This window comes from Hemibagrus wyckioides, linkage group LG03 (assembly GCF_019097595.1).
Source record: "Hemibagrus wyckioides isolate EC202008001 linkage group LG03, SWU_Hwy_1.0, whole genome shotgun sequence".
NCBI classification, from domain to species: Eukaryota; Metazoa; Chordata; class Actinopteri; order Siluriformes; family Bagridae; genus Hemibagrus; species Hemibagrus wyckioides.
The window spans coordinates 533,461-605,549 of NC_080712.1; the positions used below are offsets into that span (position 1 = coordinate 533,461).

General features: G+C 40.9%; 1 protein-coding gene across 3 annotated transcripts; it reads left to right on the top strand.

Moving 5' to 3' along the window:
- Nucleotides 1–19,816: 19,816 nt before the first annotated feature.
- Nucleotides 19,817–37,316, top strand: LOC131347183 (uncharacterized). Of its 3 annotated transcripts, none has more exons than XM_058381125.1 (6): nucleotides 19,817–20,070; nucleotides 29,260–29,409; nucleotides 33,424–33,497; nucleotides 33,616–34,110; nucleotides 34,202–35,728; nucleotides 35,894–37,316. In XM_058381125.1, exons 2-5 carry the CDS (start codon nucleotides 29,398–29,400, stop codon nucleotides 34,305–34,307), a joined length of 687 nt encoding a protein of 228 aa, XP_058237108.1. In that variant the 5' UTR covers nucleotides 19,817–20,070; nucleotides 29,260–29,397; the 3' UTR covers nucleotides 34,308–35,728; nucleotides 35,894–37,316. The 3 variants fall into 3 exon arrangements, with proteins under 3 accessions (XP_058237108.1, XP_058237116.1, XP_058237125.1); XM_058381133.1 differs by having other exon boundaries at nucleotides 35,968–37,316; XM_058381142.1 differs by having other exon boundaries at nucleotides 19,821–20,070; nucleotides 33,616–34,115.
- The last annotated feature ends 34,773 nt before the right edge of the window (nucleotides 37,317–72,089 follow it).

The following is a 72,089-nucleotide window of genomic DNA, read 5'->3' on the forward strand; positions in this document are numbered from 1 at the left end:
ATTGTATTGCATGTAACCATTAACTTTATCCTCTGAGCTCCTATTATGAAGAGAAAGTGATATTGTCATGATACAAATGACTTCACAATCAGAATTTCACAGAGAAATGTGGGAACTGCAATCTTCTGTGTGCACGTACGTGAAGTTGGAGATACTTGGCGCTAATGGACCTTCAGCAGTTTTATTTAGAAGTGCGTTTATCTGTGGAGAAACATAAGATATTTAACTTTTAATATTAACCCTGCTGACAAATGGACTTGCCCAAAAGTAAATTTTCTACAACGAGCAACTGTCTGTTTAGTCACAATATAATCTGTTGGTCAAATCTGAAAAAGCTTTCAACATCCTTCTGTGAAGACATGAAATAATAATTATTATGATCAATAATTATGTCCCAGACCACAGCTGAGTCTATGATGAGTTTCTTTAAGGTTTGAAATAGGTTAGAGATGAAAGCAAATTCTAATCAGAGGAACTCTATTGACTAAACCCATGTAGAAGTTCACTCACAGTGTTATTGATGATGTCCTCCAATTTGGTGTAGGTGTCGTTCCTGAGGTCAGGGTTAGTCGGCATGCTGATGTTACTGATGTTAAATGTAATGTTGACTGCATAGGAGGTGTTTGAAATTTCTGTGGAATAAATAAAATGTGCATCAGTATGATTGATGGAGTTACAGAGTTGATTTGAAATGGACAGTGAATAGTTCAGGTTTAAACGTGTGGTCTAGAAGAACGAAGAACGTACCCTCATAGGTGATGTTCAGCAGTGTTTCAAGATCAGTGATGTTTTTGAGTGTATCGTTCAGCAGAGCTTTGATAGCACTGAGGACCTCACTTCCATTGAGAACAGGAGAGGATGAGTTGAACACCAGGATGACTTGAACCTCAGCTGATCCGTTGCTAGAATGAGAAACAATTCATTTTGATTATTTTAAAAATGTTTTCCAGAGATGGTAATGGAAATTTAAATGTTTTTTAAATATCCATTAAAGAAATGACGCCTACATTGTGGAAGAATTCTGTGCAGGAGCGCTGGTTGGAGGAACTTTTGGAGATGGACAGAACAACAACAGAACAATTTTTAGTGCAAGTGCAATTTCATAGGAAAATCAATGATTTCATTATCATTAGCAATAAAATTACACTAAGTTTAGCTGAGCAAAGATATCAACTATGGTGTGACCTACCATTCCCTGGCTGTTCGGGGACGCTCGGTATATTGTATTGCATGTAACCATTAACTTTATCCTCTGAGCTCCTATTATGAAGAGAAAGTGATATTGTCATGATACAAATGACTTCACAATCAGAATTTCACAGAGAAATGTGGGAACTGCAATCTTCTGTGTGCACTTACGTGAAGTTGGAGATACTTGGCGCTAATGGACCTTGAGCAGTTTTATTTAGAAGTGCGTTCATCTGTGGAGAAACATAAGATATTTTACTTTTAATATTAACCCTGCTGACAAATGGAATTGCCCAAAAGTAAATTTTCTACAACGAGCAACTGTCTGTTTAGTCACAATATAATCTGTTGGTCAAATCTGAAAAAGCTTTCAACATCCTTCTGTGAAGACATGAAATAATAATTATTATGATCAATAATTATGTCCCAGACCACAGCTGAGTCTATGATGAGTTTCCTTAAGGTATGAAATAGGTTAGAGATGAAAGCAAATTCTAATAGGGAACTCTATTCACTAAACACATGTAGAAGTTCACTCACAGTGTTATTGATGATGTCCTCCAATTTGGTGTAGGTGTCGTTCCTGAGGTCAGGGTTAGTCGGCATGCTGATGTTACTGATGTTAAATGTAATGTTGACTGCATAGGAGGTGTTTGAAATTTCTGTGGAATAAATAAAATGTGCATCAGTATGATTGATGGAGTTACAGAGTTGATTTGAAATGGACAGTGAATAGTTCAGGTTTAAACGTGTGGTCTAGAAGAACGAAGAACGTACCCTCATAGGTGATGTTCAGCAGTGTTTCAAGATCAGTGATGTTTTTGAGTGTATCGTTCAGCAGAGCTTTGATAGCACTGAGGACCTCACTTCCATTGAGAACAGGAGAGGATGAGTTGAACACCAGGATGACTTGAACCTCAGCTGATCCGTTGCTAGAATGAGAAACAATTCATTTTGATTGTTTTTAAAATGTTTTCCAGAGATGGTAATGGAAATTTAAATGTTTTTTAAATATCCATTAAAGAAATGACGCCTACATTGTGGAAGAATTCTGTGCAGGAGCGCTGGTTGGAGGAACTTTTGGAGATGGACAGAACAACAACAGAACAATTTTTAGTGCAAGTGCAATTTCATAGGAAAATAAATGATTTCAGTTTCATTAGTAACAAAATTACACTAAGTTTAGCTGAGCAAAGATATGAAATATGGTGTGACCTACCATTCCCTGGCTGTTCGGGGACGCTCGGTATATTGTATTGCATGTAACCATTAACTTTATCCTCTGAGCTCCTATTATGAAGAGAAAGTGATATTGTCATGATACAAATGACTTCACAATCAGAATTTCACAGAGAAATGTGGGAACTGCAATCTTCTGTGTGCACTTACGTGAAGTTGGAGATACTTGGCGCTAATGGACCTTGAGCAGTTTTATTTAGAAGTGCGTTTATCTGTGGAAAAAAATGATATTTTACTTTCAATATTAACCCTGCTGAGAAATGCAATTGGCCAAAACTGTTTCCTACAAAGAGTAACTGTCTGTTTAGTCACAATATAATCTGTTGGTCAAATCTGAAAAAGCTTTCAACATCCTTCTGTGAAGACATGAAATAATAATTATTATGATCAATAATTATGTCCCAGACCACAGCTGAGTCTATGATGAGTTTCTTTAAGGTTTGAAATAGGTTAGAGATGAAAGCAAATTCTAATCAGGGAACTTATTTAATTCATTCATTCATTGCCTATACCCGCTTATTCCTAGGACTCCTAGGGTCACGGGGGTCTGCTGGAGCCTATCCCAGCGCACATAGGGCGAAAGGCAGGGGTACACCCTGGACAGGTCACCAGTCCATCGCAGTCAGAGGAACTCTATCTACTAAAATTCAAGGAGAAGTTCACTCACAGTGTTATTGATGATGTCCTCCAATTTGGTGTAGGTGTCGTTCCTGAGGTCAGGGTTAGTCGGCATGCTGATGTTACTGATGTTAAATGTAATGTTGACTGCATAGGAGGTGTTTGAAATTTCTGTGGAATAAATAAAATGTGCATCAGTATGATTGATGGAGTTACAGAGTTGATTTGAAATGGACAGTGAATAGTTCAGGTTTAAACGTGTGGTCTAGAAGAACGAAGAACGTACCCTCATAGGTGATGTTCAGCAGTGTTTCGAGATCAGTGATGTTTTTGAGTGTATCGTTCAGCAGAGCTTTGATAGCACTGAGGACCTCACTTCCATTGAGAACAGGAGAGGATGAGTTGAACACCAGGATGACTTGAACCTCAGCTGATCCGTTGCTAGAATGAGAAACAATTCATTTTGATTGTTTTTAAAATGTTTTCCAGAGATGGTAATGGAAATTTAAATGTTTTTTAAATATCCATTAAAGAAATGACGCCTACATTGTGGAAGAATTCTGTGCAGGAGCGCTGGTTGGAGGAACTTTTGGAGATGGACAGAACAACAACAGAACAATTTTTAGTGCAAGTGCAATTTCATAGGAAAATAAATGATTTCAGTGTCATTAGCAATAAAATTACACTAAGTTTAGCTGAGCAAAGATATCAACTATGGTGTGACCTACCATTCCCTGGCTGTTCGGGGACGCTCGGTATATTGTATTGCATGTAACCATTAACTTTATCCTCTGAGCTCCTATTATGAAGAGAAAGTGATATTGTCATGATACAAATGACTTCACAATCAGAATTTCACAGAGAAATGTGGGAACTGCAATCTTCTGTGTGCACTTACGTGAAGTTGGAGATACTTGGCGCTAATGGACCTTGAGCAGTTTTATTTAGAAGTGCGTTTATCTGTGGAGAAACATAAGATATTTAACTTTTAATATTAACCCTGCTGACAAATGGACTTGCCCAAAAGTAAATTTTCTACAACGAGCAACTGTCTGTTTAGTCACAATATAATCTGTTGGTCAAATCTGAAAAAGCTTTCAACATCCTTCTGTGAAGACATGAAATAATAATTATTATGATCAATAATTATGTCCCAGACCACAGCTGAGTCTATGATGAGTTTCTTTAAGGTATGAAATAGGTTAGAGATGAAAGCAAATTCTAATCAGGGAACTCTATTCACTAAACACATGTAGAAGTTCACTCACAGTGTTATTGATGATGTCCTCCAATTTGGTGTAGGTGTCGTTCCTGAGGTCAGGGTTAGTCGGCATGCTGATGTTACTGATGTTAAATGTAATGTTGACTGCATAGGAGGTGTTTGAAATTTCTGTGGAATAAATAAAATGTGCATCAGTATGATTGATGGAGTTACAGAGTTGATTTGAAATGGACAGTGAATAGTTCAGGTTTAAACGTGTGGTCTAGAAGAACGAAGAACGTACCCTCATAGGTGATGTTCAGCAGTGTTTCAAGATCAGTGATGTTTTTGAGTGTATCGTTCAGCAGAGCTTTGATAGCACTGAGGACCTCACTTCCATTGAGAACAGGAGAGGATGAGTTGAACACCAGGATGACTTGAACCTCAGCTGATCCGTTGCTAGAATGAGAAACAATTCATTTTGATTGTTTTTAAAATGTTTTCCAGAGATGGTAATGGAAATTTAAATGTTTTTTAAATATCCATTAAAGAAATGACGCCTACATTGTGGAAGAATTCTGTGCAGGAGCGCTGGTTGGAGGAACTTTTGGAGATGGACAGAACAACAACAGAACAATTTTTAGTGCAAGTGCAATTTCATAGGAAAATAAATGATTTCAGTGTCATTAGTAACAAATTACACTAAGTTTAGCTGAGCAAAGATATCAAATATGGTGTGACCTACCATTCCCTGGCTGTTCGGGGACGCTCGGTATATTGTATTGCATGTAACCATTAACTTTATCCTCTGAGCTCCTATTATGAAGAGAAAGTGATATTGTCATGATACAAATGACTTCACAATCAGAATTTCACAGAGAAATGTGGGAACTGCAATCTTCTGTGTGCACTTACGTGAAGTTGGAGATACTTGGCGCTAATGGACCTTGAGCAGTTTTATTTAGAAGTGCGTTTATCTGTGGAAAAAAATGATATTTTACTTTCAATATTAACCCTGCTGAGAAATGCAATTGGCCAAAACTGTTTCCTACAAAGAGCAACTGTCTGTTTAGTCACAATATAATCTGTTGGTCAAATCTGAAAAAGCTTTCAACATCCTTCTGTGAAGACATGAAATAATAATTATTATGATCAATGATTATGTCCCAGACCACAGCTGAGTCTATGATGAGTTTCTTTAAGGTTTGAAATAGGTTAGAGATGAAAGCAAATTCTAATCAGAGGAACTCTATTCACTAAACACATGTAGAAGTTCACTCACAGTGTTATTGATGATGTCCTCCACTTTGGTGTAGGTGTCGTTCCTGAGGTCAGGGTTAGTCGGGATCCTGATGTTACCGATGTTGAATGTAATGTTGACTGCATAGGAGGTGTTTGAAATTTCTGTTGATAAATAGAATTTTCTTTAATTATAATTTTTCTGTTATAGCAAGTCTTGAAATCTTCTATTTTTGAGACAGTATTATCGATCATTCTGGCTGTATTGTACACTTTGAAAGGAAAACATACTCTCATAGGTGTAGTTCTGAGCAGTTACAAAATCTTTGTTGTTTGTCAGTATAACACGCGTCTGATTTTGGATAGAATTGAGGATGTCACTCTCACTGGGAACAGGGCTGGAGTTGTCGAACACCAGCCTGACGTCCACCATGGCTGAATGATTGCTAGAGAATCATAAATGTTCATAATTTTTAAATGTATTTTACGTATTAATGGAAATGTAAACCTGACTGGGGAACTTTCATGGAACTTTATCCTTTGAGCTCCTATTATAAAAAGAACGTTACTGTATATTGACTAGATACCAATGATTTTACAAAAGGAATTTCAGTGAGATATTTGGGAGCTAAAATCCTCTGCATGTACTTACGTAGGAGGATTATGAAGTATGAGGAGCTGTACAAGAAACCCACTTGGCGAACTGATATCACCCTCCTTATAGATGTATGTTTGAAATGCGTTTATTGCTGTGTCATTATTCCTGAAATGAAAAAAGAAACAAATTCATTTAAATGAATACAGTCCAACTTTATTTCCTTTTAAACATCATTCAGAATTTCAATATACCTAAAAATCGAAAGATTCTCAGACATCACTTACATGTAGATTGCTTGTGAGAAGTTAACTGATGTAGCATTTGGGGCATTCAAGATTGTATTCATCTGAAAATGAATTAAAATATTTATTCAATAACTGTCAGTTACATTAGCAGTATTCACATTTCATTGTAATATAAAATCATTTCGTGACCCACAACAATATCATTCACTCACCAGGCTGTTGATTTTGGACTGTATTAAGTCATATGTTACGTTCCTCTGGTCCACCAGTACAGGCATGCTCACATTGCTGATTTTGAATGCAAAGTCTATATTGTATGAGTTGTTTCCCATTTCTAAAAGGAGAGATTAATTGAAGTTTTTCTGCTTAATGTCTTTAGTTAGTTTTCTTAGAAATGTGTTTAAGTATTCATATAAAAATGTTTTTACTACATTAGTCATTCTTTAGATGACTAATCAGGAAAGAGAGTTACTCTGATAGGTGATGTTCTTTATGCTGATAGGGTCACTCAGGATTTGTGTATCAAGGGCTCTTGCTGTTCTGATCTTGATATCCTGGAGAGCATTAGCAGCACTGACAACCTCAGCTTCAGTAGGTATATTGGTCAAATTCTCAAATATAACTTTAATAAAAATGTATACATTTCCAATTCTGAAAGAGGAGAAAACATAAGAAGCTGCTCAATGGAACAAAGAACTACTAATGTTTCAGTAACATCAGTACAATTATATATAGACTGGAGAATTTACACATACATTGTAGTAGGAGATGTTGCAGAGGGTGTAACTGGATTGCTTTTTGGACAAGTTGAATCTAAAAGAAAATGTTTCCCACGACAGTCAGTGAATAAATATAGACCATGGACCAATTCACAGGCACTGCAGAGAACCAGCAGTAAAAAAAGTTGTGATGTAACCTACCATTCTGTTTCCAAAGCTCTTCAATGAAGCTTTCTGGTGTAATTTTACTTCCATCTTGGAAACTGTATTCCATGTAATAATTAATTGGTTTATGTGAGCAGCTGTTAAGAAGAGTAGAAAGCAAATTGGTTGTCATACTAATACGAATACAATAAGACTTATAGTGTAAAATACATACTCTTTGAACTTACCCAGTGAAGTTTAATTTCACCTCTTTAAATGGTTCTGCACTAGGCTTGTTTAGAAGTGTATTAAGCTGCAGGAAAATCAATGTTTTTTTAATTCAAAACAATTATGGTGTACATATAATTAAGTAACTTAAGTTATTCCAAAGTCAGGAAAATTGTATTCAAATTGGATTAATTAATTTTGATTGCTGAATTGTTGAAAAGAATATATTGAACATGTTGTTGCTTATGTGTACTCACTGCTCCATTGATAGAGGTCTTGATGTTTTCTTCTATTGTTGGCACGCAGGCATTGTTCCCATTCATTCTGACACTAGTCATATAAAAGTGGATTTCTATAGCATAGGAAGTGTCTGAAATTTCTGTGGAAGAAAGTAAATTCTTTGTTTGGCTTGCTCAGTCATTATTCAATGACAATATATTATTTCAATAGAAAGAAAACCTTACTCTGATAGTTGTAGTTCATCAATGTAACATTGTCAGGAAATTTTATGCCATGATTGTTGATCAGAGTTTGGATAGAACTATTAACCAAACTCTCACAGGGAAAAAAAGAAGAGTTACTGATCTCCAGTCTGGTCAGAATCTCAGCTGATGTAAATGTGGGGGCAATACCCTGATGTGCAGAAACTGTTTTAGCAGCAACAGTTGTAGTAGTAGTAGGTTGTTGACCATTGATTACGAGTAGCTGAACAAGGAGCCCACTTGGTGCCTTTATATCGTTCCCATTAAACACATACACTTGAAAGGCCAAAATTGTGCTAGAGTTGGCACTAAAATGAAGAAAATATAAATTTAACAAAATAATTATGTGCGACTTTTTTTATTTGTTTATAACAAAGGAAGAATAGTTATCACATACCTGAACATTACTTTTGGGTAGGTAAATTGTCCAGGATCCTGGGCATTTAAGATTGAGCTCAGCTGTATATAAAGGTCAAATGTTACTTGAATTGTCACATTTGTTTTAAACAAATTTTAATTGGTTGGTTAAAAAAAAGCAATTTTCTGACCAGAAGAGTATATTTTACTCACCAGGCTGTTCATTGTGTTTTGTATTGAGTTGTAGGTTTCATACAGCTGATTAAGGTTTTCAGGAATGTCCACATTGCTGATACTGAATTCGAAGTCTATACTGTACGAATCACTTCCTGTTTCTAAAAAGGAAGCAATATATAAGGTGGGTTACATAAATAGATTTTGGCAAAAATTTCCGTGGTAAAATATATTAATTATGGGCCCTAATGGAACATGGAAAACTCATTGTTTCATATTAAGAGCTTAATCCATGTCAGGGTGGTGTTCTATCATAGGAATATTGGGTGTGGAGCAGGAATACACACTCCCATTATCACTTGGACAATCCAACTTAGCCATTAGATATACTTGCATATTTTGTGGAGATGTGAGGAACCCAGACATATAATAAGAATATCCGAAACACAACACAAATAGTAACAGATCCATGAGGTAGCATTGTACCTCTACCCCTGTGCCACTGGAATAAGGAAAAATAGAATTTCATTACAGATTACGAAAGAAACTTACTCTCATAGGTGATGTTCAGTAAGCTGACAGCATTGGTCTGCATTTGAGTTTCAAGATCTCTCGCTTTTCTGACTTTCCTTGCAGCATTAACAACTTTAAGAACCTCATCCTCACTTGGTACATTGGTCAAGTTCCTAAACTCAATTTTTGTGTGAATCTCAATTGTTTTGGGTCTGAAACAAGAGACAACATGAGAAGTGATTAGCAAAATACAAAGTCCTAATAAAACTATATATTACTAAACTGTTTTGCAAAATCACTTCACAATATGTTCACAAATATTCATTAAATACAATATATGACCTAAAATATGTGGACCCCTGACCATCACGTCCACATGTAGTTCCTCATGAGTGGAGCATATTATAACAGCAAAGGGGGAATAAATATGGAATGGGATGTTCAACAAGGACATATGGGTGTGATGATCAGGTGTGCACAAATATTTGGCCAGGTTGTCTATATATGTCCAAGCTTGAGCATACTTGTTTGTACTTGTTGGAGGAACTGTTGTGTTTGCTTCCTGTTTGTGGGTGGTCACCTGTCTTGTAGTTGTCTCAGAAGCTGTTGTAGGTGACATTGCAAGAAAGCAGCTTTAGTAATAGAACAATTACTGAAAAAATAATTTTTAATTTCAACCACCCATTCTCCATTCATAAGCTATGAATCTGCGGTGTAACATACCACTGAGTTCATTTAGGAAGCTGACTGGACGTTTGCCACACCCACATTCAAACCTGTACTCTATATCAATTTCCAAATTCCTATAAGGAGAGCAGTAAAAAGTAAATATGACAATCATACAATTTACTATAGAGTTTGATTCGTTTAATCAATGCCTATTTGAACTCACCTGAAGGAGGCGCTCTGGGATTCAAATTTATCTGCTTCTGGTTCATTTAATAACCTGTTTAGCTGGAGATGAAAATATATACATATTTTAAATTCTACTAGTAGCTATTATAGCACATAGCACAGATGCTAAAATCTGTTCAACATTTGTGGGACACCTGCCTGATTAAAATGGTCTACATATTGTAAAAATCTCACTTTTGATATTCAGACACACATTTTGTGGCAAATCATCTTTTACAGAAAGTGAAAATACATGATTTTACTTTTGATTAAACAAAAACATTCTTCTTGCATTGTGAATTTTAAATCTATTTGTCATATTGATTTCACAAATCACTGGTGAGTCTACATTTCAATTTTTTTGTATCACATATTTATTAAATACAGTGGATCATTTTCTTACACAGGTGGTCATGTTTACTTACTGTGTTGTCGATGGAGGTTAGGATTTGGATTTGGAGTCCATGCTCCTTTGGCATGATGACATTGACAGAGAATATGAAGACCACTTCATAGGAGTTGTCTGAAATTTCTGTGGATATTACGAATATTATATATATATTATTATATATATTATTATATATATTATATATTATATATTATGAATATTATTGAATATAATTTTCCTTCTGTTTTGTCTTTAGTATGGTTGACAGAGATATAGGTTTCATTTAGAAGTAACAGAGAAATAGATATTTGTAGATGCATGGTGTTATTAGAACATACTGTTATAGTAGAAGCCTAGCACTTTAACAGTATCCGGGATGCTGGCAGATCGAGATCGTAGCAGAGTTACGATAGCATTGAGGACCAAACTCTCACTGGGAACAGGAAATTGAGCTGAGCAGTTGAACACCAGCTTTACGGTGGCTGTAGGTAAATGAGGTCTGGAGAGACAAATTATTAGATTGAGTGTTATCCGATGATGATTAATAATCAACTATTTTAATGATCTCTATTACATAAGTACATAACAGCTGTTGAGCATACTTTGAGAGAGCAGTCGTCATTGATGAATGAATAATAGGCCTTGGAGTCATTGTTGTTCTGATTGTTGCTTGTGATGGCCATTTGGTCAAGAATGTACCTTTTACAGTACTGCCTGATGATACAGTTGTTTTCCTTTGAGAACTAGATCTATCTCTTGCAGCATTTGGAAAGTATAAAGCTGCAGGATGTTGTGAATTTTCATTATGGGTTTCTTTCTGTACATTTTTGTTTTGTGTCAAATCATCATTCATCTTCAGTTTTTCCATTTCAGAAGTCTCTGGATTTCTGCCATTTTCTGGCATTGTCCTGTGAAGGAATTTGTTAAAGGAAGTATTGAGATAGTTTATTAATATACTTTAACCACTGAAATATGCTAGATCACTCCCATTCTTCCCAGTCCTTATTCCAGAAATAATGGTTCCAGAATTATGGTTCACATAACATTCAACTAGACACACTCAATAGAGATAATAAGTACTTACGCTTGGGCACCAGTCCAGGTAAACACCCACCATATACACACTGTCACAAATAAAGAATGTTTTAATTTAAAATATCTTTTTGAATGTACTTAAAACAGATTAATTGTGTTTCAATTAAGCTCATGCATATAAATCTATTAAGTCATACAATATGTGACATCATAATCATACTGCAAACTTGTATACTGTAGTTTCCAAACTGTATTTTATACCGTTTAATTATTTGTTTTCATGTACTGCTGCAGAAAAAAGGATACCCTAATAAATGCTGTAATTTACTGTCATAGATAAAGTAATACATGTTTGTCTGGTGGTTTTTTTGGCAATGAGGCAAAGCTTAATTTCCACACTCAATATCACACAAAAACAATGAATACAGCAGAAATAATTAGGAAATGAATCACCAAGCTTAAACAATAATTCAACTCAAATTATAAAAAGGGATGTACAAGGTTTGTGACTAATGTTAAATAAACAATTTCTAGTGCAGTTGCAAAAAATATTAATAATATTGATTTTAAAGTTAACAAAATATCAGGTTCTACTTACATATGGTGAGAAGTGTAGTTTTTCTGGTGCCATGATTATTAGAGAAGGCAAACCTATTGATATACAACAATATTAAACCTCAATTTTAGTTTACTGAATATTCTATGGTTTTCTGATATTTCCATTGATTTGTAGTATAATAGACTTGCTATAGATGATCAATTTCGTAATCTCCTTTGTAATACTAGAGCATGTTTAATGTAAAATAATGATACGAGAAAACGTCAATAGCCTAAAAACCTCAGCATAGTCTTTCTTTGTAATTTTTCTTTTCCTTTGTAATGGCTTGTGAATCTGAATTTGTTTTATCAATGTCAAACATAAAGATGACCAATAGCTGCCACTCTACAATAAATAATCTGTGGTTTTGGTGTGCTCCATATGGACAAAGAAATTAATAAATAATTAATTAACACATCAGAATTAACTGTCAAAGAAATCTAAAAGGCAGCAGTTGTGTTACCTTAGTTTATTCTCCAAAGTCATAACCATCCAGTCTCAAGCAATAAAATGTCCACTGTATAACACTCAGCAATTTGTCTTAGAAGATAGCACACTCTGTCTTGGAAGGTGATTTATCAAAACTGTAAATTGACGTTATGAGGAGTGGTTTTGGTTTTGGTAACGTCAACGCCAAGAGATTGGCCGCTCCCTTACTTGCGTTACTGAAACAAATGAGCTGTCTTTGCTCACCTGAACAATAACAGGTGTAAATCCAGATAGTAAAGATCAAGACAATGTGAAGCATGCAAAAATAAATGTAATAAAATTGATGCTCTACTGAGCAAGTTATACAATGATTAAAGTTTTGCATACTGCCTTGAGATGACCTCTTATTTGTGAAACATTTTAAATTATAGCCAAGTTCTAAATAAACCCTAATGTCTAATTATATTAACAGAAACACCATTCCTTCTTAATTCAAGTTTGAAAATCTGTCATGTTGATAACATGAAATTAGAAATTAGAAATTAATTTTGTTACCAGTTATTACCAGTTATTTATTTTGAGAAATAGAATAATATCAGAATTAGCACCACAATTTATCTTCCTTTCTCCATCTGGCAAGCTTGTTGCCACTCCTCAAGAATCTCTTCAGGGTGGAGCAGTGGAATCCTGCATATTGACAGTTCACTGAAAGGCTGATAAACAAAAAAAATAATCTAGCTGATACATGTCATAAATCAAAGATAAAGCTATAAATATTTCCCATATTAGATTGTAATCAAACTGAATATAGTGATGGTGTTAGGGTAATGGGACAAAAATTATTAATTGAACTAAAGCTTTTGTTGTCTTTAATATAAAAATAGAAAATTCCACTGTGATGGACTGTAATTATTTAAATCACTAATATTACTTTTTTTTATTACTTTTTATTGTTCTGAACAGTATCATTTTACTGATGTGAAGTTAGTTTTGTAACTAGGTATGTTTCCATTGAGGCAAGCAGGTGCTGTAAGGTGTGTATATTGAAAAGATCAAATTTAATGGATCTAATTACAGTGTGCATAAATGAGGCTGTTGACGCTTTGGGAGGAGAATCTTTTGTTACACCCAAATGTGAGTTGTTTTGCTGTGTCTTTTCGTACAATAAAATGAATAACGTCATTCCTGAATAGCATTTACACAAATTATTTATGTGATAATGGTATATACATGTAAAGGTTCATTTAACTAAAGTCACCAATATCACCAAAGTTTATTATTAAAGTTTATTTCACAGTTAGTTTTATATCCTTATTTAATAAAGTATTTTTTTTCTGTTTGCAATGTCAGTATTTTATAAATCGGAGGAAGTTCCCACTTATTTCTCTCACATATAAAGCTCCTACCCTAATTGACTGTTAATTAGCATTTGATCTCAAAGTACAGCTTATAAATGTAGTAGGTTTTATTCGAAACCTTAGTCTTGGTGCCTTATGAAAAATCATAATAAGTCAGTGCTCTAGGCATTGCTCTGGGATGTATCTCATTTTAAATTATGTTTATGAATAATAAAAAAAAGCTGCTCTAAATAAGAGTGTCTGCCAAATGCTGTAAATGAACTCATACAGCAAAGGCAGAATTGAAATGATTTTTGGTTAGAAAGTGTTTTTACTTTTAGAGTAATATAATCAAATAGTACTAGAGCTGGCAGGGGAAGCAGAAAAATAAGAAATGAACAAAACTGTCTCAAGGAAACAGCAAAAGAAATAAAACCTGTATCAGATTTAAAAAAAAAAAAAAGAATTCAAGACAAACGGTTCTAAATCCTGTCATGTCAGTGTCGAAGGACAATATGCAGTAACACTCCCAGAATTATAATTATGCCCCACCCTCTGTAGTAATTACTCACTGGTAGTCTTAGCAAGTAATTTGATAATTAACATAATAATATGGAAAAAATGAAAAACATGTGGCACCACCCAAAAGATCTTGCGTCAATATTTTTTTGAACATGTCCTGCCAGTACTTGATAAAATAGGAATAAGGTAGGTCACCATTCACATCTTAAAGACAAAAAGGATCTGTTGACCTCTAATCAAGTTGCTCACTGGAAACATAATTGCACTCAGGAAGTGCCAGTGTATGTATTGTTCAGTTATATGACTTTATTATTTCACCTATCAAACCTTTTCTTTAGATCAGTCTTTGTTTACGTTTCCTATAATTAGCTGTGCATGCAAATCACAGAGGTTACTGCACATGACAGAATAATATTCTTAGTGTTAATGCTGAAAAATAAAGAACCATGCACTCCACAGTACATGTATTACATTTGATTTATATACACTAGCATGAGCTGGAGGAAGAACAGTGATAACCAATAATACTTCCCTATCAGGTCACACATGACCAATCAAAGAACGCTCACGTGGGCAAATAATTTGGAGAACTGATTCAAAGGGAAAAAAACAATGTCACAAAAATTGAACTCTGGTATGGAACTATGAATTGTGGGAAAGGGTTTTCTCTTTTAGTGTATGCATAATTTATAAATGCAAAAAATCCAACATTAGGTTTTGAGTGTGTCTTTCTTTCTCTCATATGAATTCATAGACTTGAATTCAGTCATATAGAATTCAACTTTCAGAACTATCTCAACACTCAACTTTTTGAAATATCTTGCCACTGCAAAAGCAGTTTTAATGCTTGGAGTTAAAAAAAAAAGTTTCTTTAAGAACATTGTTTTTAGACTTTTTAAGGAATATTTTATTGTTGTTTTAATTAGTAATTTGATTCATTTTACTTCTTCAGAGAGGAGAAGGGAAGGATGAGGACGAATGACACTTGGTTGATCTAGTAGCATGTAATTTAATGACCAAAAGGGCAGTCTCTGTGGAATGTGCTGCTTCACAGCCAGACTGGATGCAGGGTCATTTCCATGGAAGGTTCTTCTCTGAAATCTCTGAAATCTGTGATCTTTCCAGCTTTCCTATGGACTAGTTCTTCTCCTCATACTAATAATACTGTATTAAACAACAATTCTCTAAAACAGTTATGTGGATACATTATACATCAGAATTTTTACTGCTAAGTTCTCTTTGAGATAAAGTAATGCCTCCCAAGTTAATGAAGCTAAAGATAACAGTCAGCAACACTGTGATTATATAACTGTGAATACTTATATGGTATTACCTTATTATTGTCTTATATTGTACAGTATAGTATGCCTCTAGAAACATTGTACTATTACACAAGAGAAAAAAGTCCACACAGTTCTTTTATTTATTTAGCTAAAATGAAAATAAAAAAATATTTATGCAGTATTGCTTTTACTTTGTTTACATGGTTGTTAACACACATTAAACCAAAGAAGAATCAGACAGTTGCTTTTCATGATCTTCCTGTTGAGCTATGCCTTGATAGCATCAAGCATATGAAGCATTTAAAATATGCACTAGGCAGATAGATGGCTTCTTGGCTTTTCTTCAGTCGTGCCTCACCTGATCAGACTGACATCAAATTGTAGCTGCCACTCAACTCAAACATCAAACTAACACTGATCAGCCATTACATTAAAACCACTGACACTAACAGCACCTGTAAAGGTATGTGATATATTAGGAAGTAAATAAACAGTCAGCTCTCAAAGATTTTTTGGAAGCAGGAAAAATGGGATTGAGATGTCTCAGTATCAGAGCTTGGTCAGTGCATCTCCAACACAGCAGGTCTTGTGTGGTGTTCCCAGTATGCAGTGGTTAGTACTCCAAGGAAGGACCACTGGTGAGCTGGTCATACGGTCATGGGCACCCAATGCTCATTGATGCATGCGTGGAACAAAAGTTAGCTTGGTCTGAATAGAAAGACTACTGGTGCACAAATCCACAGCCATCGTTCATAATTAAACCCCAGAAATTTAAGCACTCATTTATTTTATGTTTCATAAATCGGTGAAGTGACAATAGCCAAAATATATTGCCTCTCCCAATATACCTATAGCTCTACAGTCACAGTAGGTCTTTCCATAGGTGAAAACAATATGAACTGCCACTGAAGCTGCTGCTTAAACATGCTACAAGTGGAGCAGATTATTTTCCTTTTTTTCTCATTATGAGACATGTTTCACCTCATAAATTACATTACATTTACAGCAACCTTCCAATCAGTAGTCCATTGCTTTAAACACTGGTTCAACATAGGTTCATAAAAAGCTTTCAAAGACCTCATGTTAGAAATTGATATTTAAAAAGTTTTATAATACTTCAAAGGTCAAAGGTAAAAGGCAGTGGCACTTTTATACCATTATAAGAAGAGAGCCCCCATTGTTGTCCAGATTACAGTTTCCACATTTGGGAGCCTTTGGAAACAGCAAGTGGATATGTATGCAGACAGAGCCCTGCCAAGGTAAGGTTGTGTTTGCATGCTGACGAAAGGCATCAAATCTGTGCAGATGCTGAATTCATTGGATATGGTGTTATTTGAAATGGCCAACCAAGAGGTATCAGTTGCCCGAGATGACACAATTCCTCCATTCCACATTTGTTTATTCAAGCCTTTTGTGAGTAGTTTTTTCTTTGGTAAAGGAGCAGATGTGGAGTGCATAGATTGTTTGTATTGGTTCCCTTTTGAGTCCAGTCTGTCTACCTAATATCACCTCAGGGAGATTTTCCTTGCCACTATTGCCTCTGGTTTACTCACTAATGTTAAATTGAAAATTAAAATATAATATTTATAGTCGGAATTGATCTATTCCCATATTAAAATTTAATAGAATTTAATTGAAGCTCAGTGGCCTTAGAAATTACAGAAAGGTTTCATAAAATCTTCTGTAATTTACATAACTTGCATTTCTGCAGTGCAATACATTGGTCAAAAGTGATGGGTCCACACCTCTAGGGCCCTCTGTTAAAGAATGTAACTTATCTTGCTTTGTTGAAGGATGTCACATGTTGTGTCATTTGAAGAGTTTGAAGAGCAAAGCAATTTCTTAGCTGTAAGCTGAGCAATTTATCAGAAGATAAATTTTCTTTCTCCCAAATCCCATTGAAACACATTTCTGCCATCAGCTGGAGATGGAAACAAGATAATTAGGAATTTTTCAGTAAAAGCAAGTATCCAGAATTTGTTGAATAGGATTATTATTTCTCTTGGCCTGATTTGTTCAATTCCCATACATCAGTTATGTTGTATTATAAGTTATATTATAAGATATGCTTTTGGTATACAATTACAGTACATACAAAAAAATGAATAGAAAAACTTCACACCCAAACCTCTGAAATTCAGCATTATAAAACCATCAATTTCTACCTCTTTTCTCTTTGAGAGAAATGCAGTAGGTACTCTTAGAGGAGGGTTCATGGGCATAGAGTGTTTGAGAGTATTTGTCTTGGTTCCCTTTTGAATCTATTTCATATCAAAGTTTCTACCTAACATCATCTCAGATCATTTTTCCTTGCCACTACTCTAGTTTTCTCATTAGGGCTAAATTTGAAATTTAGCATTTATAGCCATTTATATTAAAACTAAATAGAATATAATTAAATTCTGTAAGCTCAGTGGCTTTAGAAATTGCAGAAAGGTTTCATATAATCTTCTGTAATTTACATGACTTGCATTTCTGCATTGCAACATACTGGTGAAAAGTGATGGGGCCACACCTTTAGGAGCAAAACCTTTGTTGAATAGGATTATTATTTCTTTCGCCTGGTTTGTTCAATTCCCCTGCATCAATGTGCAATAGACACATGTGAAATGTGTTATATTGGTTATATTCATAAGACATGCTTTAAGGTTTTAATACACCCTGTTCCACCCAGGCAATACCATTATTCACAGCTAGAACCTGCTACATGCCCCTGGAATGTGGTCTAGCAGGTTTTCCCTATCTACATACCTCAAAGGCCATTATTTCAGCTTAGTCATATAATTAAGCAATTTATTCTTTTTTGGTATTCACATGTTGTTGACAGCATATAATAAATGAACTTATATCCCATGACGACACCCTCCTCCACACAGACAGGTGAAATATAAAATCAGGCTTGCAACTCTACAGGTTTTGTTCTGGGCATGACTGCCACAATATCTCAAACACCCCAAACCTCGGCAAAAAAAACAAAAACTAAACAAACAAACAAAACCATTTTAACCTCAGGACAACTCACATTTGGAAACATTTTTAAAAATTAGACAAATAACAATATAGGTCAGTTACCAAATACAATATTGCACATTCAGATTTGGATAGTACACAATAAGAACCAAAAGTATGTTCCCAAATCTCTTACCACAATACTGAAAACCCAAAAACAGTTTTAAAGAATGTCATTGTGGCATTATTATTAACTTATACAAGGTGTGGCAAAATGATCTGACACATTTGTAGGTTTAATAAAAGTGAAATAGAGTAAAGAATGAAAAATGTGTTTTTATTTTCTATATGTACATATAATGCCATTTTGTTTCATTTCGTTTTTAAAATTACATCAGTCAAATGGGTGCCGTTATTGTCCACACACTGTCAAAGGCATTCACAAAAGTTGTCCATAACTCGACAGGTCATTTCATGTGGAATGTCAGCAATTTCTTGACGAATGGCATCTTTTAATTGTTCAATAGATCGAGGGCGATGAGTTTTACTTTTGATTTCAAATATCCCCACAGAAAAAAATCGCACAGGTTCAAATCAGGTGATCGGGTGGGCCAACTGATATCACCTCGCAATGATATCAAATGACCGGGGAACCTACAAATGTGTCAGATCATTTTGCCGCACCATTAATATATATATATATATATATATGTTATATTTTATAAAATTATTCTTTTTTTGCCCAATTTTTTCATTTTCACATATGTTACAAAACAGATCTGGTTTATGTTGCATGGCTGTAACATGTGCTACAATTGTACTGTAATTATGCACAGGTACACTGCTGCAAAATCAGATGTAACCAGATGTAAGCCGATAATTAAAAAGGAATGTCTGTAATACTCCACCTTCACGTGCCTGAACAGAATGTTCTCTAATCCATTTTCTTTTCAACAAGGAAAATTTTTATTTTAAATAATCAGATTGTCAGGACAGATATGCTTAAGAAGATGCAGATGTAGGTAAGGCAGCTTCACTGAGCACACAAATAACAAATCTCAAACTTCTGGCAAGGTCATGAAATATGCACAGGTGAGACTGCAAACAACACATTATAGGCTAGACCAGAACTTATTGAAAGAACAGTACAAAAGGCTTGGTGTGTTAAGGACAGCAAGTGAACAGCATGTGTGACTGTGAGAGTTTTTTAAACTCTATGATTGTGTGGCTGACACACCTGTATTCATTCAGTAGCTGTGTGACTGTGAAGGTGGAAATGAGTGCTCTGGGAAGTGTAGTTTATAATGGCCATGTTTGTAGGCTACAGCGTATGTTGTAAAACAGAGTTTGTGGATTGGGATGTGAAGTTCATAGCTTGTGATTCTGTGGTTGGTGAACATGACACATGTAACACACATTTTGAAAATGAAAAAGATAGCAGATTCCAGATGCAATAGTTTTACTTGGAAGATACCAGTTTTGTGAGTAGAATGCAACAGGGTGGAGTTTTAGCTCCTCCCTAAAATAGCCTCCTCTGAGGTGTCCACCTCAAAAATGAAGGGCCTGGGATGGATCAGTGTGCTTAAAACTGGGGCACTAGTGAATGCCACTTTGAACTTTGATATGGCCCGCTCAGTTACTGGGTTCCAGGCCAGATTCTTTGGGCTACATATTAGCAGTGATGTAAGAGGTGAGTTCTCTGAATGAAATTCAGATCCTAAATGAAACAACAATTTGTTTTTTGGAATGTGTTAGTAGTTTATCTTGTTTCATTGTTTTTGGTCACTAGATATCCTCATTTTGTATTCTTTTCTTTTTGTCTTAACACTTCTCATTGCACTTCTTCATGTGTAGGTTAAGGAGATAATATTTCACCTCACTCAGTCCCCAGATTTTACAGTGGTACTTTTTGACTACTGGTTGGTCCAACATAATCCCAAGATTGATTAGACTTTGGGACTAGACTCTAACCCTTAATCCTGAGCCTCTGGGATCCATTGATTTATCTTGAGTTCAGAGCAACTACTGCCACCTAAAGACTGTATTGAGTAAATGCAGGGCCTTATCTCTGTTGCCTCACCGCCCCTACAACTGTGAAATTAACCTCCTGCCTGGCACCATGCCACCCAGAGGGCTGAAGAAGAGGCTGTGAATAAGTATATTGAAGAGTCACTTGTTGCTGGTATCATATTTCTGTTCACCTTAATGTGTACAGAGAGAACCATACTGTTACAGCAAACATTTTGCAGAGAGACACCCTCACAGGGGCACCATGATTTCTAGCCCCAGAGGTGTTGGAGGTGTGAGGGTGAACCAGAGGAGACATTGGTTTGACTCCTTAGAGAACAAGTCCACTTCTGCTCGACCATAACTGAGGGTGGAGGAAATACTCCCTGGGCTTCAGCCCCTCCCTTGACAGGAAGTCCGCTCCCCGGTTTGCACAACATTGAATCTAAATAACCTTTAGTATTGGTCAACAGCAGGATCAGTCTACCTTGGTGATTGATGTTTGAGATCACCATGGTGTTGTAAATGTGGATCAAACACATGGTAGCCCCTGAGCTGCAGGAGAAAGTGTTTTAATGCCAGAAACACAGCCCTCATTTCCAGGAAGTTTATGTGACATGTGAGATGGGGGCCTCCCCATGTGCTTTAGGCAGGACAATAATGGAGAACCCAACCCATGAGAGAGGTGTCAGTTGAAAGAGTCTTATGACAGCAAAAGGACCTGATAGTGGAACCCAAGAAAGGAACCAAATGAAGGGTATGGAGCACGCAGTACATTTTTCACAAATTAAGGGTATGGAGCACATAGTACATAACCATTATAACCCTGGCCCGATGACTGTGGGGATTAAAAACTCTTAAGTGAGAACTGAAATGTCTCATATGCAAAAGACCCTAGGGAAGCTAAGGCTGTGAATAGTGACATCTCAGGGTCTTACTGACAGTTCTTTAGAGGTGGATGGATGTAAGATGAGCCAGTTGTTGATATAATTCACTGCACTGATGCCCTGCATAGGATCCAGGGTTGCATCCATGCACTTTGTGAAGGTGCATTGAGACACAGCTAGACCAAATGAAAGAACTTGATATCAGTAGGCTTTTCCCCCAAAAGCAAATGAAAGTTCTGGCCAGATCTTGATCCAAAATTATGCATCCTTTAGGTGGCAGACTGTGTTCACAAACAATTACAATGTACACCAAATGCCCCTATTTTCATCATGGGAGACTTTAATCACTGTGATTTAAATACTGCACTGCTGGGGTTTGAACAGTATTTTAATTGTTATACAAGGAAGGATCAGATTTTAGATAAATGCTATGGTAATTTAAAACATGCTTATACAGCCATAGCTAAAGCACCTCTGTCCAATTCTGATCACTATAATTCAATTCAATTCAATTTTATTTATATAACACTTTTAACAATGAACATTGTCTCAAAGCAGCTTTACAGAACATCAGAAACAAAAAACATGCAAACAGCCTTAGATGTTTAGACAAAATTATCCCTAGTGAGCAAAACTGAGGTGACTCTGGCAAGGAAAAACTTCCTTAGATGGTATGAGGAAGAATCCTTGAGAGGAACCAAACTCAAAAGGGAACCCATCCTCATTTGGGTGACACTGAACATGAACAATGTCCTTTCTGCATTTATGTATAGTCAGTCGTGTGATGTAGAATGTTATTGTGTGTATTAATTAAGAGGTGGTTGTCGTCCTCAAAGTCCACATAGGGCTGGCAACATTGCTTTGAATACCCAAGTCCTCTTGAAGCAGAACCCAGCTGGAGCTGGTCCATCTCTATATGCCTCGGGATGAAGAGAAACAAGTGGAACAGAATTAGCATAGCTGCTGTTCATAATATTAGCAGCACTAGATGATAATGTGCATTTAATCAGATGTACTGGAGTACAAGGTTATGGGATGTATTAAGTGTATGAGTGGCTAAATAGATATGTCTTTAATCTACGTTTGAACTGGGAGACACTGTCAGGAAGACTATTTCAAAGTTTAGGAGCTAAATACGAAAACACTCTACCCCCTTTTGTAGACTTTAATATTCTAGGAACTACCAGAAGTCCAGAGTTTTAAGATCTTAAGGTGCGTTGTGGATTGGCCCCCCGGTAGTCCAGTGGCAGGATCCCGCGGTCTCATTGCCGTGGCCCGGGTTTGATTCCCGGGCAGGGCACCGGCCCAGCCATGGAAGAGTTAACTCTCCGTACCGGTCCCAAGCCGGGATAAAAATGGGAGGGTTGCGACAGGAAGGGCATCCAGCATAAAACCTGTGCCAAATCATGCAGATCAAATGATCCACCACAAAACAGTGGACCCTGCCATCGTGTGGGACAAATGCTAGGGGAAAAAAAAGGAGCGTGGTGGATTGTGACATGATAGAAGACTGGCTAGATATGTGGGAGCTAAACCATTTAGAGCCTTGTATTTAAGTAGTGCTAGTTTATAATCAATTCTAAGCAGGTTGCCAGTGCAGGGATGATAATATTGGGATCATATGATCATATTTCCTTGACCTGGTAAGAACTCTGACTGCTGCATTCTGGACTAACTGTAGCTTTATTGAAGATGCAGGACATCCACCTAGTAATGCATTACAATAGTCCAGTCTGGAGGTCATGAATACATGAACTAGCTTTTCTGCATTAGCTACATGCCTAAGCTTGGCAATATTCTAAGGTGGAAGAAATCTGTTTATGTAATATTGGAGATATGATTTTTAAAGGACAAGTTGCTATCTAATATCATGTCCAGGTCTTTCACTGTCCAGCTAGTAGTAATAGTACATCCTTCTAAATGCAAGCTGAATTGTGAGAGCTTTTGTGTACTGGCTTTTGGACCAATAAGTAATATCTCTGTCATCAGAATTTAGTAATAGAAAATTATCGGTGATCCAATCTTTTATGTCTTTAATACACTCAGTTAATCTAGACAATTTAGATATTTCATCTGGTTTTGATGAGATATATAAATGGGTATCGGCTTCGGCATAACAATGTAAACTAATCCCATGTCTTCTAATGATGTTACCCAAGGAAAGCATGTACTGTACATTGAGAACAGCAGATGTGCTAAAACTGACTCTTGTGGGATCCCGTATTTCACTGGTACTACATTGGACAGTTCTCCATTTAAATCTACAAAATGGCATCAGTCCAACAAATAGGATCTAAACCATTTTAATGCTTGTCCTTGAATACCTATGTGATTTTATAAGCGATCTACAAGAATGTTATGATCTATAGTGTTGAATGCAGCACTAAGATCAAGCAGGACTAATATTGAGATGCAGCCTTGGTCCGAAGGTAAAAACAAGACATTGTGACTTTTACTAGTGCAGTTTCTGTACTATGAAAGGGCCTGAAATCTGACTGAAATTCTTCAAGGATATTGTTTTCCTGTAGGAAGAAGCAAAGTTGGGCTGACACCACTTTTTCTAATATTTTAGATATAAACAGAAGGTTTGAAATTGGTCTGTAGTTTGATAATTCATTAGGGTCTAGATTAGGTTTCTTAAGAAGAGGCTTAATAACTTGAGAGGTTTTGGGGCGTGACCTAAATATAACAAGGAGTTAATAATTGACTACTCTCTCCAGATATCTGTTTTGTTAGTCTAGCCACTGTAATAAATAAGAATCTGGGATTGTTTTGCTTTATTTCTATCAGTTTGCTCAGATGCTCAGCCCTAGCAGCTATTAGAGCCTGGACAAACTGTCTTTAAATGCAATTCTAAAAACTTCAAATTTAGTTTTTCTCCACTTTGGCTCAAAGTTACGGGTTGCACTCTTGAGGGCGTGATTATGACTATTGTACCGTGGTGCAGGTGTTTTATCTCTGACCTTTTTTAATCTGATAGGGGCAACAGTGTCTAGTGTGCTGGTGAAAATAGTGCCTATGCTGTTAGTCACTTCATCTAGATCACCTGCATTTAGGGGTCTGGTAAGAAGTTGAGACAGATCCGGCAGATTACTTGTGAATCTGTCTTTAGTGGTCGGATTAATATTTCTACCAAATCAATAACATGGAGAGAAATGGCTAATATGTTCTACAGATAGAGTGTACACTAAAAGGTGATGGTCTGTGATGTCATCGCTTTGAGGTAGAATATCTATATTAGCGACATCTGTTCCATGTGATATAATTCAATCTAGCATATGATTAAAACAATGAGTTGGTCTATTAATGTTTTGTTTAACCCCAAAGGAATTTAGTAAATCCATCAAAGCGAGTCCTAAGGCATCATTAGCGCTGTCTACATGAATGTTAAAGTCTCCTACAATCAACACTTTTTCAAAATTAATCAGTAGGTCTGAGAGTAAATGCGCAAACTCTTTAAGAAAATCAGTGTAGGGCCCTGGGGGTCTATACACAGTGGCCAGAGCAAGATATAGTAGGGATTTTTATGTATGTCAGTGAGTGCAACATTAAGGATAAGCACTTCGAATGAGTTAAACCTGGGTCCTGTTTTCTGAGTAACGGTAAGAGAATTGTTATAGATAGTTGCAACACCACCTCCACCACCAGTCTGACGGGGTCATGCTTATAGGAATATCTTGATGGAGTAGACTCATTCAGACCAATGTGGTCATTTGGTCTAAGCCAGGTTTCAGTAAGACAGAGCGCATCTAAAATATATTCTGAGATCATTTCATTAACAATAAGTGCTTTAGGTGCAAAGGATCTAATGTTGAGAAGCCCAAACTTTAGAAATTGTTTTTGTTTACTTATTTGGCTGGTTTAATAGTGATTATTTCAAGAACTTTTAACAAATTTTTCTTTGATCTCACAATTCGGGGAACAGACACCATGTCTATGGGATTTGTGATCTAAGGTATGACTTACCAGTCAGATAGTGCATAGTGTCCTGGAGATGTTGTCTGAGAGGACTGCAACTCTGTTTGGGTGCAGGCCATCAGTATGGTAAAGCCTAGGACGCTCCCAGAAAACATTCCAATTATAATTGGTAATTTCTGATCTTGACACCATGACTGTAACCATTCATTAAAGGCAAATAGCCTACTGAACCTCTCGATTCCTCACTGGAACGTGGGAAGTGGTCCTGACACGATGATCCTTGTTGTGGGTGATGTGCTGCGTACCTTCTCGACCTTCTTGACAAGTCCTTCTTCAGGGCAGTAGAACAACAGACATAATCAGTGTGAGAAACATAAACAAACTAGTGGTAGCCGGACTAACAGGCTAGCAATGCTAATGGGCTAACCGGCTAGAAGCTGGTGTATTGGAAAACATAAAACTAGCGATATAAAAAGGGTTTCGAATGAGAATATTATAAGATACTATCAGCTACTATAGATACTATAAAAAGTTATAATAAAGGACTGGATTAAAGATAAAAATTGAGAGATTTTAGGTCAGCTTGGCAGAGCTTGGAAAAACATGTCTGCATCTGAATAGTGACAAGAAAGTGGCAACTTTCCTTCAAACGTCAATACTGTTCATTTGATCCCTAACCTACAACATTGCCCTTAAATCTCTAAACCCCTGGTGAAATCAACGTTTGGTCAGAAGATAGCATAGAAGCACTGAAAGGCTGTTTTTTATGCACAGTCTGGGACCTTTTTTCTGGGGAATTAAGCCTGGATAACGCTACAAAAGCCATTACAGACTATATCAAATTCTGTGTTGATATTGTGAATCCAAAAAAAGAAGGTAAAAGTCTACCCCAACAACAAACCTTATATTACAAAGGAACTGAAGGACTGTATTAATAGGAAACATCAAGCATTTAAGATCAAGTGTCGCATACAACTTAAAACTGTACAAAAGGAGTTGAACCAGAGGCTCAAAGAGGCAAAAGAACATCACAGGGGACTGAGAGAAAAACTTTTTTTAATTATGAGATTGAAAATAGCAACTAACATGAAACTTACGGAAAAGTCCTTGCATGTCACAGATGAACTGGCAAAAGCGAATGAGTTGAACTATTTTTACAAGAGGTTTGATAATTATGATTTATATTGAATGTGGTATGGTGCTTGATAGTATTGCTATCAATGATGGTGATAGAATGGAGGTTGATCTTAAATCTATCAACAAGGTTTTTAAGCAAGTTAATGTAAGGCCACAGGTCCAGATGGCATTTCTCCTTTTCTATTAAGAACATGCGCAGACGAACTGACATCAGCTTGGTGCCCTATTTTCCAGAGGTCCCTAGACTCTCACACTGTACCAACTTTATGGAATAAGGCAATCATTACTCCTGTTCCTAAAAAATCTTGTCCACAGGAGAATAATGACTTTAGACCTTTTGCTTAAACTTCTGTTTAAGCAATAGGTGCATGGTGCATGGAATAAGTGCATGGAAAAGCTCATTATGAGCCAATTAAAACTGGAAGTAGGTCCACAGTTAGACCCTTATCAGTTTGCTTATAAACATCGAAGAGGCACTGATGATGCAATCAACAGTTTAGTGCACCTAGTGACCAAACATCTTGAGAATCCTAGGGCATATGCTAGACTGTTGTTTGTAGATTTAAGCTCAGCCTTTAATAACTTGCAGCCTCACATTCTTTTGAAAACAATGCAGCAGATGAATGTCAATCTCTTTATTATTAAGTGGTTCCACTCATTTCTGACCAATCGCAGTCAGCAGGTTAGGGTGAATAGGACATTGTCTGAATCTATGGTTATCAGCACTGGTGCCCCAAAGGGGTGTGTCAGTTCTCCAGTCCTGTTCACATTATATACTAATGAATGTACATGCAGTACTGTTAATAATTACATGATTAAGTTCTCTACTGATACAGCTGTTTAAGGTCTCATATCTGTAACATCAGATGTTGTTACTTACAAACATGAAGTTCAGAATTTTGTCCAGTGATGCGATAAACATTTCCTTAGCATCAACAGAAAGAAAACAGTGGAGGTGTTGTTTGACCAAAAATCCATTGGATACTATTTACCAGTGGTCATTAATGGTCATAATATAGCTCAAGTGGACTCCTACAGGTATCTGGGCATTCACATTGATAACAAATTGACATGGAGTGTTCAAGTAGAAAATGTCTGTATTAGATTAGATTAGATTAGATTAGATTAGATTAGATTAGATTAGATTAGATTAGATTAGATTAGATTAGATTAGATTAGATTAGATTAGATTAGATTAGATTAGATTAGATTCAACTTTATTGTCACTGCACATGTGGGTACAAGGCAAGGAAATACAGTTAGCATCTAACCAGAAGTGCATTTCGCAGTGCAAATAATTAGCATATATAATAAGTATATAACAATAAATAATTTGCATATATAAACAATATATAAAAATATATAAATAATTTGCATATATAACAGTATATAAACAGTATACAGTGGGAGGTAAATGCAATGAGTAAATGCAATGAGTGCAAATGAGCAAATGATTATAGGTGGTGCAATAAAGAAGGTGTTGTATACCATGATAATAATTAAATTTGTAAACAGTATACAGAGGAGTTATGTACAATGAGTGCAATGATTTAGATGTGTGCAATGAGGAAGATATTGTATACTATGATAAATAATTTGTATATGTAAACTGTACACAGAAAGGGTTATATACAGAAAAGGTTATATACACTGATAATAATGTGTTCAGTCAATGTGTGTGTGATCGGGTGGAGGCAGAGTTCAGCAAAGAAACAGCTGTGGGGAAAAAACTGTTCCTAAACCTGCTAGTCTTGGTCTGGAGGCTCCTGTAGCGCTCCTGGATACCCAGGAATTTGAAGCTAGTGACACGGTCCACCACTTCTCCATTGAGATGAATAGGTGTGTGTGTGTGTGTCACCTTTCTCCTTCCTGAAGTCCACTATGAGCTCCTTGGTCTTCGCAGTGTTGAGCAGCAGGTTGTTGCCAGCACACCATGCAGCTAGACGGTCCACCTCCTCTCTATAAGCTGACTCATCGTTGTCTTTGATGAGTCCAATCACTGTGGTGTCATCTGCAAACTTAATAAATGTATTGAAACTATGTACAGGCTTGCAGTCATAGGTGAAGAGAGAGTAGAGGAAGGGACTCAACACACAGCCTTGTGGTACTCCGGTGCCAAGGATGAGGGTGGAAGAGAATTGGCGATCTATCCGAACATGCTGGGGCCTGTTGGTCAGAAAGTCCAGAAGCCAGTTGCATAGTGATGCATTGATGCCCAGGTCTCCAAGTTTGGTGACTAACTTGGAAGGGATGACAGTGTTAAATGCTGAACTAAAGTCCAGGAAAAGCATTCTGGCATAGGTGTCTTTATTGTCCATGTGAGAGAGGACTGAGTGCAGCGCTGTGGAAACTGTGTCCTCAGTGCTCCTGTTCTGACGGTAAGCGAATTGATGAGGGTCAAGGGTGGCAGGATGACAGGTTTTGAGGTGTGCCAGGACCAGCTGCTCAAAGCACTTAGTGATGATGGGGGTGACTAGATACTAGATATTGTATTGTATGTGTCCAATACAAATTTCCTTCAATAAATTTTATCTTATCTTAGTTACAAAACCTTGATTCTCTTTTAGAGATTGGAATATGTTATATGGCCCCTTAGTCCAAGAGAGAGAGAAGTTCCTGCTGCAGGAACAGCATCTGTTCAGTGAGTGACACACCTTTGAAACAAGGGGGCCAGGAGGCAAACTGGATTCTGTAACCCTTCTTTCTGGTCTCTAAATCCCATGAAGTTACATTTGGCAGAAGTAGCCACACTGCCAAGTAATCTGAAAAAGGTACTGTTTTAGCAGCCTTGACCCATTTGGGGTCCGGAAACAGTGTGCTGGCAGGACTGGGAGTGTCCTTGGCTCCTAGATTAGTTAGTCCATAATGCAGCAGTCAAAGCTACCCATGCTACTGACATACAAGTGATCGTGACTGTTTCTGCTCACCAGACCTTCCTGATCCATTCTGATACCCTATTTCAAATTGGAGTTTCATCAACCTGAGGCTGCTCGCTGCTGCTGAAGATGGCCCTATGTGGACAGCCTGATGATATATGGGATTGCAGTGGAAAGTGCCACTTGTAGACCATGAAAAAGTCTGTAAGTGTCAGTCTCAGCTTCTGTTGCTGTATATTCTTCAGCTTTGGTCTTTCATCCTACCTCAGTTTCACTCATAGTTTCTTCTCTTCCTGCCTCTGTTGCTCTTTGTGCTTGTCTCTTTCTTATTCACAGTTTCTGCTACATTCTGTCATCTCAGGTTTCATTCTCTCCTCTCCTCCAGACACTGTATCTTTCATTAATCCAGCCTGTGTCTCTGTCTTGAGCAGAAAGGACATTATTTACATTTACATTATTTACTGTCCAGTGTCACCCAAATGAGGAGTCTGGTTCCTCTCAAGGTTTCTTCCTCATATCATCTCAGGGAGTCTTTCCTTGCCACCCTCACCTCAGGCTTGCTCATAAGGGATAAATGTTAAATACAAATAGTAACTTAACTTTCTATAATTGTATTGTATAGCTTGTTGATCCTATATTGTTGATCCTAATTGTGGGCAGGGCTTACTAATTTATACTGAAGGTTCTCTCTTACAGACACCCATGTCTGTAGTGGTTTGAAGGTAGCTCTGTCAAAACCTGTTTACTATTCAAGTGTATACTCTCTTGTACTTTATACTCTCTTTTCTTGCTCTGTCACATTGATTACAACACAGACATGTGCCTCAAACCCATCTCTGGTGTTACCTCTTACAGACACAGGCACTCTCAACCACAAAGCAGAGGTCATGTTTCCATCTCATCTACCCTCCTCTGTTGTCCCACTCTCAAAGTGGTAGGTGGGCTCTGGAATTGCCAGTCTGCTGTAAGGAAGGCTGATTTCAGCTTTAGCCTCCCACTACTCCTTAAATTTTCTGGTGCTAACCAAGAGCTGGATAAACTGCTACACTGTCTGCACATCACATCTCCAATCATCACTTGGTATCCTTCATTATCACTCTCCCTGTCCTACCTAAACCTAACTCCCAGCATCTCTTTCACCTGCTGAAACCTTCTCCCGTCCTCTGTAGCTTCCTGCACTCTTTCATCTTTTCCTGACCATGAATCCTTTCCCTCCCTACCCAGCTATAGACACTTTTCTCTCCTCTCATTTCTATCCACACAGGCTACTCAGATGCTTGTTCAGTCTCTTGACATTTTGAGACCGGACTATGTAAAACTCTATACTGGCAGTTCTACCTCTGAATGCAATTTGTCCTCTGAAAATGATTCAAAATGCAGCTGCATGACTTGTTTTTGACCTGACTAAGTTCTCCCACACCACCCCACTGCCGCATTCCTCCACTGGCTTTCAGTAGCTGCACGCACCAGATTCAAAACACTGATGCTTGCCTACAAAGCCAAGAATGGACCAGCACCATCTTACCTCAAAGCTCTTATTGCTCCTCACACTGCAACTCGTTCCCTCAGTTCCACTAGCACTGCTTGACTGGTCCACCATCTCTCAGGGTAAGAGGTAGGTATACAGTACATCTAGACTATTCTCTGTTCTGGCACCGAGGTGGTGGAATGAACTTCCCCTAGATGTCCATACAGCTGTGTAACTGACCGTCTTCAGATGATGGATGAAGACCTACCTCTTCCTGAAACACTTAAATTAGCTCTTATTTTCCCCTGTTTGTTTTATTTATTGTATGTTGTATGTACATAAAAAAAATTAAGTAAGTTTTTAGGCTGATGGTATCCTATGTCTGTGATCTATTGAACCAATGTTAAGGTAATCATTGATAGAGAATTCAAATCACTTTTGTAAGTTGCTCTGGATATATGTAAAATTATTCATGGAGTCTAAAAAAACTTAAAAGCACTTTAATAATGCTTGTAAATTGTGTGTTTTGCCCTGCTAACCCTTTTTGTAGCACATACAGTAAAGGCTTACTCAGCTTTGTGATGGTGGGACTTGAATGCATGATTTTTGATACGTAAAAGAAAATCCCATTATTAATGGTGCCGGTCTAACAAATCATAGTACCTCACATTCTTATGACCACATTTAGTGGCTGCAGTAAACTACAGACAGTGAAGCAATGAAGCAGTTCCTGAAGTGGCATCAGGAAAGAATTTAGCCCAGCTATGTTTGTCAGAGCTTCATTATTAAAACCAATGTTACAGAGCCCTCTACTGCCAAGATCCTCAGTGTGGTTCAATGCTGTTTTTTGGCAATAATCCAAAAATCTTTTTTTAACCCAGCAGTATTTTCCAACATATATTTTAGGTGAGTACTGCCATCTAGTGTATAGAAATATACATTATATTGTTTCATGAGCAGCTCCAGTTTTACAGTTGAATTCAGAAGTTTACATACGCCTTAGCCAAATACATTTAAATTCCTGACCTTTAATTGTACAAAATTGTTTTTGTCTTAGATGACTACTTTATTTTAAGAATGTGGAATGTCAGAATAAAAGAAATAAAGATTTATTTAAGCTTGTGGACCAGATGTTTATATACTATTGGGTAGTAATTAGTAACATTGTCTAAATTGGATAGCCTTCCACAAGCTTCCACAACTGGTATCCACAACAGGATAGCCTTCCACAACTGGTATCCATAACTGGTGATCCATACATGATGTAACTCAATCAGGTTTGTAGGCCTCCCTGCCGATTGTTGGCAGGGCTTTGTGCTGCAAATGCCAGTACTTGGGATTTGCTTGGTGTCAAAATCAGAAGACCCATTTGCAAACAAGCTTTTCCTCCTTGGCTGATGTCTTCAAATGTTGCTTCAATGAATCTCTTTCCTGAGCAGTAATCAATTCAATTCACTTTTAATATGTGGTTTTAACAATGAATATTTTCTTAAAACAGCTTTACAGAAATATAAAAATTGAGTAAATAGACAAAGGTTCAAACCTTTCCTTTTGCAAGGAAAAACTTCCCGAGACCATATGAGGAAGAAACCTTGAGAGGAACCAGACTCAGAAGGGAACCTTATCCTCATCTGGGTGCCAGTGAATAGTGTGATTATAAATAATTTGTTTTCTACTCCTGAAGTCAGGTGGAGCTGTGTAGCCAGAAGCTTTTGGAGACCCGAGCACACTGCAACAGCAGTTCAAAGCTGGTTTCCAAGCAGCTCTATCCATAGCAGTCCTATGAGTCTCCAGGCTGTCCACATGGAGCCATAGCCTGCATTAGTTGGCATCACTAAACAAAAAGACTCCAACCAGAGGAAGGGCATGAGGATGGGTTAGGGTTAGGGTTAGGCAGGTCTAAAGAGAAGAAACAGTCACACTGGGAGTTTAGAACACTGGGAGATCAGGAGTAGTATTTGTAGCTTGCCAGAGAGAGAGAGAGAGAGAGAGAGAGAGAGAGAGAGAGAGAGAGAGAGAGAGAGAGAGAAAATATTAGGTATGTTTGTGATGGTAAAAGACAATGCACATTATGTGCAAAGTGTGGGCAGCAGTCCTAGTACGAGCACTTCTGTCTAGCAAAGTTAAGCCAGACTTGTCTAATGTCCTTAACACATTCTTCAATCTTATTAAGCAGGTGCTTCTCATCTGGCTTTGCTAAAACATATAACTTTGTGTCATCATCATAAGAATAATTGTAGCCAGAGTTAGCATATATAAGGAGAAAAGCACTGGGCATAAAACACAACCTTTTGGAATGCCAAACATACTCAGTTAGTATTAACTGAGTAGTAACCATTTACATCTACAAACTGATAAGTTTACTAACAACACTAACTCTAACAACATGTTCTAGCCTATCAAGTAGAATAGTATGATCAATGGTGTCAAAAGCTGCACTAAGCAAGGAGACTCAACCCTGATCAGAGGCCAGGAACAGGTAATTTACCACTTTAACCAGTGCTAAACTATAACTTTTTATAATATCTTTATTAGCCGATAGTATCCCATAATATTCTCATTCCAAACACTTTTTACATCACTAGTTTTATTTGTTTTCCAGATCACCCGCTTATAGCTGGTTAGCCCATTAGCATGCTAACCCTTTAGCCCAGCTACCACAAGTTTGTTTACGTTTTTCACACCAATTATCTCTGTTGTACTACTGCTCTTTAACACTGTGTTGGTTGTGGGTTTGCCTTTGAGTGCAGGTGAGGATTCATTTGAGCTGCACTCAGTGGACTTGGAGCTGGAGGCCGTGGAGAAGCAGATCCGTGGCATATAGGTAAAGCAGGCCCAGCTGCGACAGCGGAAAGCCGCCCTGGAATCTTCCCAGACTCAGGTAATCCGCAGTGTGAAACAAACACTCCAACAACCTCAACTCCGCATGTTTCTCTGCCCAGGCCCAGCGCAACAAGGACGCGGCCCGCCCAGGTTTCGTTCACACTGGTGCCAGGGTACCACGGAACCTGGATGCAGCAGCAACGGAAGACACAAGCCAAGCCCTGGGCGAGGACCTCTCCCCCTCTGCCGCCACCTGTTTTCGAGATCTCAAACCACAACCACTTCGCTCCCCTTCGCGAGATGGAGTGTGACGCGGTGATCAATGGAAACTCCATCGTCCGGCACGTCCATGCTACTGCAGCTGAAGGTAAGGTGCACACTTGCTGTTTTCCTGGTGCTCGTTTTGTTGATGTCGCTGCACAGGTACCTGTGATCCTGAACAAGAACATTGGAGCTGTGGTCCTCCATGCTGGCACAAACGACATCAGGCTGAGACACATGGAGATCCTGAAGAAGGACTTCAGGAGCCTGGTGGAGAAGGTTCACACCACATCGCCCACAACAAGGATCATCGTGTCAGGACCACTTCCCACATTACAGCGAGGAATCCAGGGGTTCAGTAGGCTATTTGCTTTTAATGAATGGTTACACTCATGGTGTCAAGACCAGAAATTACCCTTTGTTGATAACTGGAATGTTTTCTAGGAATGTCCTAGGCTCTACCATTCTGATGGCCTGCACCCAAGCAGAGTTGGAGCAGCAGTCCTATCGGACAACATCTCCAGGACACTGCGCACCATCTGACTGGTAAGTAATACCTTAGATTACAATTATAATAGCTACTGTTCAACTCACCAGACTGATACAAGTTCACACATAGCTTGTCCTATAGAAACTGTGTCTGTTCCCCGAATAGTGAGATCAAAGGATAAATTCATTAATAGCCCTTGAAATAATCTAATCACAATTAAACCTGACAAAGGCCAAATAGGTAAAGAAAAACAATTTCTTAAGTTTGGGCTTCTCAACATTAGATCCCTTGCACCCTATAAGCATGAGCCCCGTCAGACAGGTCGTGGTGGTGGTGTCGCAACTATCTATAACAATTCTCTTACTGTTACTCAGAAAACAAGACCCAGGTTTAACTCATTTGAAGTGCTTATCCTTAACGTTGCACTCACTGACATACATAAAAAAAATCCCTATTATCTCTTGCTCTGGCCACCGTGTATATAACCCCGGGGCCCTACACTGATTTTCTTAAAGAGTTTGCATATTTACTCTCAGATCTTTCGATCAGTTTTCACAAAGTGTTAATTGTAGGAGACTTTAACATTCATGTAGACGATGCTAATGATGCCTTAGGACTCGCATTTATAGATTTACTAAATTCCTTTGGGGTTAAACAAAACATTAATAGACCAACTCATCATTTTAATCATACACTAGACTTAGTTATATCACATGGGACTGATAGCCTACCTCAAAGCAATGACATCACAGACTATCACCTTGTAGTGTACACTCTAACTGTATTACTCCGACCACTAAAGACAGATTTACAAGCAATCTGCCGGATCTGTCGCAACTTCTTACTAGACGCCTAAATGCAGATGATTTAGATTTAGTAACTAACAGCATAGGCACTATTTTCACCAGCACACTAAAAGTGTGCTTCCTGACAGTGGCTCAGGCACAGTCTCCCAGTTTAAATGTAGACTAAAGACTTATCTTTATAGCCTGGCATACATTTAACACATCCCATAACCTTGTACTCCAGTACATCTGATTAAATGCACATTATCATCTAGTGCTGCTAATATTATGAACAGCAGCTACGCTAATTCTGTTCCATTGTTTCCCTTCTTCTACCCATCCTGAGGCATACAGAGACTGTGCCGGCTCCAGTGGCATCCGGAGATGGACCAGCTTCAGCCGTGTTCTGCTTTTTGAGGATTGGGGTATTCAAAGCAACACAGCCAACCTTATGTGGACGACAACAACCTCCTTATTAATTTACATAACATTCTACACATGCTGTATCTGCATCACACAATTGACTACACATAAATGCACAATATAATCACACTCTCCGCTGTCACCCAAATGAGGATAGGTTCCCTTTTGAGTCTGGTTCCTCTCAAGGTTTTTCCTCAGAACCACCTAAGGGAGGTTTTCCTTGCCACAGTCGCCTCAGTCACCTCAGGCTCGCTCACTTGGGATAACATCTAGGTCTGTTTGTCTGTTTATGTTTGTTGTTTTCTTATGTTGTTTCTTATGTAAAGCTGCTTTGAGAAAATGCTCTTTGTTAAAAGCGCTATACAAATAAAATTAAATTGAATTGAAAATTGAATTAAATCCTGATGGAAACATTTCTGGAATGTGATTCCTATATAGATATGCTATGCTATAACTGCTATGCTACAACCTTGAGAGGAACCAGACTCAAAAGGGAACCCATCCTCATTCAGGTCTGGAGAAAGTGCAGGCCACTCCATTTGAGGTACCCCAGCCTCCAGCAGCCGTTCCCTAATGATGCGACCTCGATGAGCTGGAGCATTGTCGTCCATGAAGATAAATTTAGGCCTGTGTTGTTCATGCAGGGGCACAATGACTGGATGAATGATGTTATTCAGGTAGTATTGGCTTGTCACTGTACCATTCCCAAGATGTAGGGCAGTTCTGTATTGAGTGGACACACCTGCCCAGACTGTAACACCACCACAACAGTGGCTGATGCATAGCGCTCTCCTTGACATCTCCAACATCGTTGGCGGCCATCATTTCTGCTCAACATGAATCGACTTTCATCAGAGAACAGCACTGAGGCCCACTGGTCCCTTGTCCAGCATAAATGCTCCCTGGCCCATGCAAGACGATGACGCCTGTGCCTGGTGGTGTGGTCAGGTACCGTTGCAGGTTTTGAATGGTCTGATGTGACACTTGGGTTCCTCTCACCTCCCTTAAATGTCCCTGGAGTTGAGTGTCATTCATCATCCGGGTCCACAGGGCACTGTTCACAATGAAGCGGTCATCAACGTGGGATGTGGCCAAAGGATGTCCACTTCTATGACTTTCTGTGACTCTTCCAGTCTCTCTGTCGCAACCTGCTGATGATAGTCACTCTAAGTGACACTCTAAGCTCAGTGGCCACTTCCCTCTGAGAACATCTTGTTTGAAGCCTCACAATGGTGAGGTTCTGTTGATCAATTGTTAGGTGTGGTCTTGGTCTCATGATGTCAAAATGTGAACAGCATGATGAAGAGGACTGTTTAAATACCAATTCTAATTGAACCAGAAAATGTATTGGTCGAATCATGGATCAAACACCAGTTGTGAATTTTGCCGTTAAGCACCTTGTTAGAGAACAGCAAGTTCTGCAAAAAGTACTGAAACACTGAACAGTTGGAGATGTGCATTCAAAAGTGTAGAGAAGGTCAAATTAAGCTCACCTGGAAAGGTTATAGTGCATTTTAGGTGCATCCTGAATTTTCACCTGAAAGCTGAATATACTTAACTTTTTGTGAGTTGAAAATCATTGCATTTCATTTAATTTCATTTCACTGCACATGTTCGGCGCTATGTGTCTTGTTTTTGTGTTGATTTATTTTGTACTTACTGTTTTTTCACTGCGTTGTCTTTGCTCTGTTTGCACCTATTTGCACACTTTGCACTTTATGTGGCTAGGACAAACGTCTGTCCTAGCTCTGTGTTGTTGTTGTTTCTGTGTTTGTAATTATATGTTGTATGTTTATGTAGCACCAGGGTCCTGGAGAAACGTTGTCTCATTTTACTTTGTACTGTGTCAGCTATATGTGGTTGAAATGACAATAAAAGCTTCTTGACTTGACTTGAGACTTATAAATCTTTAATAAAAAAATGTAGGATGGCGAAGGCTTGGGGTCTAATGCCAAATCTGTGGCTTTTGAACAAAAAGACCGGGAACCTCTGCATTAGAATGTTGTTATGCACATGGTGATTTACACTCACAGCATTGTTGATGATGCTCTCCACTTGGTTGTAGGTGTCATTCCTGAGGTCAGGGTTCTGTGCCATGCTGACATTACTGAATGTGAAGAATAGAATGTAGAATGTGAAGTTTACCAAATAGGAGGTGTCTGAATATTTCTGTGGAACAAAGCAAATATTCAGTGGAACAGATTATTAAATTATAGAAGATATATAATTCTATACATATATAATCCCCCCCCCATGTTCCTATCACCTTGGCCTGGGTTTAGCTTTTATATGTAAATGGCTACAGTGAGCTATACAAATGCAAACCAGGGTAGTGTGGGGAGGGGGGACTCACTGATTGAGAGCTTATTACCAAAATGTAAAGAAAATCTAGTATAAAAAGATCAGTCTTATTTTAATTATAGACTTTTAAATTGTTGCTTGAATTTTAAATTGAGATTTGTTTTACACCGTGTCCTAACTACATGCGACGTGATGCCATGACATGCGATAAAATGTATCTTTTCCATGTTAATCAGTTTTTGTCCTGACCAGCCTAACCAGTTTTAGATTTGTTTTTATTTCTGTGACGTCACGGCTGACAGCTCCACCTATACCGAGATCTCATTCAATGAAAGTTATGCGCATTATAATTATTAATCATCAAACATGGACGAGGAGAGACTGATTATAAATGTTTAATAGCAGAAATATATAATAAATCCCTCAAATTTTATAAGGAAAGCCATAAGAAGTGGAGGGGTGTATCTCTCTGTATGCGTGTGTGCTCTGTATGTGTGTGAGGACTGTGATCTCTTCAGATCCAGTATGAGAAAGCACACAAACTGAGAAAAACTGTTATGATTGGCTGTGTTTTGTGATTGACCGTGTTCAGTATGGACACAAATTTCCTATCGCTGGAATCATATCACATCACATCTAGTTACAAAACGGTCTTAGGGAGGCAAGAGTAATTACCTTGTGTACCACTAAAAGACACAAAACATTAATAATAATAATAATAATAATAATAATAACATACAAATAAGTGTGTGTGTGTTATATTTATACACTGAACAAAATTATAAATGCAACACTTTTGTTGTCCGAAAACTAGTCAGTATCTGGTGTGACCACCATTTGCCTCACGCAGTGCAACACATCTCCTTCGCATAGAGTTGATCAGGTTGTTGATTGTGGCCTGTGGAATGTTGGTCCACTTCTCTTCAATGGCTATGCGAAGGATATTGGCAGGAACTGGAACACGCTGTCATATAAGCCAATCCAGAGCATCCCAAACATGCTCAATCTGTGACATGTCCGGTGAGTATGCTGGCCATGCAAGAACTGGGATGTTTTTTAACAATGTACCACAAGTGATGAAAGCTTTAACTGGCAAGTAAACTTATTAAGATGAGATTTACATCACAGCATGTAGCGCTATGCTCCGTTACAAATATAAAAGCTATACATGCTTAAACTACTGCAAGACATTCTCAAATAATATATACAAACTAAAGTCACAGTTCAAATATGAAACTAGTGTGTGCACTGGGAACAGTTTAAAGACGATGCGTCCAACCTCTTCCCTCACTCTAGCTGACGTCACACACACACACACACACACACACACACAGTAGCGGACTGAAATCCATATTGCATTTAATAATTCACATAAAATAAACTATAATACTTATCAGCATGAAACGTAATAGCACACCTAAGCACAACAGGAGCAACATTTTAGCGTTGGAACCATGTTTCTAGCTATTACTGTTTAAGCGATATGTTGCTTACGAAGTCTAAACGAACTAGCTTGTGTGCTATGCTTAAATATCCGTATGAAACCCAGGAAGTGAAGCATAGCTAAAGTTTAATGTAGTATGAGTAGTAGTATTTACCAACACCGCTTTGCCTGCACCTTTATGGCATGTTTACGGCAGCTACCGAAAATCGCTGAGAAAGACCGAACTGTATGGAAACCAGGAAGTGAAGTCTGTGAAAATGCATTTACAAATGAATATAAAATAAACTACAATGCGTATCAGCATGAAAAGTAATAGCACACTTAAGCACAACATGAGCAATATTTTAGCGCTGGAACCATGTTTCTAGCTATTACCATTTAGGACTAGTAATGTTTTACATGCTTGTTTACGGCAACTTCTGAAAATCCCTGAGAAAAACCGAACTGTGCGCGCTCTCCTTAAAAAAAAACAGAAAGTGAGGTCCATAAGAAATGCATTTAAAATTAATATTAAATAAACTACAATACTTATCAGCATGAAAAGTAATAGCACACTTAAGCAGAACATAATCAACATTTTAGCGTTGGAACCATATTTTTAGCTATTACTGTTTAGGACTAGTAGCGAGTCCAGGAACTGGAATAATAATAATAATAATAATAATAATAATAATAATAATAATAATAATAATGAATAGTGACGATAATGTAATGAACAATATAAATTGTGTGTGCGCGTGTGTGTGCATCCACACAGTCAAGAGAGAGAGCGTGTGTGTATATATGTGTGTGAGAGAGACACAGTATACAGTTCATTCCTCAGTGAGTGTGTGTGTGTGTGTGTGTGTGAGAGAGTGTAGAACAGTTCAGTCCCGGGTGTTGAGGAGCCTGATGGCTTGAGGAAAGAAACTGTTACACAGTCTGGTTGTGAGGGCCCGAATGCTCCGGTACCTCTTTCCAGATGGCAGGAGGGTGAAGAGTGTGTGTGAGGGGTGTGTGGGGTCAGCCACAATGCTGTTAGCTTTGTGGATGCAGCGTGCGGTGTAAATGTCTGTGATAGAGGGAAGAGAGACTGATCTTTTCAGCTGTCCTCACTATCTGCTGAAGGGTCTTGTGATCTGAGACGGTCCAGTTCCCAAACCAGGCAGTGATGCAGCTGCTCAGGACGCTCTCCATGGTCCCTCTGTAGAACACAGTCAGGATGGGGGAGGGAGATGGGCTTTCCTCAGCCTCCTCAGGAAGTAGAGGTGCTGCTGGGCTTTCTTGGTGATGGAGCTGGTGTTGAGTGACCAGGTGAAGTTCTCCGCCAGATGAACACCAAGGAATTTGGTGCTCTTGACAATCTCCACGATGGATCCGTCGATGTTCAGTGGAGAATGGTCACTCTGTGCTCTCCTGAAGTCAACAACCATCTCTTTAGCCTTGTCGACATTCAGGGAGAGGTTGTTGGCTCTGCACCAGGCTGTTAGATGTTGCACCTCCTCTCTGTATGCTGACTCGTCCTTACTGATGAGACCCGCCACGGTCGTGTCATCGGCGAACTTGATGATGTGGTTGGAGCTGTGCATTGCTGCACACTCGTGAATCAGTAGAGTGAACAGCAATGGACTGAGCACACAGCCCTCAGTGTGGTGGTGCTGGAGATACTGTTCCCGATCCAGACTGACTGAGGTCTCCCAGTCAGGAAATCCAGGATCCAGTTGCAGAGAGAGGTTGAGACCCCGATAAGGATGACGAGCATGCAGATGAGCTTCCCTGAGATGGTTTCTGACAGTTTGTGCAGAAATTCTTTGGTTATGCAAACCGATTGTTGCAACAGTCTGGGTGGGTGGCTGGTCTCAGACGATCTTGGCAGTGAAGATGCTGGATGTGGAGGTCCTGGGCTGGTGTGGTTACACGTGGTCTGTGGTTGTGAGGCCGGTTGGATGTACTGCTAAATTCTCTGAAATGCCTTTGGAGACGGCTTATGGTAGAGAAATGAACATTCAATTCATGGGCAAACAGCTCTGGTGGACATTCCTGCCATCATCATGCCAATTGCACGCTCCCTCAAAACTTGCGACATCTGTGGCATTTTGCTGTGTGATAAAACTGCACATTTTAGAGTGGCCTTTTATTGTGGCCAGCCTAAGGCACACCTGTGCAATAATCATGCTGTCTATTCAGCATCGTGATATGCCACACCTGTGAGGTGGATGGATTATCTCGGCAAAGGAGAAGTGCTCACTAACACAGATTTAGACAAATTTGTGAACAATATTTGAGAGAAATAGACCTTTTGTGTACATAGAAAAAGTCTTAGATCTTTGAGTTCAGCTCATGAAAAATGTTGGCAAAACGAAAAGTGTTGCGTTTATAATTTTGTAAAAGCACTGAAAATGTATGGTTGTGTTTAAATATTGTCTTGTTGTCATATATATATATATATATATATATATATATATATATATATATATATATATATATATATATATATATATATATATATATATATATATATATACAGGGGTTGGACAATGAAACTGAAACACTGGCCAATTTAGTGTTGGAGGTTTCATGGCTAAATTTGACCAGCCTGGTGGCCAATCTTCATCGATTGCACATTCCACCAGTAAGAGCAGAGTGTGAAGGTTTAATTAGCAGAGTAATAGCACAGTTTTGCTTAAAATATTGCAATGCACACAACATTATGGGTGACATATCAGAGTTCAAAAGAGGACAAATTGTTGGTGCACGTCTCGCTGGCGCATCTGTGACTAAGACAGCAAGTCTTTGTGATGTATCAAGAGCCACGGTATCCAGGGTAATGTCAGCATACCACCAAGAAGGACGAACCACATCCAACAGGAGTAACTGTGGATACAAGAGGAAGCTGTCTGAAAGGGATGTTCGGGTGCTAACCCGGATTGTATCCAAAAAACATAAAACCACAGCTGCCCAACTCACTGCAGAATTAAATGTGCACCTCAACTCTCCTGTTTCCACCAAAACTGTCCGTCGGGAGCTCCACAGGGTCAATGTACATGGCCGGGCTGCTATAGCCAAACCTTTGGTCACTCGTGCCAATGCCAAATGTCGGTTTCAATGGTGCCAGCAGCGAAAATCTTGGGCTGTGGACAATGTGAAACATGTATTGTTCTCTGATGAGTCCACCTTCACTGTCTTTCCCACATCTGGGAGAGTTAAGGTGTGGAGAAGCCCCAAAGAAGCGTACCACCCAGACTGTTGCATGCCCAGAGTGAAGCATGGGGGTGGATCAGTGATGGTTTGGGCTGCAATATCATGGCATTCCCTAGGCCCAATACTTGTGCTAGATGGGCGTGTCACTGCCAAGGACTACCGAACCATTCTGGAGGACCATGTGCACCCAATGGTTCAAACATTGTATCCTGAAGGCGGTGCCGTGTATCAGGATGATAATGCACCAATACACACAGCAAGACTGGTGACAGAATGGTTTGATGAACATGAAAGTGAAGTTGAACATCTCCCATGGCCTGCACAGTCACCAGATCTAAATATTATTGAGCCACTTTGGGGTGTTTTGGAGGAGTGAGTCAGGAAACTATTGGCCACTATTCTGCTAGAAGAATGGCTCAAAATCCCTCTGGCCACTGTGCAGGACTTGTATCTGTCATTCCCAAGACGAATTGATGCTGGATTGGCTGCAAAAGGAGGCCCTACACCATACTAATGAATTATTGTGGTCTAAAACCAGGCGTTTCATTTTCATTGTCCAACCCCTGTATATATATTGTAAGGACTCACTGGAAGTGGGGGAGTTAGAATCCATGTGCATATATTTATTGAAATCAGCAGGCAGAATCGTAAACGGGTAAGCAGGTGAAAAGGTCAAAACCGGAAAAGCAAATACTAGGCGATAGTGCTAGAGGCATCCACTTCAACAATGAAAGGTAAGTCAGGTCTAGGATGGCAGAGAATGGGAGCGGAAGTGAAGCTCTGTTTTAAGAGTTGGGATGCTCTCTTGGCTGGATCAGTCCATTGTAGGTGACATGGCTTCCCTTTTAATAAGAACGTGAGAGGGCTCGCAATGGTGCTATAGTTTCTAATGAAAGGGCGGTAAAAGTTGGCAAAACCCAGAAAACGTTGTAGGTCTTTGACAGTGGAAGGCTCTGACCAGGCTGTGATCACCGACATTTTACTCTGGTCCATCCCCACCTCCCCTTGTGATATGACATAACCCAGAAATGTCCCGGACGTTCGGTGAAACTCACACTTCTCCAGCTTGGCATACAGGTGATGTTCTGCTAATCAGCGGAGGACAGCCCGAATGTGCCTGATGTGTTGTTCATGGTCAGGGGAGTAGATGAGGATGTCGTCGATGTTGGCGATGACATAGCGGTTAAGCATATCTCTGAAGACCTCATTAATCAGAGACTAGAATATGGCAGGAGCATTTGTGAGATCATAGGGCATGACCTGGTATTCGTAGTGCCCATGTATGGTGTGGAAGGCTGTTTTCCATTCATCCCCCTTCCTGATCCTGATCAGATTGTAGGCACTGCGCAGGTCTAGTTTGGCGAATATCTTGGCTCCCTGGAGCTGTTCAAGGGCCGCGGGCACGAGTGGCAGAGGATAAGGGTAGGGAACCATGATGGCATTCAGTCCCCGATAAACAATACATGGTCGGAGTCCACCATCCTTCTTTTCCATGAAGAAGAAACCTGCTGTGGTGGGGGATGTAGATGGCCTGATGTATCCTGCAGAGAGAGCTTCTTGAATATATTCCTCCATAGCTTGCTTTTCAGGTATGGAGAGAGGGTAAACTTTACTCTTAGGTGGCATGGCATTGGGTAGGAGCTCAATGGCGCAATCACATGACTGGTGTAGGGGAAGCTTGGCTGCTCTCTCTTTGCTAAATACCCCCTTGAGGTTGTAATATTCCCTGGGAAGAGTGGTGGAGGTCATGGCGATGGGGCTCTCAATGGACGTGGAACAACATGGACATGGAGGATGGAGTAAAAAACAGTTCTCATGACAGTGAGGTGACCACTTCAAGATATCTCCTTCCTTCCAGGAGATAAGTGGATCGTGGAGCTGTAGCCAAGGAAGGCCTAGAACGGTTGGGTTTTCAAAACCAAAACAGAAACCGTAAATCGTAGAAACAGGAAAACAGGCAAGGATCATACACATATATCAATCAGAAGGCTATAAACAGCAAGGCTTGGCACGAGACTCAGGGAAACGATGCTTCGCGTTGGGCCAGAGGGAGCATGCTGCTTAAAAGCCCTGAAAACTGGAAACAACATGAACACAATCAATATTCAGGCGAGGGCTCCCTCTGGCAGTCTGGACCTGTGAACACCGTGACATATATATATCTATATATTATATATATACACTACCAGTCAAAAGTTTGGACACACCTTATAATTCAATGTTTTTTGTTTAGGGATTTATTTTCTACATTCTAGAACAATACTGGAGATTTCAAAACTATGAAATAACACACATGGACTTCAGTAATCCATATGTAATGACAAAAAACAACAGTCAGTTGTTATTTTAAGACACGAAGGTCAGGTTTTCTGGAATAGTTCTTGCAAGGACAGTATTGTCAAGTGCATTTGCAAAACCCATCAAGCCCCATGATGAAACTGGCTCACATGAAGACCATCCCAGTAAAGCAAGACCAAAACTGACCTCTGCTGCAGAGGAGAAGTTCATTTAGAGTTACCAGCCTCAGAAATCACCAATTAACAGCACCTCAGATTAGAGGCGTTATGAAGGCTTTACAGAGCATCAGTAGCAGACATATCTCAATATCAACTGTTCAAAGGACATTATTGTGGATTTCGGCCGCCTTCAGCATTGTTTTACAATGTAGAAAGAAATAAACATCAGGAAAGACCATGGAATTAGAAGGTGTGTCCAAACTTTTGACTGGTAGTATATATATATATATATATATGTATATAACAAATAAATGTGTTTTTTAAAAACAACAACTATACCAAAATAAAGAAAATCCACATCAGCTTTATCAGTTCAGTTTATTTAATGAAAGTCAAGACAACTGAGCGTTATTGTCATTCTGCTACATGTAGGAACATACAGTGGAACAAAATGTTGTATCTCTGTTAAGACATCTCAACTGTTAAAGCAAATGATTACATAAAGTAAAAAAAAAAATAGTACAACATTTTAAGACAATAGACTGATCCTCACAGCACTCCTAGACCTCAACCACTGTACATAGTGGCATGACTACAGTAACTTTTTCTGTTGTTTTGCTTAAATGCACAGTACAGGCAAGCGCGGAACCAAAACATACAAACAGATGTTACTCTGTCCTGGAATTTGCTTACCGTTTTCATTTTTACCTCGCTCTTTACATTTTCTTCGCTGTTTACATTTTCTTCACTGTTTACAATGGCTAGATGTGAAACTGAAGAGGAAGAGGTGGCTGCACAGTCCTAAAATCGTGTCTTCTAATGACATAACCCATGCTTTCATTTGGCAGAACCAGTGTAAGTTTTGTAACAAAGCATTTTTACTTGAATTTTGTAGGAAGCAGTCTGTCGGCTATACAACTCTGAGGCAAACTGTAGGCGCTATGACCCGGAGCATGGGTACAGATGAAAGATATGGGCTAACATGCACTTTGTTGTTTCAGTAGCAAATAAACACATTGTTTTAACTCCGTACTTTTTGCCTCCACAGATTAAGCTCGCTATATGAGACGGTCGCCTCATTTTTAGTGGGAGCACTGTCCATAAGCCCGGAATTGCTTGATGAAGGCCTGGATGAAAATGACTTTGTTGGTAAGTAATTTTCACTGTGTTGTTGTTGTTACATTTTAACGTTACATGTTGTTGTTACAATTGTTACCATGTTGTTGTTCTTAATTCTGTTTTTGCTATTTACCTGTTTAGTTATGTTTGGTTGGTTGTAGTTTTTAACAAACCCATTTACTTGTGTCTAGTTGCTTGCATGACATACTACGAGACCGTGCTTAAAAATTTTCTGGTACAGCCAGCCAGAGCTAGCAAATGTGGCTGCAGCTAATAAGAGCCCGGGCAGCCGTCTAACAGAACACCACCACACACCTACGACCCCGAGGCAGCAAAAACTCATTTGATGCTAAACGTAATGCCATGAAAATAATCTCTGGCTACTTTTTGTGTGTTTATTTTTCCTATGCCTGTTTAATAAAAATTCATAGGCTAATTCACATTTCTCACCTTGTACCTCCACACACTTGTACCTCCACGCACCTCCCTCCCCATACACCCCATGGTATGATTCTCACTGTTTCTGTCACTCGCAAACGGGAACTTCCCAGGCTGTGAATTGTCAATAACTGCCAGTGATTAGAGAAGTCATCAGGCATTCATGGGGACGAAAATCTGCCTTTTCATGCAGTGGCTGAAGTTTGTTGTTGGTGTTGAAGAGGTTGGTATAGTTGAACTGCTGATTATTTCCTTTGTTGTTCTTTGTTTCTCAATTGCACTTGCCAGAGTGGTATTCAATGTAGATGCACTCATTGGTGGTATGGTTGATGTAGTTTGTGTTGTGTATTTAGTTATAGTGATTAACTCTGTTGGAGTGGATAGTACGTCTGTACTTGTTGGAGTGGATGGTACAATTGTAGAGTTGCTTCTTTCCTCTGCACATGTTGTTGTCTCAAATGATATAGGTGGAAAGTAATTTTAGTGGCAGGTATATCTGCAGTTTGTGGAGCTGTGGCTGTTGTGCTTGTAGTTAAATAGAGAGTACTTGTAGAGGCTTTTGATGTTTCTTCCAATGTTGGTGTTGTGGTTGTTATGGATTGTGTTAAGAATACACTTGAAATGCTAAATTCTGTTGCTGGTGTTGTTGTAGATTGGACAATTTTTGTGCTGATTGTTTCCTGGGGAGGAGTTGTTTCCTGAAGTGTAGTAGTTGGATGTAAAGAACTTGTATAGGTTGGTGAGTTTTTTTAAGGTTTGTCTTCTGGTTGTTATAGCTTGAGTTGTGAATTCATTAGTAGTTGTCAGGTCTGTTTTTGGTGTTGTAAGTGATAGTACAGAGTTAGTGTATGTTGATTCCACTGTAGTTTTTTGTCATGAAGCATCATAGTTGGAGGTCTTGTAAACGTTGGTGTTTCTTCCATAGTTGGTCTTAGGGTTATTACGAGTGGTATTGATGGTACATTTCCAGTGTTAGTTGATTCTTTTGTATTTGGTGATTGCTGCATTGTACTTTTTGAACTATAAGTCTTTGTTTCTGCAGTTGCTTGTGTTGTGAATCTTGTTGGCTGTATTGTTGAAAGTGGTACTGCTCCATTCTATTGTGGCGGTGTATGGTACATTTGTTGTGTGAGTTATTAGTGGTGCTTGCTATGCAAAGCATCACTATTACTATTCCTCATACTTATTATTATTATTATTATTATTATTATTCCGTACAAATTTTGACTATGACTTTTATAAGCGATCGGAATTCCGGTATTCCCGGTATGGAAGCTCAAAGAGGAATTTTGTCCCATAGACCTCCATTATAAATGGTGGAGAGTTCCAAAAGTTTTGACATCACAAAAGTATTGGCACCCTATGTTAAATGCTCATGTTAAGGCTAATGATAAGGTTAATGTTTATGCTATTGTTAACACTCATGCTAATACTAATGTTGATGCTAATGCTAGCGCTAATGCTAATGTTGATGCTGATGCTAATGCTAGCGCTAACGCGAACATTAATGCCAATGCTAAAGGTAACGCTAATGCTAATGTTGATGCTAATGCTAGCGCTAATGCTAACGCTAATGCTAACATTAATGCTAATGCTAATGTTGATGCTCATGCTAACATTAATGCTAATGCTAATGTTGATGCCAATGCTAATGTCAATGCAAAAGCTAATGCTAACATTAATGCTAACACTAAGCACTAATGCTAATTCTAGCGCCAATGCTAATGCTGATGCTAATGCTAACATTAATGCTAACGCTAACGCTAACATTAATGCTAACGCTAATGTTGATGCTAATGCTAACGATAATGCTAATGTTGATGCTAACGCTAATGCTAACATTAATGCTAACGTTGATGCTAATGTTACTGCAACATACACATGTGATATATCAAACCGTTCAGCACAATGAGGGAAAGTGAGTGACGTGTGTCCGGTTGACGTCACATCACGTCACGTGACTCCCACCCACGGGAATTATGGGAAATTGCAAAATTACAGCTACACACACGTGACATATCAAAACACTCAATCCAATGAGGGGAATTGAGTGACGTGTGTCAAAATGATGTCATGTGACTTCAGATGACACCCCCAGGAATTATGGGAAATCGCAAAATTAGGGCAATATACACGTGACATATCAAACCGCTCAGCACAATGAGGGCAAATGCGTCAGGGACGAGTTTTGCCACAGCAAGCACCACTCACATTTTCTTCAGGAAATGTACATGTCTAGTTATTATTATAATTCTTCTTCTTCCGTACAAATTTTGTCCGCTAACTAGTAACTAGTTTTGACATCACAAAAGTATTGGCACCCTATGTTAAATGCTCATGTTAAGGTCATCATGCTATCGCTAATGCTCATGCTAACTATGACATCACATGTGACCCCGCCCCCCAAATAATGGCTAATTGCAAAATTACTGCAACATACACATGACATATCAAACCACTCAGCACAATGAGGGGAAGTGCGTGACGTGTGTCCAGTTATCTCCTCCATGAACTCTGGGACGAGTTTTGGCACGTACATGTCTAGTTGTGTCATGTACATATCTAGTTGTGTCTGTTGTTTTTTGCTCCTGAGTCACAGTCAAATGTAGAGTATGTGTAAAGGGAGTTATTTCTGAAGCACTCAATTCTGTTGTTGGCATTATAGTTGATGGAACAGTAGTAGTGTGTATTGATTCCTCTGTAGTTTTTGTTGTTGCTGTTGTTTCCAAAAACTCTTTTGTGGATTCAGAGGAAGTGCTCAGGTCTCTGTTTGTTGTTGCAGCTGATGGTACACTTCCAGTGCGTATGGGTTCTTCTGTTGTTTTTGGTTGCTGCATTGTACTTGTTGGGCTAGTCTGAGTAGATGTAGATGTTGGAGCTGGTGCTGTGGTTGTCAAAGACTCTTTGGTAGATTCAGAGGAAGTCCTCAGGTCTCTGATTGTTGTTGCAGATGATGGTACACTTCCAGTGCTTATGGGCTCTTCTGTTGTTTTTGGTTGCGGCATTGAACTTGTTGAACTATAAGTCATTGTTTCTGCAGTGATTTCTGTATCTGTTGGTGTTGTGGATCTTGTTGCTTGTATTGTTGAAACAGTGGTAGTGCTCCATTCTGTTCTGGCGGTGTATGGTAGATTTGTTGTGCGAGTTATTGTGTCTGTAGTTGTTTTTTTTTTCCATGAGTTGAAGTCAGATAGAGAGTACTTGTAGGGGTAGTTGTTTCTGAAGTTGTTTGTTTTGTGATAATTGTAGCCTGTACTGTGATTTGACTGGGACCACTCAATCCTGTTGTTGGCTTTGTATTTGAAGGTACAGTAGTAGTGTATGTTGTTTCCTCTGTAGTGTTTGTTGTTGCTGTGGTTGCCACAGACTCTTTTGTGGATTCAGAGGAAGTGCTCAGGTCTCTGTTTGCTGTTGCAGATGATGGTACACTTCCAGTGCTAATTGGTTCTTCTGTTGTTGGTTTCTGCAGTGGTTTCTGTAGTTGTTTGTGTTGTAAATCTTGTTGGCTGTATTGTTGAAGCAGTGGTAGTGCTCCATACTGTTGTTTCTGTGTACGGTACATTTGTTGTGCGAGTTATTTTGCCTGTTGTTGATATTTCTTCAAGAGGCGCAGTTGAATATGGAGTACTTGTAAAGGCAGTTGTTTCTGAAATTGTTTATTTTGTGGTCACTGTAGCCAGTTCTGTGGTTTCAATGGTAGCACTCATTTCTGTTGTTGGCATTATAGTTGATGGGACAGTAGTAGTAGTTGTTGTTTGCTGAATTGTACTTGTTGGATTAGCCTGAGTAGATGTAGATGTTGGTGTTGTGGTTGTCAAAGACTCTTTTGTGAAGGGCTCTGATTGGTGTTGCAGTAGATGGTACATTTTCAGTGCTAATGGTTTCTTCTGTAGTATTTGGTTGCTGGACTGTACTTGTTAGACCAGAAGTCATTGTTTCTGCAGTGGTTTCTGTATCTGTTGTAGATCCTCTTGTTTGTATTGTAGAAACAGTGGTTGTGCTTCATTCCGGTGTGGCGTGTATGGTAGACTTGTTGTGCGAGTTATAGTATCTGTTGTTGGTGTTTCCTTGTGAGTTACAGTTGGATGTAGAGTAGTTGTAAAGGTAGTTGTTTCTGAAGTTGTTTGTTTTGTGGTCACTCTAGGTTGTATTGTGGTTTCTCTCCTAGCACTCAATTCTGTTGTTGGCTTTGTAGATGATGGGACAGTATTAGCGTATGATATTTCCTCTGTAGTTGTTGTTTTTTGCATTGTACTTATGGGATTAGTCTGAGTATATGTAATTGTTGGTGCTGCGGTTGTCAAAGACTCTTTTGTGTTGATTCAGAGGAAGTGCTCAGGTCTCTTTTTGCTTTCCAAGATGGCGGCGCGGCAGTAGCACGCAGCGGCCACTCCGGAACCAAAATGGTGCTTTCTTTTTGTTTTAGCGCTAAATTTAAAGTGCATGGACACCAAAGACAGTGGTGTTCATGTATATGACCGCCAGACGATATTACGGTACAGTAATTTTTTACAAGGTATTACTAACTTGCATGATGAAGTACTCTGCAAACTTCGCGAACTCAGTTTGCTGCGAAGACCAGGCCTTCAGTCCTCGGCGTCGCCTGATGCCGGTGGCCGGGAGAGAGGACGTCGCAAGCGTTGTTCGAGGAAGCGGAAGCGCGGTAAACGGGTGGGTGTCCGTGGTAGGCTAACAACCAACCCTAGCCGGCCAGCACTCCCTTCCATCATCTTGTCCAACGTCCGCTCACTGGATAATAAACTGGACTACATCCGACTCCAGCAAACTACACGGCGTGAGTTCAGAGACTGCTGCGTCTTTGTTTTCACAGAGACGTGGCTCAGCGACAGAGTTCCGGACGCTGCCATTCAGCTAGCCGGGCTAACCGTGTTTCGTGCCGACAGGAATGCAGCTCTGTGCGGTAAGACTCGCAGTGGCGGTGTGTGTGTTTACATCAACACGGAATGGTGTAAAGACTCTGTGCTTGTGTCTAACTACTGCTCATCGGTAGTGGAGTTTGTGACTGTTAGATGCAGACCTTTTTATTTACCCTGGGAATTCACCACTACTTTCATTATCGGAGTGTACATTCCACCCAGCGCTAATGCTAAGGAGGCTCTGTGTGAGCTGTACGGAGCTATTAGTGAGTTGCAGAATGCTCACCCCAACGGACTGTTCATCATCGCCAGAGATTTCAATCATGCAAATCTCAGAACAGTGCTCCCTAAATTCCATCAGTATGCGGACTTTGCTACGAGAGGGACAAACACGCTGGATGTTGTTTATTCAAACATTCCCGGCGCGTATCGTGCGGAGCCCCGCCCCCATCTCGGCTACTCAGACCACATCTCTGTTATGTTGATTCCAGCATACAGACCACTCGTCAGACGCTCTAAACCGGTTCTGAAACAGGTTAAGACCTGGCCAGCAGGAGCCATCTCTGCTCTTCAAGACTGTTTTGAGTGCACTGACTGGGACATGTTTAGGGAGGCTGCAACCAACGGCGACTCTACTGACTTGGAGGAGTACACGGCATCAGTGACCGGCTACATCGGGAAATGCATCGATGACGTGACTGTCTCCAAGACCATCACAACACGCTCCAACCATAAGCCGTGGATGACTGCGAAAGTGCGTGCTATCCTGAAGTCGAGAGACTCTGCCTTCAGATCAGGGGACAGGGCAGCCTTAAAAACAGCAAGGGCCAAACCAGCAAAGGTCCCGAGCGATCAGAGAGGCGAAGCGTGCACACGCCCAGAGAATCCACGGCCACTTCCAGAACAGCAGAGACTCCCAGCGCATGTGGCAGGGCATTCAGGCGATCACCAACTACAGGACAACTTCACCTTCCTGTGACAGTGAGGCCTCCCTTCCAGATGCGCTGAACGACTTCTACGCTCGGTTTGAGGCACAGAACAACACAACAGCGAGGAAGACCATCCCTCCTCCAAATGACCAGGTGCTCTGTCTCACCACGGCTGACGTGAGGAGAACTCTATGCAGAGTTAACCCACAGAAGTCTGCTGGACCAGACAACATTCCTGGCAGAGTTCTCAGGGTGTGTGCAGAGCAGCTAGCAGATGTCTTCACTGACATCTTCAACATCTTGCTGAGCAGCTCCATCATCCCTACGTGCCTCAAGACAACGACCATCGTCCCTGGGCCAAAGAAGTCCACAGTTTCCTGCCTCAATGACTACCGTCCCGTTGCACTCACACCAATCGTGATGAAATGCTTCGAGAGGCTCGTCATGAGGCACATCAAGTCACAGCTACCACCCTCACTGGACCCCTTGCGTATCTTCCTAACCGTTCCATGGATGACGCCATCACCACAACCCTCCATCTGGCCCTCACACACCTGGACTGCAAAGACTACTACGTTCAAATGCTGTTCATAGATTTCAGTTCAGCATTCAACACAATCATCCCTCAGCAGCTCATAAAGAAGCTGAGTCTCCTGGGCCTGAACACCTCTCTCTGCAACTGGATCCTGTATTTCCTGACTGGGAGACCTCAGTCAGTCCGGATCGGGAGCAGTATCTCCAGCACCACCACACTGAGCACTGGAGCTCCTCAGGGCTGTGTGCTCAGTCCATTGCTGTTCACTCTGCTGACTCATGACTGTGCAGCAATGCACAGCTCCAACCACATCGTCAAGTTCGCCGATGACACGACCGTGGTGGGTCTCATCAGCAAGAACGATGAGTCAGCATACCATAGAGGAGGTGCAACATCTAACAGCCTGGTGCAGAGCCAACAACCTCTCCCTGAACATCGACAAGACCAAAGAGATGGTTGTTGACTTCAGGAGAGCACAGTGTGACCATTCTCCGCTGTCCATCGATGGCTCCTCTGTGGAGATCGTCAAGAGCATCAAATTCCTTGGTGTCCATCTGGCGGAGAACTTCACCTGGTCACTCAACACCAGCTCCATCACCAAGAAAGCCCAGCAGCGCCTCTACTTCCTGAGGAGGCTGAGGAAAGCCCATCTCCCTTCCCCCATCCTGACTGTGTTCTACAGAGGGACCATGGAGAGCGTCCTGAGCAGCTGCATCACTGCCTGGTTTGGGAACTGCACCATCTCGGATCGCAAGACCCTTCAGCGGATAGTGAGGACAGCTGAGAAGATCATCGGAGTCTCTCTCCCCTCTATCACAGACATTTACACCGCACGCTGCATCCGCAAAGCCAACAGCATTGTGGCTGACCCCACACACCCCTCACACACACTCTTACACACCCCTCACAAAAACTCTTACACACCCCACACACCCCTCACACACACTCTTCACCCTCCTGCCATCTGGAAAGAGGTACCGGAGCATTTGGGCCTCACAACCAGACTGTGTAACAGTTTCTTTCCTCATGCCATCAGGCTCCTCAACACCCGGGACTGAACTGTTCTACACTCTCACACACACTCTCACTCAGGACTGAACTGTTCTACACTCTCTCACACACACACTGGACGCACACACACACACATAATTTATACTGTTCATTACTTACTGCACTACCTCTACCTGTCATCCGCTGCTATAGTTATATTTATGTTTATTCTATTTGCACTACCTCAACCGCTGCTGTGTATTTTTGCACAATATTTTTGCACAATACTTTTTTTTTTATTTTTTACATCATTTCACTTTATCTATTTTATTTCACTTACATTCCAGTACACGTTCTTTTATTTATTTTCGGCGCTTTTGTGTTGTCTTTATTGTATTTATTGTCTTTTTGCACTGTCTTGTCTATGCTCTGTTTGCACCTAGCTGCACACTGTGCACTTTACGTGGCTAAGACAAACTTCTGTCCTAGCTCTGTGGTGTTGTTTGTTGTTTTGTGTTGAACTTGTTGTTGTATGTTTATGTAGCACCAGGTCCTGGAGAAACATTGTTTCATTTCACTATGTACTGTGCCAGCTATATGTGGTTGAAATGACAATAATGCTTCTTGAATCTTGAATCTTGAATCTTGCTGTTGCAGATGATGGCACTCTTCCAGTGCTGTTTGGTTCTTCTGTTGTTGTTGTTGGTTGCTGCATTGTACTTGTTGAACTAGAAGTCATTGTTTCTGCAGTGGTTTCTGTAGTTGTTGGTGTTGTGAATCTTGTTGGCTGTATTGTCAAATCAGTGGTACTGCTCCATTCTGTTGTTTCTGTGTATGATACGTTTGTTGTACGAGTTATAGCGCCTGTTGTTGATATTTCTTCTACTTGTAGAGGTAGTTGTTTCTGAAGTTGTTGGTGTTGTGTATCTTGTTTCCTGTACTGTGGTTTCACTGGTAGTTTCTGTTGTTGCCATCGTAGTTCATGGGAAAGTAGTAGTATATGGTGTTTTCTCTGTGGTTGTTGTTTGCTGCATTGTACTTGTTGGATTAGTCTGAGTAGATGTAGATGTTGGTGGTGTGGTTGTCAAAGACACTTTTGTAGATTCAGAGGAAGTGCTCAGGTCTCTGGCTGGTGTTGCAGTTGATGGTACATTCCTAGTACTACTTGTTTCTTCTGTAGTTGTTGGATGCTGCATTGTACTTGTTGGATTAGTCTGAGTAGATGTTGTTTTTGATGCAGTTGTTGGTGAAGTCTTTGTCAAAGCCTCTTTGGTATATTCAGTGATGGTGCTCAGGTCTCTCATTGGTGTTGCAGTTGATGGTACATTTTCAGTGCTACTTGTTTCTTCTGTAGTTGTTTGTTGTTGTATTGTTTTTGTTGGAATGTTTGCAGTAGAATTTCTTGTTGATGCAGATGTTTCTCCACTTGTTTCTGCAGCTTTTGGTTTTGTTATTCTTGCCTCCTCTATTGTTGAATCAGTGGTAGTGCTCCATTCTTTTCTAGTTGTTCTTCTGTTTTGTAAGTTTGTTGTACTAATTATTTCTTCAGTAGTTGTTATTTCCTCAAGTGTCACAGTCGAATATGGAGTACTTGTAGAGTAATGCACTAATTTGTGAACTGATCACTTCTTTTGATTTTGTTGTTGTAGTTCAACCACTGTTATCTAATCCTCTGTAGCTTTTTTTTACATTTACATTTACATTTACATTTCTGGCATTTGGCAGACGCTCTTATCCAGAGCCACATACAAAAGTGCTTTAAGTCACTATCATTGAAAACATTAACACTGGTTCAATAGGTCACAGACTTAGGATACCATTCACCTAAAATTAGAATTTTTTATTTTTATTTTTTTAAATAAACCATATGACAATACATAAACAGTGAAAGGTAAGAGCTAGTTTAAGTGCCTCAGAAAAAGATAGGTCTTAAGACATCATTTGAAGACAGTCAGAGACTCTGCTGTGTGGACATCTAGGGGAAGTTCATTCCACCACCTTGGTGCCAGAACAGAGAAGAGGCTAGATAAATACCTACCTTTTACCCTGAGAGATGGTGGGACCAGTCGGGCAGTGCTAGTGGATCGGAGGGAGCGAGGAGCAGTGCGAGGAGTAATAAGATCTTTGAGGTAAGATGGTGCTGGTCCATTCTTGGCTTTGTATGCAAGCATCAGTGTTTTGAATCTGATGCGTGCAGCTACCGGAAGCCAGTGGAGGAGCAGCAGTGGGGTGGTGTGGGAGAACTTAGGCAGGTTGAATACAAGCCATGCAGCTGCATTTTGGATCATTTGCAGTGGACGAGTTGCATTCAGAGGAAGACCTGCCAGTAAAGAGTTGCAGTAGTCCAGTCTCAAAATAACCAGAGACTGAACAAGCACTTGAGTAGCCTGTGTGGATAGAAATGGTCGAGTCCTTCTAATGTTGTACAGAAGAAACTGACATGAGCGTGTCACATTGGCAACATGGGAGGGAAAGGACAGTTGATTGTCCATGGTTACCCCAAGGTTGCGAGCAATGGCTGAAGGGGAGATCATTGAGTTGTCCAGAGATAATGCAAGATCCCTGTCTGGGGATGAATCACCTGGGATGGCCAGCAGTTCAGTTTTGCTGGGATTGAGTTTCAGCTGATGAGCGGTCATCCAGGATGAAATGTCCGCCAGACACGCTGAGATTTGGGTAGAAACTGTGGTATCTCAGGGAGGGAAGGAGAAGATAAGTTGGGTGTCATCAGCATAGCAGTGGTATGAAAAGCCATGTGAGGATATAACTTTGCCAAGAGTGTGAATGTAGAGGGAGAAAATGAGAGGACCAAGTACTGAGCCTTGTGGGACACCAGTAGAGAGTCTGCATGGGGCAGATGTCAATCCCTTCCATGTTACCTGATATGAGCGACCATCCAGGTAGGAAGCAAACCATTCCCATGCTGTTCCACAAATTCCAAGACTCCTGAGGGTGGACAAGAGAGTCTTGTGGTTAACCGTGTCAAATGCTGCAGTAAGGTCAAGGAGGATGAGGACCGATGACAGCTTGGCTGATCTAGCAGTATGTAGTTTCTCAGTGACCGCCAAAAGGGCAGTCTCTGTAGAATGTGCTGCTTTGAAGCCAGACTGGTTGGGATCATGGAGGTTATTCTGCAAGAGATAGTCAGACAGCTGATTATAAACAATTCGTTTGAGAATTTTTGAAAGAAAGGAGAGGAGTGATACTGGTCTGTAATTATTAATATCAGAGGGATCCAAAGTAGGTTTCTTTAGTATAGGGATAACCCTTGCCTGCTTAAAGGCAGTTGGTACCTGTCCTGATGTAATGGATCTATTGATGACTGTGGTGATGAAGGGCAGGAGGTCAGGTGAGATGGTCTGGAGCATAGTGGAAGGGATTGGATCCAGTGGGCAGGTGGTGGGATTGGAGGAGTGGATGATTTGCAAAACCTCTTCTGCTGCTATGGTTGAGAGATGCTTCAGTGAAGGAGTAGCTGAGTCCTGGCTGTGTAATGCAGATGAAGTAGGGGCAGATGTAAAGGTCTGGCAGATGTTCTCAATCTTCTCTGTGTAAAAAGTGGCAAAATCTTCAGCGGTCAGGGAGGATGGAGCAGGTGGAGTTGGAGGGTTGAGTAGTGCAGAGATGATGTTGTGGAGCTTTCGGGGATCTTGTGCAGAAGCCTCAAGCTTTTCTTTGTAAAAGGAAGTCTTGGCAGAAGTCACATCCAAAGAGAATCTGGACAGAAGCATTCGTTAATAGGTAAGATCTGCATCCAGTTGAGATTTCTTCCACTTCCTCTCTGCTGTTCGTAGTTCTCTTCGATTGTCGCAAAGCACATCTGACAGCCAAGGAGCAGGACAAGAAGTCTTCCTGCGTTTAGTGGATAAAGGGCAGAGAAGGTCCATGGTTGATGAAAGAGAGGAGATGATAGTGTCTGTAGCTGAGTCTAGGGATAAGGAGGAAAAGGAGTCATAGTCAGGAAGAGATGAAAGAGTGTAGGAAGTTACAGAGGAAGGAGAGATAGAGTGAAGGTTCCGACGGATGAGAGAGGGATGTTGGGAGTTACATTTGGGTAGTACAGGGAGCATGATAGTGAAGGATACCAAGTGATGATCTGAGATATGAAGTGGGGTAGCAGTCATGTCTGTAGCTGGGGAAGGGCAGGTGAAGACCAAGTCCAAGATGTTTCCTCCCTTGTGTGTTTGAGGGCAGCTGTTAAATGACAAGGAGAACAAATTCAGAAAAGTCAGAAGGCCAGAAGACTGAAGCCTGTCGGATGGGAGGTTGAAATCTCCAAGGACCGTCAGAGGATGCTGTCAGAAGGAAAGACGCTGAGGAGTGTGTCCATTTCTTCCATGAAGTCTCCAATGGGACCAGGAGGACGGTAGATGACAATGATGGAGAGGTTGATTGGAGATGTAACTGAAACTGCATGGAATTCAAAAGAAGAAATGGTGAGATGAGACAAGGGGAGAGGTGTGAAACACCATCTCTGGGACAACAGCAGACCTGTGCCACCACCCCTGCCTGATTCTCATGGTGAGTGAGAGAAAGCATAGGCAGAGGATAGAGCAGTCGGTGTAGCAGTGTTTTTTTTCTTCCTAAGTTACACTTCTGGGAGCATATGCTGATATAGATGCACTTGGTTCTGCTATTGGTTGAGCTGTGGTTATCATCATTTGTGTATTGTATACACTAATCTCCAGCCATAGATATACTGTTACAAGTATACAATATTGTTAATTAACAGAAATAAACACATAGTTTTAGACTACTCAGTTGTTTAAATTAGAAAAATGTTTTTTTTGACATTTGTTTTTGAGTGTTTGAGTGTCTGCAAATTGGCATCAATGTGAAAATGTAAATGTTTTTTTTCAGTTGACATTCAAATTCAATTAATTTTGTTCCTGTTTATCTACAATTATTAATATTCTTACTTGTACTCAGGCAAAAGCTGGCATCAGTTACTGAAGATTATTCCCTAATTTCAAAGTTGAACTACAGCCTTTTAAACTAAACCTCACAATTATAGCATTTTTTAGACATAGTTTGAATATCCCACAATGTACCATTGTTATATTAATCCTTCAGAAAATAAATGTTTGAAATTGAAATCAAATATATTTCTCTACTAAATTTTTGTTTTTAATGCAAAAACATGATTGATGTATATTCTCTATAAAAAGTATTTAATACTACTACTACTACTACTACTACTACTACTAATAATAATAATAATGTATTTTTGGAATTTAGTATCTTTATGTTATCATAAGATAACCATGAGTTCACTTTTAAATTGAAATGTTGGTATACTTACATACAGTAAGTTTAGTAGTATAGTTGATGCCATTGTAAACACAGACTCGGGAGGCAGAGAGAGAATCCAAAATCTTTTTTATTTCTTTAAATAACTGAGGTTGCAGAGGAAGAAACGAAACACAAACATAAACTCAGGCCAATAGGTATGCAGGAAACGTAACTTAGGCAACAAGAGACGCAGGCAGACAGAACTGAAACATGCACATGACACTACTAAATAGTCTTAATACTCGCCGCTGTCCTCGGTGAGTAAGCGCTTTAAATACACGCTGTGAGATAGAGTGCAGGTGGAGGTGATTAAAAGTCAGGTGATTGTGAGCGCGGAAGCGTGGGTGATGTTGGTGTGCCCATGACAGTACCCCCCCCATGGGTGTCTCGAGACATCTGAGAGCAACAACGGGGGAGACCGCGGCCTCTGGGAGTGGGTCGATCTGGGTGGCGCTGATGGAACTCAGCGAGCAGCGCTGGATTGAAGATGTCCTCTCGGTCCACCCAAGATCTTTCCTCGGGACCATACCCCTCCCAGTCGATTAGATATTGCAGACAGCCACATCGTCGTCTGGAGTTCATAACCTCTTGGACCTGGTAGACAGAGCTGTCTGCATCGATCTCGGGCTCTGTGGGAGGAGAGAGAACAGGGTTAGAATATAGTTTGAGAAGAGAAACATGGAACGTGGGAGAGATCTGGTAGCGCGCAGGGAGGACGAGCTCATATGAGACGTCATTAATATGCCTCCGGACATCGAAGGGACCAATGTAGCTTTCTACAGGGGAGTTTGAGGCGGTGGTCCCGCGTAGAAAGCCAGACTCGATCGCCCGGCTGGTAGCTCAGCGTCTCCCTGCACCTTGTGTCAGCTTGCATCTTCTGCCGGCAGACAGCGCGGCACAGGTGGATGTGCGCCGATGCCCAGACCCTCTCACTCTCTCAGAACCAGTGGTCGACGGATGGTACTTCGGTCGGTTCGCTGGACCACGGGAACAAAGGTGGTTGGTAACCGAGTATGCATTGAAAGGGAGTGAGCCCCATGGCTTCTTGATGAAGGGAGTTTTGTGCATACTTGGCCCAGGGCAGGTATTGGTTCCAATCATGTTGGTGGTCATGGCAGTACGCTCTGAGGTAGCGCCCGATCTCTTGGATCTTTCTCTCCGTTTGGCCATTAGATTGCGGATGTTAACCTGAAGATAAGCTCACTGATACCCCTAGCTGTTTTAGGAACCCACGCCACACCCTGGAGGTGAACTGGGGCCCTCTGTCTGATACAATGTCCTCAGGGATGTGTCGGAACTCAGAGCCCCCTCCGAGTGGACATATCACAGGGTGGAATTTTGTTTGTATCTATTACTCTTAGCTTTCCCAATGACCTCCACAATCTATAAAACTTAGCCGAAATAACAGAGATCTCAGTCAACAGATGAGAAGAAGCAGGTTTCTTTATTCAGTCATGCAGTCAACAACATGCATATCTGAAGAGAGCAGCTGGTCTCTCCAACCCCGAAAAAATCCCCTCTACTTATACCCCAGGTGCCCCGGGGCGCCTCCTTTTCTCTAATTTAAATATTTCCAGCAATTTCCCATTATATTCAGTGTATGGCTACTTTAGTCCCTCCTTTCTTAGTTTACATACGTTTCCCAGTTCCCATTATTTTCACATTTCACCATCCTCCCCTCGATGACGTCAATTTTCCTCCTCTCCAGTTCCCCTTATTTTTAGGCCAAGTCAACAATTTTATAAAAATTGGCGCCTACTTATAGGCGCCACTTCCTTATTGAATTCATTTGACCGTCACCTCTTAAAGGTGCTTCCTCGGCTCATCCTGACCTCGCGCGTTGCCCTCCACAACAATGTGTAAGTACCTTGTTCTCTTCCTCTATGTCATGATGATTTCTCCCTCTACCTACTTGATCTAAGTTTTATTTACTAATTTTAAAATAAGCTTTGCCATTAAGCTGCCTCATATCCTTTTCTCTTTTCATCACTGTTGGTTGCTAGTATTCCAATGCTATTGTCTCCTCTACCCGCCTATCACTGTCATGTCACAGTGACCTGGCCTACTTCCCACACTGTGTTCCTTTTGTCTTAGTACACGCTCTCTTTTGCTGGCTACATAGTCACACAATATGCACTTCACTCATCTTTACTCATCTCTTCCCATTTCCCATTATTTTTCCTAGCTCAGTCAGCCCGCCGCGCTATCTTCCGGAGAAGTCCCAGGGGTGCTCTGCGACGCTATCGCCAGTATCAGCTATCCTGTCTGGCCATTGAACTTACTGGTTTCCTGGAGCACCTATCTGAATCCTTTATTCCTGAGTCTCCTTACCTCGCTCACCATATCATGAGAGATACCGTCTGTCTTGATCAGAGCACCCAATTTCACCCCACAACCTGTGATCAGTCTACTCAGACCTTCTACTGGCATTGGACATGCACCACCTCTCAAGGCGTCCAGACTGAGGATTTCCCTGTTGAGATTTCCTCTAATGATTCTTCCTCTGACTCCTCTTCATCTCCTAATTCCCCTAACATTCCCCAACTTTCTCCTGAATTTGTGCCTATGCCTTACAGTGTTCATGATATTCCTCAGTCTTCTCCTGACTATTCGCCCCCAACTTTTCCCACTGATTACTCTCCAACTTCTCCTCAGGATCCTGAGATTCCGTCTTCTACAACTGACCCTCCGGTCCCACTGATCCCACTGGATAGGCTGGCTGACTGAGTTGTAACTCCTAATGTTTCAATAAATTTCTCCTTTTTTTTTTTCTCTTTCTTCAGTCCCTGTGTGGTTATTGCGCTAGCATGCCGCCTAGACTATGAGGCTATATATATATATATATATATATATATATATATATATATATATATATATATATATATGATTATTATAGCTATTATTAATCAAAGTTAACTACTTACTACTTAATCAATGGCTAAATAATTCTTGATAGATACACACTACTCTTTAGGCAGAATATTGCTAAGTCAGAGCTTAGAGCATTGAGTACATTATTACTTAAGTTACTTTTAAGGCTAGGTATATAATCCAAAGCTGGGTATATTATATTTTCTCCGACATCACTCCCCCCTTTGAGACTCTTGAGTCTCACATTGAGCTTGTACATGTCTTAGTTCCACTACTCTGTGTTCTTATCCCCCATAGTAGTTACATCATCTTCTTGCGACATTACACTCATGGTTTTCATGCACAATGTCCTTTTAGATGAGGCACAATTTTCTTCTGACCCAGGCACTTTGCGTGCCGTAGAGGGTCCGATGGAGCTCCTGTGAGAGGTTACCAGCACTTCACCAGGTAGTTCATCACTACACGGTCCAATGTGTCACGTGGACACTATCTATGTCGGGTAGACATCAAAACTGTCAAGTAGACATCAGAAACATCTATGACCATGAAAATTCTAAGTTCCACATTATTAGATTCTTTTCTGTATTTCTAACGCATCAAGTACGCTTTTATATCACACTGTTCCAACATCCTCCACCTAGTTTACTCCTATTCCATTGTCCTCTTCCACATTATATTATTCTGTCTATTTTCTTACTATACCTGACGTATTCAATACATTCTTTTTTTAATACATTCTTTTTGTTTCAATACATTCTTTTTGTTTTTTCTATTCCATTGTATTTTCATTACAATATTCCATTGTATTTCCATTACAATAGTGATGTCCATACCATACCATACCCCACATCACACCCCCCTTTCACTCACTATGCTTCTTCTCAAGGTGAACCAGGAGTGGGTGAAAAACCCTCAAGAGCCAATCGTAGGGAAAAGTCCCACTCTGCCCGCAATTTATGAGCGACAGGCTGTTTTGCCAGGATCACCAAACACATAAAGACATACATTCATGACAGGCTGCACACAGAGAAACACAATTCATCAGGTCCAGTCAGCACTTACGCTGTCACCGATCAGTTCCACCACCAATAATGGTGTTTGTATAACGCCGAAATCCACTTTGGCAAGGGGGCACGTATGCGCGAGCGTGCCCGCAGCGCATCCCAAACGTCGGTGTGCATTTTCATGCCAGCACCTATTCCTTTGCAGGCCACCACTTCTGAGTCTTTATCCTTCCATGCATAAAAGAAGTGAGGCATGGGCTTGAGGTTGTCCAAGCATCTGCGTTGTCCTTTGGAATGTGAGGTCCACAGAAAGTAGCCACAGAAATGCAGAGTCACTGCTTGTACCAAAGTAGACTGGACAACATTACGCGTGACGAGGAATCCATGCGCCCGGGAACCTCCGTACACCGAAGCCAAAGATATGGGACGCCGAAGCAAATACGTGTCCAGGGTTAAAGACAGGCTGCAGGGAAGCTCAAAGCGTGTTGAGTACTTCTCGACCAACCACCTATCTTCCTCATAGTAGAAGTCGGCCTGTGTGAGCAGCCGCTCAATGGGACGTGCCGCTTCCATGCTGAAGGTCCACTCCGGGTCCGTACAACATGCGTGGAAGACCTTCCACCGTGCCTGTGGATCCCGAGACTCATGCAGGGCTTCTAAGGTTGCCATCATATTACAGCAGGCCACACACTGGAGATTCTGCCATTCCAGATAGACTTTCCCTTGTGAATCAAGTTTTAGTTGTCCGCACGGAAGAGATGTTTGGTTAGGGCGATGGTAGCGCCTGCACTGAAAGACTGCACCTGGGCTCTGTGATACTGCCATGAATCCTGCACACAACATTTATATACACAACAAAGAGGAGAGACAACAGAGAGGAAAAGACGCACAAGAAACAACACATACCAACACCTTTAACTTTCTTTAACAATAGTACGTCATATTGTCCAGCAGGGGACAATCAGCCTCCTGCCTTTGTTTTCCATCTTCTCCATTGTCCTCCGCTGTGCCCATAAAGACGGGGTCGCTCATGTCCTGCATGTAGAGCTGCATATACTGTCCGAAAAGAGAGTGCACAATCTTGTCCAATAGGGCACGTAAGCATGGTATTCCACAACAAGCGATGAGAGCAACTACCAATAACACTATTAAAATGGTTGTCCCGATGCGCGTGAGTCCAGCCAACCAATCAGAGGAAAACAGCCAGTCAAGCCAGTCTGGGTCTGAGGAAGCATTATTAGAGACCATTTCTTCCCGAGCCGCTTTCATCTGTGATAGCAGATAGTTCGCTAGGAACTCCAACTGGTATCCCTTCCCAATTTATATAAATATTCGTGTCCGGACCCCATTTTGGGAGTATTGAGGAGTTTGTGACCTGTAAGTACTTTTTTCGATATGAGCCTGGAAGACCAGTATGGGTAAAAATGCTTCTAGCAACTGTATTTGTGAGTTCACGCTTGGGGCGGCGTAAATGTGCAGGTTCAAACATGGATGCGAGGTATGAGTCATTAAGGGCGATTACCGAGAGTCGTCCTTCCAGTACCATTGGGGCACATAGCCCATGCCATAATCTGGGCAGAATTTGTAGGACTTCCGTACCTCCACAATACCAAAAGATGTCTGCAACGGGTAATGTTCCCAGACGCAAGCTTGGGATCTTCAGTTGGATCACCATATCGGGTTCACAGCCATACTCTGACACATTACACGTTGGCATTACATTAACTATAGGGTGTGCTGCCTCCATTATTTTATCACACGATGCTTTTGGTAGATCCCCTACATATTCCGTACCTCTAGAACAGACGCACAGTGGAAACAATTCAAGAGGATGAGAACGTACACGTATACTGTCAGTAGCCTGAGTGGCAACAGGATGAAAAGTGCAGGAGGAACTTAATTTACGCATCCAGTCTGCACCATGAGTCCTGGCAACAGACCCCAGCAGACATACTGCAGGGCACAAATAGCTTTCATTATATGGGGGGTTAGCACATTCTTGGATTCCCCTCGTAGGCATCACAAGCTATGCATGCGGTTATGGCATACCATACATGTGCTGTTGGTAACAGTCTTGCGTGCTGCATCATGCAGCCTTTGGCGGTACAGGTTCTGTGGAGATTCAGCGCCGTTTGTACTGTTGTACTGCGTGATCTTCGTGATGTTAACAAAATCTATTGCGTCTTGCACGTTCTGGATCAATTTTCCTACGGTCAAATCACAAAGTGCCCCGATGCTACAATCCTTAGGAATCTTTACCCCAAAGTCAATCCCTGCCTGGCGGATTTCTGTGGAGGGATGCCCCGTGGGCACAAACACACGAGCCTTGTAGTCGTCTAGCAGGACGGTTCTCTGAAGATTACATTTAGAGGTAGCATTCCCAAAGATACTGTAATACCAGAGCGGGTGAATCACTCTGCAGTACGCCTCTTTTGGTTTTCCTGCTATAATTACACTGCTTGTTGGACTGCTTGCATTGTGACAACTATGGGGTGACTTAATACGTACCTCAGCTGTCACTGTATAATTTATTGCCAAATTATTCTCCGCCCACTCAGTAGGATCCACATTTACTGGTGGATCGGGCCCCATGTACTCAAAGGAGTACATGACGAACACCCCTTCATTCTTCGGTATCATGTTTGCCTTTAAAGCATGTCCTATCAGTCCTATTGCACATTTCAGATGATCCTGAACCGCGGTCTGAGCCTTCTCTTTTGTAAGATCCAGTGTGCACTGTGGTCCTCGATACACTGTACGGCCTCCAATGGATGCCTCACCATACCCTACGTTTCTTCTGTACCGTGAATTAACCTGTTTTTCAGAGTGCTGTTGTGTCCCGTGGGTCAGTGTGGGGCGTGATTCATTAACTAGTTTTGTCTGAGTTACGTTTATCAGTGTCATATTTACCGACGTCGTAGTTGTGTGACCAACTGCCGCGAGCATCCAAACTATCCCCAAGTATACACTAATTAGTACTGTCACTATAGCGCAGTGGCGCAGTTTCAGCGTTTGTTCGCGGCCTGCTACCAGGACCTTCATTCTGACTCTTCTGTACTGTCCTGGGCTATATCTGCTAAATTCAGTGTTGTTAGATCTGATGCATCAAATACTTGGGACGGTTTATGCCCTGATGGACCTGGTCTGGGCTCGCCCGACAAATCTTCTATCGTTTCAGGCTCCCTTAAAAATTGGTGCACTATAGGTTCGAAGTCGAGAGTTGATGAACTCAGGGGCTTTCCCGGTTGCTCCTCAGTAATCGGGCCTGACTCTATGGTCTGGAACTTCGCCTTCTGCTGTGCTTTCTTTCCTTTTCCCCGTGTATTGTATGCTGGTGCTTCTGGATGTTCTACGTCTTCTGGGTCAGTGTCTTCCTCCGAGTGAGCGAGCTGCACCAGTTTTGGGTGCGAGTCTTTCCACTTTGGTCCTTTCCCTGCTGCTCTACAACAATGATTCAAATGATACCAATGTTCTCTTCCTTCAACCTTGACCGCCGTTGGCGTTGCCAATACTACCTTGAATGGTCCCTCTCTCCTTGGTTGGCTCCAATGCTTTCTTTTGAACACTTTGATATACACGTGGTCTCCTGGCTCCACCTGACGAAGCTCCTCCTTCTCTACCCTCACACCATGCGTGGCTTCGCAGACCTGTGAATACAGAGTTCTATGTATTTGGGTTAGGTGTCTTACATAGCTTGACATTTCGCCCTCTAGCTGTTCCAATGATGGGCCCTTGTAAGGCCCCCGAATGAAGGCTACTGGCATTGGCCGTCCTGTAAGCATTTCATGTGGTGTCAAGTGAGTGTTCCTGTTGGTTTGTGAACGCATTTTCATCAGTGCTAATGGCAATGCTTGTACCCAATTTAGCTTTGTGCTCGCACAGATCTTAGCTATCTTCTCTTTCAGCACTCCATTAGCTCTTTCAACAATCCCCTGAGACTGTGGGTGATATACGCAACCTAGACGGTGTTTCAGGCATAAGGCCTCTGCCATAGCTTTCATTACTTCGTTCACAAAATGCGGACCATTGTCTGAGCTCAGCTGATCTGGGATGCCAAAGCGGGGGATCACTTCCCTGAACAGGAACTTAACCACTGTCTTGGCGTCATTTTTGGCCGTAGCCTGCGCCTCTACCCATCGGCTGAACCGATCTATCACTACCAGAACATACCTCTTTCCTTCCTTCCTTTCTGTAGTTCCCATATCCACAAAGTCTATCACTAGGTGTCTAAATGGTCCCATGGGTTCTGGTATGTGGCTGATGGGTGCCGTGAAATGTTTTCTGACATTGCGTACTGCACAAAGCTCACACGATTGCAGGAATTTGTCCACCATACTCGCTAAGTATGGAGACCACCAGTTCTCTCGAATTGTTTCAATAATCTTCCTGCGATCACAATGATCTATTCCATGTGCTTCTTTGATCAGCATTGGAAGAAAACTTAGTGGGGCCACAAACACTCCATCACAACTTCTCCATGTCCTAGACTGGGGATCTAATACCGCTCCCCGTTTCTTCCATAATTCTCTCTCCTCTGCCGATGCAGACTCTTGGAAAGCCCTGACATCAGCCATTGTGACCTGCATCTGCCCTTCATTATCTGGCTCTCCTGTTTGCATCATTACCGTAACACTTGTTTCACCTACTGCTGCCTTTTTAGCTGCCTCGTCAGCTACTGCATTTCCTCGGCTGACCCATTCTCCATCTGACTTGTGAGCTCTACATTTTACAATTGCCAATTCTTTAGGGAGCATCATTGCCCCTAACAGCTCTGAAATCGCCGGCCCATGTACAATGGCTGATCCATCTGCCCTCTGGAAACCTCTTTGTGCCCAGATTGGTCCAAACACATGGCACACTCCATAAGCATAGGCCGAATCAGTGTATATTGTACATGTTTTGCCTGCCCCCAGTTTGCAGGCTGCTGTTAGTGCTTTTATTTCTGCCAATTGGGCAGAGCATGGTTGTGGCACTGCCACGGTCACTACTGTGTTAAATACTCCTTCTTGGTCATCATATTGAACTACTGCATAGCCAGCTTTGTTTCCCTCATTACTACGATAGCATGATCCATCCACAAAGAGGATGCATTGAGCACCAGGCAGTGGTTGTGCTTCTAAGTCTGACCTAGCTTTTAGGTATTTTTCTGTCACTTCAGCACACTCATGTGGGGCTCCGTCTTCTGGGAGCCCCAGCCTATCTGCAAGATTTATTGTGCGGCATTTCTCAATTGTTAGTTCAGGAGCTGACAGATTGACATCAAAACCTGTTTTTCGAGCATTGGTTATCACAAATTTTTGACTAGTCAGCAGTGCATGCAAGGCATGGGATGTATACAGGGTCACTGGATGCCCCATTGTGATTGATGATGCCTTTTGATAGGCAAATGCCGCAGCTGCTAATCCTCGATAGCATGGTGGCATGCCTTTCTCCACACTATCGAGTGCCGTGCTAAAGTACGCTACTGGTCTTTTCCCCATGCCTTCTTGTTCCTGTGCTAACACTGCTGAGGCAAACCCTTTTCTTTCAGACACATACAAATAGAATGGTTTACCATAGTCTGGACATGCCAATGCAGGTGCAGATGACAATGCAGTCTTTAGCATATCAAATGCCGCTTTTGCTTCCTCTGTCCATGTTAACGTGGCACTAGACTTTGTTTGGTCTGCTGCTTTCACAATATCCCTAAGTGGCTGCGTTTTCATTGCAAAATCACAAATCCACGGTCTGCTAAAACCCGCCAATCCCAAGAAGGATAGCATCTGCTGGACAGTTTGAGGTCTGGGAGCTTTTCGGATTGCTTCTACATGTTCTGGTGAGATTTTTCGTGTAGTGCCTTCGAGCACTCTACCTAAGTATTCTACCTTTTGCTGGCAGAATTGCAACTTATCTTTACTTACTTTATGCCCGTTTAGGGCCAGAGTTTTTAAAACTTGCACTGAATCTTGTACGCATTGCTCTTTGGCTTGACTGCAGATCAGCAGATCATCCACATATTGCAATATTTCCTGTTCCATTTCCTGTTGATAGGCATATGGGCAGTCTCGTTTCAGGTGACTGAGATCTTGACATACCCAACACCCTCTTCCTCCTTGGTTCATTGGAGCTCTTCCTCTCAAAGGTTGCTGAAATGCTCCTCCTCCTCGACCACGTCCCCGTCCCTGACCCCATCCTCGATTCTGGGGTGGGTATTGTTGAACTGGGGGGTACATTACCAGCGGTGAAGGTGCATAGTAAGCAGGCTGCAGTTGTTGCGGGGGAATCACTGGCATAGTTTGCGCCATGGCTGCTGGCTGTGGCACTGAAGGTGCAGGCTGAGCCGCTAGGGGTGCTGCTGGCTGTGCCACCAGCACCGCTGCCTGCTTTGCTACATTTTTCTCCTCCTTTTTCTTTTCCATGCTTTCCTGTTTGTTGCGGGCTAACTCACTCAGTTGAGCCTTGTGGAGCTGCATCACCAGGCTTTCAGCTGCTTTCCTTGCTTCTCTTTCTCTCCGCCTGTGCAGCTCCACATAATGTATTACATTAGCCTCGAAGGTGGGCCACGCCATTGCAGCCAGTCCTACTACTGTATCCAGTTGGTCCTGGACTTCCACTGGAAGAGCCTTCTTTACCATCATATGAAACAGGGTTTGGCTTGCTGCTGTTTCATCCCATGCTCCTCCCATCTCTTCTCTCCATGCCTTCTGTAGTTTTAATACAAATTCTGCTACACTCTCATTCTCTTCCAATTTGATCTTTTCCACTCTTCCTGGATCAGCCCGTGTTGGGTATGCACTCCGCAGGGCCTTCCAGATTTGGTTACGGTGAGTCCCAAATGGGCTTGGATCATATTTCTGCCCCTCTGCTTCTCTTCTTAGGTCCACATTGTGAAAAATTTCAATCATCTTGGCCTTCCCCAATGACTGAGACAATATTGCTTTGACATCTCCCAGTGCCAGCACCTGTCCCATTGTTTGCTCTTCAAACCGTGTGATCCATTTTTGAGCTCCTTCACAAACACTTGGCAGTCTGCCAATTAATCCCGTCAGGTCCATGAATGACCATGGGACATAAGCCACATCGTTTCCTTTTATTATCACTGGCATCTGGGATGCCTCCACCTGCTGCTCTTCCTTTCTGGAGGTCCTTCCCCTGCTCCTTGTTTCCGTGCAGACCTTAATTCCATAGCCAAAGGGGGTATTGCTTTCCTTGTCCTTCCTTTTTCTTCTCCTCTCACCTGGTCTTGCAGTTCTCTCAACTGGCTTCCAGCGTCTGCCTGGCTTCCTCCACTTTTTGTTCCAGATTACAGCATGCTTCTTTTATTTCTTTCTTGAGGTGGGCCAGTTCGTTTTCATTTTTCTTCATTTTTATCTGACTTATCGCAGACAACTCCCCTTGTGAGTGCTCCAATCCATGCACCTTCTGCATTATTTGGCCACGCAGGACTTTATCCTCTGACGCGTCTATTTCCATCTTTTCCAGTTTCTTCCTTGTATTTTCCAGTTCTTCTTCTGTGTGCTTGTGTCTGCCCCCTCAGCTCTTCCATTGTTAAGCGACTGTCTTCCATTCTTTCTTCCATTCTCTCTATCTGTTCACTTATTTCACGGAATCCGCCATCTCTTTTCCCTTTTGTTGTTGGCGTTAGTTTCACTTTCCCTGTTATGTGATACTCTTCTTCTTCCATTTCCGCTTCGATTACCTCCTCCTCTCTGTACTCGCCCTGCTTTCCTTTTTGAGGTGTGGGGTAGAACCCCTCCTTCTGCATGATTTCCACTTCATCGTCTCCTTCATCTGGGGCAGAAGCACTTGTTGTTTCAGCATCATTCTCCCATTCACCCGGGTTGTCCCTCTGTAGAGACTCGCTCTCTTCGCTATTCGCTCTCGATGGCGGGCCTCTTATCCAAGTATCTCTGGGTGCGGGCGTGCTTGTCTTGTCTTCCAATCCTAACCATTCCATTTTTCCTTTGTATTTTCCCTTTTCTAGATTCATCTGATACTCTCTCCACATGTCCGTTCCTGCCCCCGTTCTTCTATATGACGCTGGATCCCACGCCAGACTTTCCTTACTTCCTTCCAGACTTCCGTCCTTTTCGGATCCCTCTGGCCTAAAATGGGTCTGCTCCTGCTCTCGCTTCGAGCACTGCATGGCTGCTGCATTCTCTCCTCCTCTTTCATCTTCATTCTGTGTATATATTACTTTGCCTTCAAACTGTCCTTCCATTATCTCCAGTCTCACTGTCCGTGGTTGTCCTTCTTTTAATAGGATGGGATAGATTCCTGCTGTTCGTGCTGGGGGCACTTCTCTGTATGGGGGTGGTTTCTCCTGCTCCACAAGCTCCTCTGCTGGTGGGGCTGTAGCCTATTCTCTCTTTTCATTTATAAGTGCTCTCTGCCGTTCCCCTTCCACCTGGAACCAATCCACAATTTCCTTCTTTCTGTCAGTCTTGTCCCTACTTTCTTTTTTTATTTCTCCCCAGCACTCTAGTCTTTCCTTCATCTTTTCACACCTTTCATTATTAAATGTGCCTTCTAGTGGCCACTGCAACTCCCCACGTGTCCGGTCACTCCATTTTTTCATATACTTTTTTATTTCTTTCTCTGCTTCTCTGTGCCTTAGTATAATCACCCCTACGGGTGTGGTTGGTGTCTCCTCTCTACTCATGACACACCCTTGTCTGGCCCTATGGGCTTCACTTCTATGACCCAAGTTACTATTTAGAGGTGTCCAGGTCACCCTTGCATAGATTTTTCTTACAGTCACGCTTGGCCTTACTGGGTTTTTTCTGGATTGTTCTTCAAATATATTTATTTTATCAATCAAAAGTGCTGTTCCCAGACCTCTCTCCCACAGTACTACCCTGGGTTCAATTGTAATAATAACCTTTAGCCCCGAACAATAATTGCTCTGTATTGGTCTAGCTCCAAACACTTCTACCACTTGCTCTTCTTCCTCCCCATATGGATCATCAATGAAATCATACACTGAAATCACTACCTCGGCCTCTCGGGGTTCAGGAGCTGCCAGTAACACACGCAATATTGGGCCCAAAACACGAGGTCTCCAGAGTTTCTTAAGCTGTTCTACCCAATTTATTTCAGGAAACTGGTGACGCAATGTGGTTAGCCTGCAAACGCCGTCAATGCCCACAATTTATCACAAATCTGCTGTTCTGTCTGTCTTCTTTCAACCCCGTCTCTGTCTTTATAAGTTCTTTCGTC

Excerpts from the sequence above, each read along its gene's own strand:
- LOC131347183 (XM_058381125.1), top strand. Across the intron at positions 33,498-33,615 it reads AGCAGATCCGTGGCATATAG|GCCCAGCGCAACAAGGACGC; the intron begins GTAAAGCAGGCC and ends TTCTCTGCCCAG. Across the intron at positions 34,111-34,201 it reads TTACAGCGAGGAATCCAGGG|GAATGTCCTAGGCTCTACCA; the intron begins GTTCAGTAGGCT and ends AATGTTTTCTAG.